A 72,089-nucleotide genomic window follows, 5' to 3' on the forward strand; every position below is an offset into this window, starting at 1 on the left:
AAAACATCGTGAGGAAACCTGCATGTGTCTAATATCAACGAAATTCTACCACATTTGTATTTCACCAACCCGAATTAGAACAGCGTGGTGGAATATGCTCTAAGCCTTCTCCCCAAAGGGAGAAGAGGCCTTAACCCAGCAGTGGGAAATTTACAGGCTGTTAATGCCAATGTATGAAAACCACAATAATTTGATTAGAATTTGGTTTCGAACTCAAAACCCCATCATCTACTTGTCTGTTAAAAACTAGCCACTACACCAAGGCGGCAGATAAATACTGCAATATTAGAAATACGTAACGCCGCAATAACAAAAACTCGTATTGTAGACAATGGCGGCCGAGATGCTAAGAACAATGAAAGCCGTTATGTTATTATACGTATTAAGTTTACGTTCGAAATGTATTTCGTTCTTAATTTCATTGTGTCGTTTCATTTAGTTGTTTCTCAGTTAAATGCCGCTTACAGGTCGGAGTGGAAAGATCCATAATGGAATATTGTCTGAGTTCCATTGTTCGGAGCCTTTTAAGGACGTCCACAACTGGAGCCGAAACGATACTCAAACGCTTAAGCGATTTCACGAGGTCGATGGTAATGGAATTTCCAAATTTAGAATTATATAATGTAAACGGAATTTGCCACGTGTGGAAATACTTTGTCAAATACACGGTTACCACATTATCTAAAGTAACGTTACGTCACTAGAGTCGTAATATATATAATTTTTACAAAATGCCCTTAATGTACATCATTTCCCGCGCACGTGTAGGTTGTGGCATTATTTTCTTCCTGAAATTTTTTGAGAGAGCTATAATTTGGGAGTTTTCAAACATTAAGTCAAGGAATCTTGATGTGTGTGGGTGGACCCGAAGTCTATGGACGACTGTGTAAAAACAATTTAAGCTAGCAGTAAAGGCAAAGAAAACTATTTATATCTATTTGACTTACCTCACGGGTAATCCAAATTAATAAAGAAAAACTCAGCCCTCCGTATAGAAGAAGGAAAACTAGGGAGTTAATTCTTGGTTCTCTTTAAACGGGACCGTCTTATTTGCGATGTTTATGCGAAATCGGAGCAAGCTGCTAGATCGTATTACAATAGAAACTTCTGTGAATCTTTGAAAATTATTCTTTAATTTTAAATATTAATTAATTATTTTCTTTAGTTGCTTGTCATACTCTGTCGTCAACCGACATCCGACATCGCCTAACGACTAAGATTGCCTTTTCTTTCAATTTTCTTTTATTATATTATCCATTTATTTTTTTCGTATTTTATTAATGTCTTGTTATGTATTTGTTTCATATATGAAAAAAACTGAGTTTTTTCGTCAGCCTAAAGAAGACTCGTCATCTTTTAGTAGTAAATTTTGTGCCAGTCAAGTTTCCCGTCTTCGCAAGACGTAATTTTTGCGGTGCAGACAAAAACAAAACTGTTACCATTATTTGCAATAAGTTAGCCTCATTTTATAAATTGCTGTAATCGCGTATACTAAGTAAAAAAACTTAATAGAAATGAACAATATTTTACATAATATTCTAACGGCGTCCAGTAAACCCCTAAGGTGTAAAACTATCACTGAACGCCTAGCAAATGTAAAATATTAAAATCGGTGGTTTTACACGCATCTATAAATAGTATGGAACGACCTCGCGCTCTGTTTCTGTCTGCATCTCTACCCACTTCGGCTAAACCTTTCCACGGATGATGCGGTCTCCGCTAATAGAAAAAGCGATAAACGAGAAGGGCTTGTTAATTATATGTAAATATATATTTTGAACAAAATTAACTTTTACGGCGTTTTATTGAAAATACTTTTATTCGCAGCGCTCACGTGGCTAACGCTGGCTTAACTGAAGGTTATTTGCGAAGCCATTTTCTTCAATTAATTAATTAGTAATCCATACTCAGATAAATGAGTTAAAAGATTACAATTGTCTTTTAAACTATAGCATTCGAATACTTTAGAGGATACCATCGTTTACAAATTACGTGCAACGAAAAAATCGTTTCGACTCTAACAATAAACTGTTGACTTTGTTAAAATTAATGAATAGCACAGCTTCACAATAAATCTATTTTACACACTCGAGTATAGGACTAGGTTGGTTTGGTTAGCGGCATATGCGAACGTCAAGCCGTTTGCCGTAACGGCACACGAATGGACTTACCCTTAAGACGCATCAATACATTTACCTCACTACCCACTTATAATACTAATGAGAAAAATATATACATTTTATTAACAATACTATGTTATTATTTAATTCGCTCGATATTAATTGGTTCACATATTGGATTTTCTTTCAATATAGATTATTTCAATAATCATCAACTTCGACGTTTCACGTCTGCCAGGCGTCCCGTGATGAGCACATTATTTTATTATTATTTTATGTAATCGGACTCTTAAGAAAACATAATAAGTATTTATTTTATACACGCAGACGTAGAAGCTTGCATACTAATTGCTTAAATAAATATTAGTAGCCGGCGGAGGATTACTCCCCGGGGGAGGCCCGACGACCCTATTTCTATTATCACCATTGTTTAAGCTGTCACTCTATTTATCTCGTATACAATTCACGTGTCGCGCGGTATATAACACACACGCCACCACTTTTTCTTATAATTTGTGAGGTCTTTTGTGTTTTTGCGTTTCAGCCTTAACCTACACTTCGACATATGTGTATAATAATAACTTAATCAATACAATATAAATAATTCGAACGAATCGTACTCTTCTTCTCACTTTATAACTGCTGGGTAAAAGCCTCTTTTGAGTGATGTGTAGGTTTGGAGGTTTTTTATGTATTACAATTTATTTAAACAACGCAGGTTCCTTTACGTCATCTTTTAATAATATACGCATGAACTTGTTTGGATTCGTACCCGTCTTCGGTTACAATCCACTCGTAATATCTACCGAGTCACATTGGTACTGAACTTATTATTAGTACGAGTAATAAATCATCTTACGGGACATCGTAAGCACACTCGTATTTCACCATCAAGGCTCGAGAGTTGTTGTAATTTTTTGTGCGAAAATACACAAATAGGAAGGCAGCTTAAAGGACGAGGACTAAAGGAATAAACATTTAAGTGATAAGATTTGAGGCTCCGTAGAGTGTTTTATTATTAAGTATTTAATATATCTTACTGAAATTGTAATTTAAATATATAAGGTTTTTATTAAATAAAAAGCATAAATACATATCGTTTTAAATAAATATAAAATTCAAAGTTACCGATGATTCCGAATTTATATTCTATTGAGAAGAACAGACAATAATAACAGTAGTAGTTATGTTTCTTCAATCGTATACATACGGGTACCCTGGCGGAAGTTGCTGCCACAGAGTTTTAAAACCATAGGGTAAGTACCGTCGCCTCCTCATATATTCTTCACTACATACAATCCATCCTATCTAGGTTACCCATTTTCTTGTCCGTGTACCTATGCCATAAAAAGTAAAAAAAAATCATAATTAACCTTGTACAGAAAAAATGTCTTTATTTAACGCAAAAAGCGAGGCCGGGTAGTGTGGAGCCACAAACGCAATTATAATAACTCATTGCGTTAAGTAGGTAAATTAACTCTCCTTGCCATGCGCGGCAGAGTCTGGTCGTTTCTTTGAATCCCATTATAATATGTAGGATTATGAGGGCAATGCAGTTTGCATTCATTACGTCTGGGGTAATTAATTTGGTTTAATTTAATGTGAGACGCCAGACAATGCTCGTGGAATATTAAGAGCGCGTTTATGTTGAACCAACTTTATCAAAGGTGGGTTTAAATTCGGCCGTTTTATTTATGTATAATTTTACGCGATAGTTTCGCGGATTCAGAACAGACGTTGAGAGCGCACATTAATTGTAACGAAAAAGTTTGGACATAATTCCACCAAACCACTCCGCATTTGGCGCATAACTGACAATTTGCTCTTAACTACGTTGACATAGTATTAAAGTTTTATATAAATCAGAAACTTATTTTTCCGTAAAACTGGAACAAACAAACAAAACGTATATCTCTATGATATTAGTATATTATCGGTGAACCGCTTTCAAGTAAGACATCTAGTAAAGTATTGTCCGCGCGATACGCGCGCTGATAACGAGAGGAAAGTATTCGGATCGGGCGCTCGTATAATTACACGAAGATAATCTTAATGTTTGTTTGTAATGAAAAACGGAAACTTCCGACAAACTTATTTCATTACCCGAAGTTTAATCGCAAACTTTGGGTCAGTTATACGTCGCACTTTTATAGCTCACTGGGAACATTTTTATCGCCTTAAACCGAGGTGTAAGGCGATTACTCTAGTTATCATTTCGCATAGTAGATAAAAATAAAACATAATTCTAATATTTACGTGCATAATTATACACATACACTTAAGTCGTACTTAAGTCGCATTTAAGAAGGGGTTTCTTCTTTTAACTACATTATATTTTCGAGGGTTGTGTTTGATCAAAAACATAAAAAAATTGTCTTGATAGACGTTTTTCCTTCGGTTTATTTTTCTAAGTAATCGATCCGTGGTAATCGCAGAGTAACTGGTGTTGATATTGTGCTGAACGGACCTGAGGCACTTTTCTTCGTAAAATCGAGGCCCTGTATGCATGAGGTCTGCGTGGGACATATTCATCGGTAACACCCAATCGAGCAAGGTCAATAATGTACATACATATTCAAATTTGTTTGGTTAATTGTTATTTAGATTTATATTAATAAAAATCTATATAGGGTTTTCTCGGCCTGTATGTGCGTAGAATATAGAGGACGAACTGATAATCTCAATTATCTCCTGCGGCGGAAAAGGTAAAAATAAAATCTTTCATTAAACTGTAGATAACGAAAGAATCGTGGCTTGCTTAATTTATCAGTTAGCTGTATGTTTTTATCGCAAGCTATTCGTTAAGGCAAAGACATTAAATTGCATAAAGGAAGCACCGCACGCGTTTTAAAATTATTTCGTTTACGTGGTTTTTTTAAATTCTATCATGTAATTAATTCGCTTTGGGAGTGCGGCGGACTCGTATGCCGCGAAGGCAAAAGGCGTGACTCTCGCTCACATCGCCGCACTGCTCTACCTGTTATATACTTTGTTACTAAATATTATTACTATACTATACTACTACTACTATAAGAGACTTCAAATTATTTCGCAATAATGATATTTTCAAATCACGTGATAACGTTATTTATTTAAATAATAACATCTTTACTATTCAAATAATATGTGCACAATAATTATAACACAATAAAAAACAGATAGGAAAATTGAAATAATCTTATTAAATGTTATTTTTGTACTAATACATCACGTACGCTACGGGGTATCAAGTGCGTGTCGTCGGTGTAGTCGACGTGTGTCTGCCCGGAGCGCGACACGCAGCGCTGCGGGTGTGCCGTCACGCGGGTGGTCGAGACGCACCACCGCCCCGCCGGGCCGCACGCGAACACCGAGATTGTACCTCCTGCGTTTGAGCCTGACAACCATCTATACAAACAGGAGATAACACACATGTCCTCATTCTTACAATGAAGTGCTTTTTGAAGAACGAGAGTATACTGCCAATATCCAAACATCAAACTCCTACTAAATTTCTCGATAAAAACTCAACCCAAGTTCTTCAGATTCCAAATTAGCCGCTAGGTCAGCAAAACAGCGTGTCGTGTATTTGCTTGATCACAAATATTAAGGTATTTAACAATAGCATAACATTGGAGTTGACTGTTTTATTAACTTTCCTCGTTGTTCCTGAAGGTATGTATATAATACTCAAATTAAATGTTCTCACATGGCTGTGTACTCAATGTAAACGCGCTCACTGGTTCCAGGCTGCAGAGTCAAGTTCGTCGGCCACAGGCGGAACTGTTCGTCACCCGTCCAGCTTACTATCAGGTCGAGTGTTGTTAGGGCTGATAAAGTTATTACTATTATAATCCCTCATAGGTATCATATAGCAAACCAGTAAAGGAATCTTCTGTTAAGAAGATTCGGGGCTTATTCCGTAATGCTAAAGTTTTATCTCAATATGTATATTTCCTCACCAAATTTTCCATCCTCGAGATGAAACACGAAAACTTATGTGCTTGCTGACTTCAGAACTAGCGACCATCATTAAAAACCTCAGTGCGTAAAATGACCTCCGTAAAAAATACAAAAATACTTTTTGTTGCTAATCGTATATCTTATAACGATAACAATACTGGTAGACCAGCCACGATCAGAGCCATCACCGGCGGAGAAGGCAATGGAGTCTTTGCTAAAGGGAAGTGGAAATGTATTGGAATAACGATATCATATACATATATAATATACTAAAGGTCACTTCTCTACGCCTGTCTCCACTCTGATGGTTACCAAAAATACTCTATATATAATCTTATAGTGTAAGTATAAGAATATTCTTATAAGAAAAAATATCCTTCTAGAAAACTCTTAAAACTACTTTGGTTTATTACTGACAGTGTAAAGTGTCGATTAAATGAGAAGATTTACGGAACATATTATGTAACTTGGTTTCATTCATGTTATGACTCACGACTGGAATGCGAGACAGTGACGTAAGTCTTCCTTGTGCCCTCGTCACTGACGTCACCAAAGTCAATGACTGCCGGTTCTGTTGTAACGACCGGATACTCTATTTCCAGCAGAAGAGGTATAGACTGTGAAGGGAATTCAACGCAATATTATGAAATACATAAAAACAATTATGGTAAGTTCTTAACAAAATATTTACGGTATCTTAAATGGGTTATAAAAAAATCAATATACAACATACATACATACATACACAACAACTGATATTTGTGTAGATAACACAAATTAAATATTAAAAATACTTTATCTTGTATTTAATAATTTTTATTTTATTTCTTTGTACAATAATATAAGCATTTATTTGGAATTTTCTTTTGAGAAGAAATATTGTATCTACCATATTTTGAGTACGTATAAAAAGATTAATTATATATGTTACAGGTCTTCCACGCATATATTAAATCATACAACAATAAAACGTTCCCAAATAAGACTATGCTGGGTATAATAAGTTCAGTGTGTCAATAAATACTGATAAAAGTAGGAAGTTGCCTGAACCCGCAAACTAAACAGGAAGCCGAGCCCGACGTCGGACGCTGCATCGTGTCGACGCTAACCTTATTACGTCGGTCGGAATCTGTACGTCTCTTTGCAAATACTGTTCAGATTTTTCGTCTTACATTGGAGAGTAATAAAAAATCAGACTCGTTTTAATGACAAAATAATGTCGTTAATCTAAATACGAGAAGTGTCAATAAAACCAGTGCAATTATCCTTTTATACCCGAACTAAAATAGTTGTCACTGATACTCTATATATCAGTTCATAATAATAATCCAGATTATTATCTGCATAGGATACATTGAAGTACATGTGCAAACGCAGTTGCGCAATCTGTTATCTCGTCGTTACACTTCGATGCGACGGCTGAAAGAAATCAAGCACAAGATCCACAGCTTAACCTGCATTTCCAGATAATGAAAAGTAACACTGCTGACTCCCTAACTCCGGGCTGTAAATTTTAGGCACGAAAAGCTCCAATACTTTTGTTACGTTTGACCTGAGAATGGCCTCGGGCTCAAAGCCGAAGCTTTAACTGATAATAATTGGATTATATTGTCACTTTTTGATCGCCTGAAGGCGAATTTGAGGAAGTTTATCCTCATAAATAAAAAACATACTAATCTAGACTTATTTTAATTGGGATTAAATAATGTACCAATAACTTGACGTGCTTGAGTTCGAAGAAGCAGACAACAGAAGTTGACACCGATTTGGGTAAATACTTCACGTTGCTCGTTGGCCAGACTTCCTTCGTTTTTAAAGACACTTCCACCCCCACCTGTATATAAATTTTCTTATGATTATAATAATAATATGAGATGCTGTACCACCAAGTGACCATATCTGATATACCAAAGATTACTTTAAAACTGAAATAGCATCCTATAATATAATTTATAAATCTGAACAATATAACTTATTCAAGTAGGCTTTTATAAGCACTTTTGCATTTTACAGGATTATATTAAGCGTAAAACTTCTGTTGATCTATTGACTCACTTCGGCGCGCCTTCGTGTTAACTGGCAGCGAGCATGAGCAATGAGCGACCTCCGTGCTAACAAGATATCTTATTGAGCGTGAGATAACTAATATAAAAAGACAGCAAAAAATACAAATTAAATTATAATTGTTATAATGATAATTTCTCTTGCAGGCGCGGCCATCGTGAGTGAATAGATCTATATCGCCAGTTCAAAATATAAATCTTCTGAGAAAAACCGGCAATAAAATCAGCATGATTTTTTTTAACAAAAGATTATAATTTATTAATTATTAATCATAAAGAAATTTGCGGGGATTTTATTATCAAATTTAATACTTTTCATAACTAAGGATTAATTAATTTGCGGAGTCGAAATCTTGGCTTGAAAGCCGATACCTCCTTGTCGCGTTTCAAGTGACTATCAATATTTTTGTAAAAAATAATAGTAAAATTGTCGCAAATGTATTGTGACACAAATTAATACGCTTAATACTATAATAATACCCATAATATAATCGAGAAATATCAATATAAGTTATTTTGTTGTTCAAAGAAGTAATAAATAATAAATGTCCCCTTTCTAAAGGAAAGCCGCTTTACCCGGCACGTAGAAAAATATCTCGCTTATTGAATCGCACTGTTTTGTCTACAATTTTTTTTTGGAAGCCAGACGAGGCAATTTTTTTATGATATATCCATCAACGAGCTGCGCCGTCTTGTCTTTAGGTAACATGTTTTGCCTCTTATGGCTTTAATTTACTCATTCACCGACAAACGCCATAATACAAATTATTGCGGCGTGCTAGCAAATTGATCACTTGATTAAGTGGTCACTACGTCCCATAGGCCTATATAACCTCGCGAACCCAAATGCTATGTCCCTTGTGCCTACAGTTACACTGGTGCACTCATCCTTCAAACTGGAACATAAAACTTAAATAAGCAAAACAGCAATACTAAGGTTTGGCGGTAGAATATATTATGATGAACGGATGGCACCTACTCAGACATCCATGCACAAAGTCCTGCCCTGTACTTAACTTGGAAATGTTTTCGTTTACTGTTTCGTTTACCACTCAGTTGACTTTAAATTCTTGTTATAAATTGAATAATTATTGTAATAATGTATGTTACTGTATTTTTGTTTTCAAGCGTAAAGCATTTGTATGCGACAAAGGTTTCACATGCGGTACTTACTAGGAATGCGCCTCGAGTCCGCGACACCATACCCTACAAATTGTGCGAATTTCTGACACATACAATACAGATTATTGTGCAGTGTCAGAATTCGGTGGTACAGCGTGAAACCTGTCATATGCATCCGTTTTGATGCACTTGAAACGTACTCTTGGCTCTGGCTGGAATATTGTTAAATGTGGTACTAACATCAATGCGCTGCACCATTTTATTACTCACTTCAGTAGAACTTTGAGGCGGAAGACAAAGTTTCAATCTATTCGAAAGCTCCGCTCGAACTTTAATACAATGAGCGTCGCAGATTTGGCGAATGACGTCGACAGTCCACGGCGGTTCTGTCTCTGCGTATAGTTCCACTTGGCCGTCTCCCACGTTTTGCAGGTGGAATCTTTTACGTATCCTGAATTAAAAACAAAAAAATATGTCAACAAAATTTAATTTTCTTTAAAATAAATAAAGTTTGGGATCGAATAAGAGAAAAAGATTGTGAACTTTGTATAAATTTAAATCCTGTAAATCTATTCAATACGAATAGATTTAGTGTTTAATTGCTGTATTAAACTGGAACTGGTATTGATTCAACGAAGATCATCAAAAACTAACCTGACAGTATCGTCATAAGGTAAATCAAGTGCACATAGAGTGACTTTTAACTCGGAGACCGAAGCTTGGAGACAGGAAGTGCGCAGAGTTTGACGCAACTGTACGAACTGGAGTGGCGCTGCTGGACGACACCAAAAATTCCTACAGTAACAAAATAAACATAGAAAATATTTTTTTGGTGCTGCGTACCCAAAAGGGTAAAACCCTATTACTAAGACTCTACTATCTGTCCGTCCGTCCGTCCGTCTGTCACCAGGCTTTATCTCATCAACCGTGATAGTTTGACACTTGAAATTTTCTCAATGAAATGTTTTTTTTGCCGTTATTATAGATAATGGTACGGAATCCTTCGTGCGCGAATCCTACTCGCACTTAGCCTTTTTTATGGAATAGGTGGCAAACGAGCAGGCTTACCCAATAGAACGTGACTGCGACCACCCATGGAAATCTGCAAAACCAAAAGTATTGCAGGTGGGTTGGCGTCTTTTAAGGTTTGTCTCTTTTTTTGAAGTTTCTCATATCATATCGTTTCGGCAAAACCGCTGGTGGAAGTTTGTTCTACAGAGAGCAAGGAAGAAAATGCCTTAAAAATTGCACTGTTGTGGATTTTCAGACATTTAGATGGAGCCGGTGAACGGACGTGTGCGGCTGGGATTAATTCAAACAATTCAAATACAGAGATCCAACATCTCTACGCAAAGTCAAAGGATTAAGCAGGTTGGATAGGGCGTGGCCGTCAAAAATTTGAGCAGCTCTGCGTTGAATACGATCCAATTGAAGAAACTGGTACTCAGGAGCCCCCGCTCAGAGGTGAGAGCAGTACTGGCCCGATGTTAGGCATGTGAGGTCGAATTTGCGTCTTATATAGTTTTAGGTGATAACAATGAGAGGCCGAGGCTGAGGATTTGCAATAAGTCGTGACAGCTGGTGATCCAGTTGCATAATTTATCGGGAAGCCTACAGAAAGGACTATGTCTAGATTGACTGCTAATGTCTGCCCCTTGGAATTAACTGCTTTCGCCTATTTATCTTTCTGTCAGGTTAACTAGAAGATCACTGGTTGAGCGAGCTCAACGGAAACCTTACTAGTAGTCAGTCAGTATCAGCTGATGCTACCCTACGTGAAAGGTAGGTGTAATCAACAATAAGCACGCATTCGCAGATTACGATTACGCATTTACAATAAATAAACTATTGTCGTCATATAACTGTTTTATATACCTGCGTGTACGACTTAAGGAGACGTTTTTGTATATAAAAAAAAACTGAATGAAATTAAAGTAATATATTGTTGATTACTAAAAACAACACAATTGACTTTCTTAACTTGCTTTTATTAACTTAACGATTGGGCAACAAAGTTTTGTGGAGTCATTGGATTTGTACTGATCTTGGGGTAAAAACTTCTGGGTCTCGAAATTCCTCCGGAACTCAGAGCAAATTTAACAATACTCTCGTTACATGAAAACGTTGCGTATTTTGAACACGTGGGAGGACACTGTCGGGTTTTCTTATTTTCTATGAAACTTGAATTATAGCTCGAACCCTAGACGTTGGAATTTGTTTCCTTATATTCTAATTACTAGACTTGTTATTGTTTGTTTGGCATAAATAATCCTATAGCAAATGGAAGTAATAGATTCACCACGAGCGCAATACGACACGACGTCGTTTTATTTTAATTATTCAAAGTGCTGTTAGATTAAGCAGATAAGTTTTATTTGCGTTTATTGAGCGAAGTAAATATTTGTATACTATTTAATATTTGTTGATACATTAGGTTTATTTATTTATTTAACAATTAAAAAATTCGATTTTCGTACATAATAACCGCGTTTAAATATTCCAGTTACTGAAGAACACAACTAAGTTTCTTTCGCCGGTTTTACTCAGATCAGGATAGTTTCTTTTCCGAAGCGGTGGTAGTGTTTAATTGGACAATCATTAAGGAAGTGTATGCTTCTATATTGAATAAAGGAATTTTATTTGATTTGAACGTGCAATAATGTCGAAAACAGTACTTAAAATAAATTAATAAAACTAAAATTACATAACATCTGAGCTCCCAAGGTTAGTGACGCATTGGCGATGTCAAGAATGGTTAATACTTTCTGACAGCGCTAATGTCTAAGTCTGTCTGTCTATAAAAAAAGATTAATATTTGTTGTGTGAAACAATTGACATTATTTAATTGTATAGAAAGTATAACATTTATTTTCTGAAGACAAAGCGTCGAAAAAAATTTACTAATTTTAGTATTGTAATTTCTTATTTGCTTTGTGATAAAATATTAATTTGTTATAGTACGAGATACGGCATAACAAATAAACGCTACCTGTTATTTGAGGTGACAAGGACTATTATAGTTTAGAATAATAAATAAGTACGTTGATAAATCGCAAATGTATTGCCCGGAGAAGCCGCGGGCCATTACTTTTTAAAATCAAATTAAAACACATTCCTTTATTCGATATAGAAGCATTACGCTAACTTGTTGATTATAAAATCTTCCACCAGTATATTACTGTTAAATAATATAAACGTTAATTGGATCTTTGAACAACTTCCCCGATTTGTTATTCATTAAAAACGGGCATTAGTCGAGGGAATATTACACGAGGAATTGGAAAATATAGGTTGCTTGTAAGCATCCCCTTTATACAACTACGAAGTTGTCAGGTACAACCAGGCAACTGGGAGTTATTAATACAACTTCATCAGCATTTTTTTTTTTATGAGATAAAGGTTAACTTTTTCCCTATCCAACAGTATAGGAAGCGTTGTCAAAAGATTATCAAAGCCACGGTTGTTAAGTTATTAAATTTAAATTTCGCTCAATACATTTAATATCTAAGTAACCACGGATTGACACACTTTTAACTCGACTGCGATCCAAACCGGCGTAAAAGTTTTAGAACCAAAGTTTAGCTTAACACACTATATCGGCTTAGGAGCCGTTAATACTAAAAGAGAATAATCTGTTAACAAAACGATTTTAAGTACTTTTATTATCTTGTTTTAAGTACGTATATATTATTTTAATAACTAACTAGCTACCCGTCTGAACTTTGTAGCGAGAAAAGGATTTGACGCGTACTGTTTCGAACCAATGAGATATAAACATTGACCGACCGATTTATTCGCCCGTACTGTCTAATACATCGTAAAACACGACCCGCGTATTTTACAAAAGGTTTAATTGAATATCGCGAAATATTTTTAAAACTTCCGGTTGGAATTGTATTTACAGTTTTAAAGGTTTTGTAGATATTTGTCTATGTAAAGTTTTTAAAATTCATTTGTTATTTATTTTGATAAGATTTTATATTTCATCGACATTAAAAACTATTGTTGTGTTTTTTTTTATATACTTTTAATATAAGAATGTTTTATTTTTGGATATCTAAAAAACCTTTAAATTTTTTGTTTGTGTTACGTGTTTACAGTTTTTGCATTCTCCTTCAAAGCGCCGGACCGATAATTTTCTATCCGACTACGTATTCAGCAATATCTAAAAAAATATGCAACATATGAATACAGTTTGTACGTCCTACTTCCTGGAACTATCGTCTAAAATAATATTAAAGTTTCATAAACCGAAAGAATAACATTAAAACATTAGCATGAAGTTATTATAAAATGCTCTTATAAGGTATTTCGATAAAGTGACCAGATGATGGTTAAACTGCGTGGGACACCAGTCCGATTTCGCCACACCACGCGAATGTCAAGGGTGTTTTCAAACTGAGTGAGGCATATTATCTGCGCAAACAAGGACCAGGTTTATCGCGATATCAACTATTCTAAGTCTGACTGGCATTTCTCATCTCTGTACTCATACTATTCAGCGTCGGCCTAATTATCGTCGTGAAATAGTATATTTAATACTTCCTGTACTTCATATAGTTTGCGCTCAGCTGGCGTAGACTTGACATGAAATGCAAAAAACCTTTTCTGTTTACATGTGTTCGGAGCGCGACTAATTAAATTTCCATCCCGAGTTTCAGCTTCAAAATATATCGCGACGACATTAATGAATGACAAAACAAATTGCAGCAGAACCCTCCACGTTTTTCCTCTTTGATGCACTCGTGGCACGGTACAATTTTTAATTTCTCACATTCTCTTAATATAAACAAGAGTACACTAAAATAGACATAAAGTAGGTCGCGTTCGATGTTATTATTGTGTAACGATGTTGATGTAAATAAAACATACTGTTAATTATCAGCGAGTGGTTTGGCATTGTGTGATAATTCATTAATCCAAAATCTGTTTGTTTATTTGTTGTTTCAAACTGTTCAACCGATTTTCATGATATTTTGTATTAACGATGTCAAGCGTACAGAAAATGACAAAACGTAACTAACACCTGACCCCTCCACTCAACACTCACGCAAACAAAACCGCTATTGTCTTTGTAAAACAGGTGATTGCTGTATTACCCAGTTTCCTCAACAGGTAGAGGTCGAAGAACCAGCGTCGCATTTGGAGCTAACTCGTTATTGGGCAGAAGACGCACTTTGTAATTGACTTTCTCGAAAGGTTTTATGCGGCATTCAAGTGGCTCGACCTAAGGAAAATATTATTTTAAACTCACATTCAACAGTATATCTGAACATTTCCCATGAATTATAAACGCAAATTAAGTGCATGAAAATTTATTGGTGCTGGCTCGGGTTTAATCTCGTAGCTTTTTACGAGTTCTAACTGCTGGGCTCTCGACTACAATATAAATAACTAGTATATATGTTACTGTAAAAGCTCGAACTAAGGTAAATCTTAAGATTTTCCAGTAAAACCTAAGATTTACCGACATGAGTTGGTAAATGTAAGTATTTATTTTTCGGACTTTTTTCAACGTTTACCGTGCCTTAAATGTAAATCCTAGGATTTACTAAGTGAATGGTGGCAAAAGTTCGAATTGCAAACCGTTTTAGGCATTTACCATTAAGAATTGGTAAATCTTAGGTTTTACTGGAAAATCTAAGGATTTACCGTAATTCGAGCTTTTACAGTAACATATACACGCTATGGTAATGTAATTACTGTGTTGGATTGCGCAAACCCCTATGATAGGATTAAATACATGTACAACATTTTTTTTTTTATAATTTGTTGTAAATAAGTCACCTGGTGGTATGTGGTTATCAATCCCGCTACAAGTAATATTAAAAATTTCCTTATATTGCCAATGTACCAAAATTAGGAGCTTAGATGTTATGTCCTTTGTGCCTGTAATTACACTGATTCACTCACAGACCGGAACAACAAATCTAAGAATTGCTGTTTGGCGCTAGAATATCTGATGAGTGAGACCTGCGCTGACGGGCCTGCAGCGAGTGTTGAAGAATTATTAATATAAATAAGCAGATGATATGCAGCAGTGTGATTGAGACTAACAATGTTCTCCCTCACAGAAGTGGAGACAGAAACACTGACACATATATTTTCTTTAATGTTCTTAAAATAGAGACCAAGTTATATGCGAATTAAATTATGGCGCTAACTTGGTAGAAATCTTCATTTTGAACTCCGTGATCTGAACCAAGGTACAGTTCCACACCGGTATCCATTTCCTCCAACACAGATTCAAAATCAGTAGAATTATCAGCTGTAAATAAGTGATATAGAATCATAACGAAGTATTATGTTCAATTTATACGGTAAACACATATTGTTACAAAACATATGATAACTACGGCTACTTCACTGATTTCAGTTTACAAATCTTGTGAGACAGGTAATATCACAGAGCGGACATGTGGGTGGAGCATTCGAATCTTAACTCCAGGTTCAAACTAGGAGGCCGCTCAACACTGAATTTTTATTAATAAAAGAAAAAGTTGCTCTAAATTTTTCTTCGCAACGAGAGGAGGTCTTATCCTAGCAGTTAGGCAATTAAAGACTGTTAGTAAGAATTTCTCTAAAAAAAAAACAACGTTTTAGTTGTACAATTCGGGATTCGAACCGTAGACGTCATAGCTACAACCGAACAGATTGCTAAAACGAGACTTTTATATATATAAACAATACATACATACGTAATATGTACTTATTTACAACAAGCAACTTCAATTCAATATATTATTCCGATGAAATGTATCTTCTAAACAAAACGGTACTTCTATTAAAAAATAACAAATATTTTTTTAAATTTGAGAATACCTTTTATATTTTTCAGTAGTAACAAATAAATTCTGCAAATATGTTATCACAAAATATATATTGAATTGCCAGCGTTATTTTGTGCAAAAAGAATTTTCATTCGAATTATATAATCCGAAATAATGAAATTATTGTTAGGAGAATTTATTCGTTGGAGGGAGTTTGTGTAAGAGCTTTTCCCTATTTACCCACTCATCAGGTAAATTATTTATATACACGCCGTGCAGCTGTTTCGATTTTTGAATTATTTTTTAAAATAGGAAGGCTGACTGGCAAATGGGCTACCTGGTTAGTGGTCACCAACTCCTCATATATATCTCTTACATTTGCAACGAACTGTAATTAGTATGTTACTGGCTGAAGGGTGAGTGAGCCAGTGTAATTACAGCCACAAAGGACATAACATCTTAACAAACCATTGTTGGCAGCGCATAGTTGGTGTAAGAAGTGGGTTAGTATTAGACTATTTATTTTATATATTCAGGTTTTCCATGTCTTCTAATAAATAATAGTAATCAGCTAAAGTAATAAAAGTAATCGGCTAAGTAAATAGTGAGTGGTGCCCTCTCAAGCGCTTCTCATGCAAGCGCTTGAGAGGGCACAAAATATTGCTGATTTTATAGCGAAGCTATAACATATCAAGGGCAACATACTCACAGTTAAACTTGGTGACACACGGACACACAAGCCGGGGAACATCGAACAGACGAATGTATAGACGGAAGGGCAATACATCTTGCGGGTATTCTTAAAACAATAAAATGTTATGAAAAATTTATTAATAGAAATACAATGAGTGACTCGGGCTTAGCTTGATATCACCCTCATCAATACTTCTTCAATACTTCCTGTTGGGACGAGATATTCGTCTATGTAATTAGAAAAATATTCAATAATAAATTTTACGTATAGATTGTTATAACAGTTTGTACATATATGGAGCCTTAAATAAAATTGCAATTGAATAGATATATCCTTATATATTAATGTGATTGTATTTTGATATTATATTCATTATCCATAATTCGGTGTAATCTACATTCCAAACCATAACATAATTGAATTATGCCTATTTGAATAAATAATCATTACATTTTATGAATATTTACGACATCATTAGCATACTGGTGAGTTAGCTGTTGGTTGTCACTATGTCTTATACTTGTGAAATTATTGCTCTATATCTATAACTATACTAATATTATAAATGCGAAAGTAACTCTGTCTGTCTGAGACAAAATATAGAGATTCTTTATAGTTGCTCTTTCATGGTATTTAACCACTGAACCGAATTTGATGAAAGGTATGAAGCAAGCTTGAACTTCAAGGAAGGACATAGGACATTATGCCTGACACCCGACCAACCTCTAAAACGAGAGCGAAGCCGCGGGCGACCACTTGTATTTTTTCATAACGGCACATAAATTCGTTCTCGTTGACCACACGTGTTTGTGTGAGTGAATACCATCTGTTTGCTATTCAATTTACCGCTGTGTCGTCAAATGTTTTACGCATCAAATAAATAAATAAATAAAATAAAATCCATTAGCAGTCTTGCAATTCACTGGAGAGAAGTTCACAGTTCATAGTTTCATGTTTCTGAAGTTGGAGGCTTGTTTAATGGATATAATTCTCAACTTAAATAAAATTTGTTATTTAATAAACTACTCTTCAACAACAACAAAATAATGTTCATTAGTTTGAAATAATAAAGTACATTTTATTACTATATCATATATCAGAATAATGAAGGATATTTTTATTCAAGAGTTGGTCATTGTTTGCTCTCACAACAAACACAAAGTATTACATTTCACAGTTTAAAATTGTCTAATAATGATATAAATCTATTAAAAGATTCTGAAAAGTACTTACGTCCCCAATGAATAGGCAAAAAGTATATAATATAATTCATAAAGCTCACAATATAATACAGATTTTTAACAAGCAAATAGACACAAGCAAGACACATAGCTATTGGTAGTCAAAGTGAATACTGCCATTATTCGCAAACGAAAATACACCGATTTTAGAGGTGAAATAAATTCAACGACTGATAAAAAATAACTCGTGAAAAGTTACTCGTGGTTGATAAGTAAAATAAGTAGAGAAGTACATTAGTCATATATATATAAATTTATAATAATATAACATAAATTTATATATATATATATAAATTTATGTTTAAACAGTGTTGACTTTACGAACAAGACAAGCGCTACCAATTTTCATTAGTGGTGTTAATAATTTCAGTTACGAAGCAGAATTTATAACGTTAATATTTAGTTTCGTGAACAGTTGAAATGAAAACTTTCCAGCTGAGCTATTCTGTGAGAACTCACTTTATATCTCACTCGTTACATGTTGCCAATCGGCTTACGGTGATGCGCTATTTCGTTGCGCGCTTCCTTTAGAAGGTATAATTATTACAGGTCACTAGTTATCGCGCCGATTTCGTTCGGATAAAATAAGAATTCTATTTATTTCGTTAAAAAAATACCAAATAACTACCAAGTCTAATCTAGACCATCCAAAGACAATCAAACTAAGACACACTCAATAAATAACATCAAAATCTGAAATATCTATAAATCATCTATCTATAAATAATCTGAATCTAAATAACATCAGAGCTGCGACAGACACACTTACAGAAGAATCATTCATATGCATATGAAATGTCGATATCGCATGCGAAAGCAATCCCGTTGCTCCCGCCGAAGAGACAAAGAGGGTTTTTTAGTGGATATTACGGTGTACTAAGTTGCACTAGGCCTCCTGGTCACCGGTGAGTCCCACATATGTACCTACATCCCCCCACTTCTATCTGTGTGGGAATGTCTTTTTAGATTAGATTAGATTACAATAATTGTACAGTTTACTGTTTTGCGAGATTACACCAACGGTAATTGTAAGATGGTCATTTATTTATAAAACTCTTTATAGACGCCGCGTACCACTTTTATACATTTCACCATCACATATATATATGCGGTGAGTTTTGAGTTTGTTCTTACAGAATAAGTATATTGTTCTCCGTTTTACATGAATTCGTGCAGACAATTTGATATACCCACGCTCGTCTGAGCAATTTCCGAGCGCCAGAGTGAATTTATTATTATACATTCACTGCTGTCCGTTGTCTGTAACTATTTATCTGTGTGTCAAACCACTTCGTATACTCGTTTTGAGTGTTAGTCTTAAGCTGGGTGTACACTGCGGTCAATACCTCACGCTCATTACTTTATATATCAGAGTAAGTTCAGTTTGTTTGTATTTATAAGTAACATGTTATTTTAGACATTGAAGTAGATGTTTGTATATATTTAAATCTATATGAATGTTTGTATTATTACAAAGAAATTGTAAACCAAAAAGATAGTATTGATGAGGTACGTCAATACGACATTTTGGGTTTTGAATGAATTTGTCAACAACCCTCACGCGTTTTGGCTTTGAAGAAAAATAATGTGGAGAAATTTGTCTGTATTTGATTAGTTCCTGCCTCACTATTGTGTAGTCTGCTAGAAGGGCTCCCGGTTTTATTCCCGCCTGTGGGACACTTGCAGCCTGTTGCTCTGCTTCTGTCACTTTAAATATTATACTTTGTGTACACTTTTCGTGGCCTTATTATCTATGACTCACCGTTATCCTTTAAAATATAACCGAAGACTACGATATCGGCTCGAGACGTGTTCTTGACCAGAAGCATTCTCTCCGGATCAGTACTCGACATCCTGAATAAAAATTCAACAATTTATAATGAATTTTAGAGCAACTATATCATTCGGTAATTACTGTTGGTTTGATTTATAACACGCAGAGAGACGGTTGATAGTTCAACATTACACAGATGAAAATAGGATATTAGTTATAGGATATTACATACATATATAATTGTATTTAACTAACATGATTTTGTATTTTTAAATGTTGAAAAAGAGTGAATACTGAGTTTCTTGCCGGTTCTTCTCGGTAGAACCTACATTCCGAACCGGTGGTGGTTTCAATTAAAATAGTTTGTTAAATGACGAATTGTTTGTTTGTTAAATGACGAATTGTTTGTTTGTTAAATGACGAATTGTTTGTTTGTTAAATGACGAAATCTACTCGTGCTCGGCGGTGAAGGAAAACATCGCGAGGAAATCTGCTAATTTAGACAAAATTCTGCCACATGTGTTTCTACTAACCCGCATTAGCGCAGCTAGGTGGAATATGCTCCAAGCCTTCTCAAAGGGAGAGGAGGTCTTAGCCCAGCAGTGGAAAAAATACAGACTGTTAATTTATGTAATGTAAGAATAAATTAAAATTTTATTTGTGTTTTATGTATCATTAGCCTATATTACATTGAGAACAGCTTAACCCACTATCCATGGACGCACCGGGAGTTTTAAAACTGTCCACTTCTAAAGTACCTTCAGGCACTGAGACATTTTGAACGGGAACTACGGAAAATTCCATAAATAGATGAGCTGGGTTTGAACCTAGGACCTCGAGATCTGCAGACTTTAGCCAATACTAAATATGCAGACGAAATTGTAATTTGAGTCAGTCGGCAATATAATTTAGTACGAGGTTTTCTGTTACAGCATTTTTTTTTCGTTCGTGACTTATTTTATATCGTGACGAATGTCCCATAAAAAGTACATTTTATTTCATTGTAACGAGCTAGGCATCGCGCCTATTTAAACACGTAAAAAGGAAATGTTATCGTGAATCGTATTTTTATATATTTTTTTATTATTTGAAATAGATAGCCAGACTGCCGCATGGGTCACCCTGATGATAAGTGGTCACCACCACATTGACACTATGAGAAATATTAACCATCCCAGTTTTACATATTTAATAAAGTTTGCATACTAATCCGGATTCTATGAGACGACAACGCATGCTTAAATAAAATTCCTACAAATGTGCCATCTTCAGGTACATCTGTCTCTTTAAATAATGGGATAATGTTACTAACTCATTTCTACTGATTGATACTTCATCAGATAATGAAGAATGAGAGGGCTCATGACACAAGAGTTTTTTTTTCTTTATAAGAGGAGAAAATATACATATATTCGTACCAGAGCCTCGGTTGTATAAGCTGATCAATCGGTCGCAGCGCAAATTCCAAAGGCTCCCCGACGGCTTCAATCCAAACATCCACGATCAAAGGCTCCAAGTTTTCAATCTGGGTATTATTTTTTCTTGTAAATTCCATGTACATTTCATTTTGCAAACATTTTACTTTATGCTCAATTGGGGTCGTCAATAGGAAAATTAGTAATCCCTTTTATAATAAGCATTGTTATTATGATTTTCAAAAATAAAAATACAAGAAAACCATTCATTTCATATTTCTAAGACTATACTTTTAAATAAAATAGTCACTCGCGCATAACCCAACACATAAAAAATATAAAGAAATATAAACTGAAAAGCGAAAAACGAGTACTTTAATTTACATTAAATTAGTTTTACAAACAAATATATATGTTTATGTAATACATATCATAAATCATAATACATGAATATTAATAAAAGTTATTAAGAATCAAACTATGCAGTACTTTCGCGCTCGCCTCATCACTAGACACCGGATCCGTAGAGGGCATTTATCACATTGTGTTTCAGAATCAAAAATATTTTCAATTTAAAGTTCAGAACATAAACCATTGTCCCTTATCAAAATAAACACAATTACACACCTCGCCCAATACTCGGCTTTGGACAACGGATAATTAGATTTGTTTGTTAATCGCCTTTATACGCTAACAGAAGCCTTCGCGAGAAGCATATTATTTGTACGATTATAAAACATTCAAGCAAAAATAGTATGTAACTTCGTGCAAGAGAACACAATATTGTTTAAAAACTTGTAAGATTTTGAGATCTATTTGTCGCTGAACGAGAATAACTTATAAACAAATTTATGTAAATTTTCTTCAAAGAATGCTTTTTGTCTGTGACGAAAACAAAATGTACAAATAAATTATAAAATAAATAATCATAATAAAGAAATTCACGACTCGCTTGTTCAGTAATGTTAAAATATGTTTTCATTTTATTTTAAACAAGAAGGCTGGAAAATCAGTTGGATATAATTATCAACAGTCCAAAGTATCCATTGACACGGTGTGAGCCGCCTTGACTGGTTTGCGTTCAGTTTGCACAAGCGACTGCGTGACTTTTGCCAATGTCGATAACACTCAGCCGCTATTGAGTGACTTTAGATACTCAGAGAGATAGATTCTGACTTTGTTTTATAACATGTTTAGTATAACCGTTTTATGTAGATCTTTATTCTACTCGTGCAAAGCTGGGACGAATAGGTAGTGTTAGTATTACCGAAAAAAATATTAATATCATATTCTGAATTTTTTTATATTTATTTAATCGGTACCATATTTTGTTTACAAATACCTAATAACGTTTTTCCATCTTGAATAATATATTAAAATAAATATACCGATGGTAAATACGTACATATGTATTCTAATGATAAACAAAGTATAGGTTCTCCTCCCCTGCGGAGCCGCGCCCGCACTTTATATAAGATATATAAGCAAATTTGTATTTTTGGTGCCTTTACTCGTCGCCTCACGCACACGGAGACATCTTGTAATCACGAGCTTCACTCGCACCACGCCACGCCGATAATAATTTACTGCGGAGCAGCGCGCCTCCGCAAGTGAACAGATCTACACATATGGAAGTTATGTTTGAAGACTTTACCACCAAATTTAAGTTTCTAACTTTAAAACTTCAAACAGCGAGTTTAAAATATAGTTAGATCGAAGACGGGAAACATTAAACAAATTAAAACGAAAGAAAATTACAAAATTTTAATTAGCAAAAAGTAAAAGCTAGTTAACGTTTACCACGTATTTCATCTGTTGTGTATTTAGCAGCTGATCGAGTGAGTTTGACGTGTATGTAGTTAAATAACTAGAAATTCGACCTGAGACATTTGACATGTACATGTATAATGCGGCTTCCCCTTATTTTATATTTATAAGGTTCGCGGTTGTAAAGCTTGTTCTTCCGTGATAATTATATGCTATCATAAATAATATATTTTAGGTTGGACCTTTTAATAGACACATTTCTTTATTTTTTTTATACATACGATATGTTTTGGAGTTCAGTTCACAACGCTACTCGTGACGTATGCAACGCTCGTGGCTGAATATCATTCACCACGGGTTTGTGTCCTCACATGATAGTCGTATAATTCAGAATCATAATCATAAAGTCAATAAAGCTGGCTAAAATATTATCACCCATCGAGTGCTCTTGCTAATCCGTACAAAAACTTGAGCGATTTTTTTCGCAACAATGACTTATCCGTCTCAAGTACACTTACAAAACAGATGCTCCACATATTTAAAAGTTATACAGTTTTAATATATTGTTAGTTGCCTTCTTAAAACTGTATTATTAGCTGAAATTATTAGAATACATTATAATAAAGCTTAGTTATATACTTAAATAATTTCCTTCGCAGTCAAATGGTATGAGATGTAAAATTGTCTAATTATTACTAATATCACGCCTGTAATCATTGAAAGCCTTTAAAAAACTAAATGTACTTGAATATACCTAAACGTCAATGCTCTGCTCTGTTAATGTGATATAAATACTAGCCCGGGGTAAAGTCCTTACTTTAAGCCCGTATGAACACGGGACGGCTAGCTAATATGATATATCTTATATAAACAATACGAATTGGTAAGTGTAGAAAAACCTTAAAGTCACGTAAGACTACACTTGAATTACACTTATCAATCACACTTCAACGCTTTCAGAGCGGAATCCAAACAGCGTCGGGTAACACGGCCCCCTAATTCCTGTCGGCGTCGAGGGACGCAATATACGTATACGTTACGGTGAGAGTGTTTTGTTTTATTTTTACTACAAGCTGTTTCAGTAACGAAATTCGCTTTTATTCTTAATTTGAAATAAATTCCTGACCCTTCGTCTGACGTTGAAGTCAATGAATGCTAATGGACTTAAGCGCCTTAATTAGGTTACACACTTTCAAGTCAATATAACTTTATTATTTAATTGAAGCACTCCTATTTAGGGCGACAGCTAAATACCGTTGGCAAAACCAACGAAAAATAAATCCTCTGAATTTCTAGTATGAGAGTTTTTTTATGGTATGGAAATTGCTCTATTAATAGGCAACGCAAATGTGATTATTAATAGAGCCATATCCTTATTTGGAATATGAAAAATTACGTACTTCTCTATATAATTTTGACCCCAATTCTCTTAAGGGATGTTTTTTTACAATTATTGTAATATTTTATACTTATCTCCGGAACCTTCGATATCGATTTCCACTTTTCTAACATTGGCAATGGCTATTTTTTATACAAACTTTTGTCTTAAATTTCACCCCCTTAAAGCGTGAATTTTCAAAAACACAATATACGATTTAAGTCTTCAATAGAATCCAAAATACTAATTTCCATATTTTATTCATATTTCAGTATCCTAAGTTTCACCCCATAAATGCAAAATTTTCAAAAAAGTTGATATCACTCGAGGTGGTGGGTGGAGTATTTGACTGATAAAATAATACCAGGACTTATTATTATAATCCTAAATACCTATTTTAATATTTCCGACATTAAAAACGACGAATTTCAAAATAAATTTGCATTAGAAAAATCCTATGTTACCGCTCATTTAAATTGTGTAAGAAATTTCCCTAGAAAATTTAATTCTGTTAGACCCATCGGTACAGACAGTCCGTTGTCAGTCATTTAGAAAATATGTACTAGTCAAGTAAACTTTGACATTTCCATCGCTGCAATTAATATAAAAATGGAAAAAGAGGAATGAACAAATAATTGTACTAAATGTTTGTGAATCTGCAAATTGAATTAATGTTTCGGAAACATTTCTTTCCACTTTAATGTGTTTACACGCACGAGCGAGTGTTATTTTTATTTCTATTAAATGTAAAAACTTCCCTTTGAGCCTTTAATTAATGCTCGCTATTCAAACATAAATAATTACGTTGAGTTTACAATTAACGTTATAAAATCATTATAATATAAGGTCTTAGTAATCCTTGTTGACTGTCAGGTATGATATTATATATACATTTATAATTAAGAAAACTTTACATTTTAAATGTTGGAAAAGAGTAATGAGGGTTCCACTCAGTAGGTCGATTACATTTCGAACCGGTGGTATCTTTACTTAATATAGTTTTGTAAAATGTCGATTTAAAGGTTCTTGTAAAAGCTTATTTAAATGAAGTATATTATGATTTTAAAAGAGCCGTGAATACCGACATCGATGTTGGCTCTAAAATAGATATCTAGTCTAGATAGGTAGAATAGATTTAAGCACTACTATATAGTTATTAATGTTCCGTCCTGCCTTAGATATTAATTTCAGACGTTAAGTGCTGGCCAGTACAGTGATTGACATGATCTGATCACCAGTAACATCTCCAATCTTTGTTATATATTATAACTCAACTGGTTTTCTCAAGCACCTTCAACGGATTATGAAGAAGGGGTATCGACAACGTGTATGAAAAATTTTTTATTGATCAGCTGCGAATTTAAGACGTAAAATCGTAGCATACAAATAAACTCACATTCAAATATTACTTTATATATTTATATTGAAATATAATATTACGGAAAAACATTGCAGAGATGAGTTACGTACTTGTATCAGTATCTGGTCGTGATAGAATCCCCAGCAGTCGGCGTATATGGACACCTGTATAGAGGTTTTGTTGCGCGCGCGCAGCTCGCCGCTTGCGGGCTCGCACTGCAAGATCACGCCTGGGAAGCGAACGTCTCCAACCCATTGCTCTGTAACAAAAAGTAATTAACACTGTCTTCAATCTTACTAACAAAATAAATATACATCTATACTTTTGGAAATGCCTTTTAAGTTTGCAATTTGTATCAAATTACACTTTTCATTCCTCAATTAGTAGTCTAGTTGTCTGCGTATCATTTTAGGAGACGAAATGTAACTTTTTTTGCTGCGGTGGTCCTGTTAACGTGAGTGACAAATTTTCGATGTAAAATAACCTTTAAAAAAACTGTATATAGGCGCGATATTCTAATAGGCGTTTAATTGGATGGCTGATTAAGCTATTTGCCTGCGACATATATAAGCTTGCGGTTACTATACTGCTACTGTTAAAAGTAAAATGTTATTTCAAATTTATATTTTCAAAATGCAGGCATTACATTTACATTTTAACAGTCAAAGTAAAATTTTCACTGACTCTCATAAATTATAATTCTATATCTTTTCTTTTAGTTCACAAGCCCATGTCATATTTAGAAAGATAAACAAAAAATTTGAAAAAATATGTAACATTATATTCGAAGCTACATTATAATTTGATTCTCTCATGAAAGAGTCGCACCAACCTCAGTATTACGACTATACAGCCTGTACACTCACTTTACAAAATTACATTAATTTTAGTAACGTCAGCTAAAACAAACGCGACGTGGTATAATAATAAAATGGAATTCGAACTAAGAGTTTTAATTAAAGGAGCTGGAAGAATTCCAAATTGGTATGTCTCGAATTTATTAAAACATAGTCCTAAGTTTATATGAAATAATTTCTAATGTAATAAGCTTATAAAGTCAATATATACTCTATACGAATACTTTACGAGCACTTAGGAAATGTCATCATCCGATATGGTATTCACGTACGAACTGTGGGTTTAATTTAAAAAAAAGAGAATCTGTAACTAGACTATTTTATCATTTAAGATATCAGTGAAACTCTATAAAATTAATTTGTTTGGTATCATTAAAAACACATTTTATAATAACTATTTTATGTTACTAAAATTATACAATATATAGTCTTAAGCAGAAATGTTGTGTAATTGTGTTGTAAAGCGTGTGCACGTCATTTGTGTTTGGTTTTTGTGTACGAGTATATAATATATTGCACAGTAATTAGTAAATTCGTATCTATATCCACCTGAGAGTGTGACCTCTGTGTGAATCACGGTGCTTATGGACCCCATAACGTTTGACAAATTACCGCTTCACAAAAACTTTTCGGCCAGTAACATAAAATTATTAGACAGCAAAAAGATCATTCAATAAACACTCAGGTACCAAATGTTCTATTCTGCCGATGTACTGACCACTGAACCTGATAATGCAATTATTTATATTTTCATTATTCATCGGTTTTATGCGTTGGTTTAATAATTAACGCCATAAATAAATCAATTGTTTCGCAAACGATATTTTATGAAATAGGTAATCGGACATACATATTGTGTATCACAGACAGTCAATGTTGATTATCAGATGGACATTGGCGCGGTCAAAAGAATCCATTCCTTACATCTCTAAGCGATGCACCAACCTTGGGCACTAGGGCGCGATAATAACACCCTGTGCACGGCTCACTCATTCTTCAAACTGGAACACATCAATACCGAGTATTACTGTTTGCCAAAATAATACCTTTGTACACTAATAATATTATATAGAATCCTTCCTCGTTATTAATCTTACCGTTATTCTAATCTATGTCAACACCGGCCAAGAGGTTTAGCAGAAGAAAGCGGAGATACGAACATAAGTAGAAAGCGACGATGTGATGTACAGATACAAACATTCATATACGACATTTTTTACGCTATTCGTACATTCACTTGGATATGACAAAATATTTCTTAATATATAATAGATTGAAATATTTTGTATATGACGCGATCGATTTATTTGATTGGTTCAATCGAAGCGTGTGACGAATTCTCATTCGAAGTAGAATATTCGAGTTCGTAGAATGTTAGAATATTGCGGGACGAGTAAATTTAGTTCGACCTTTAGTGCTTTGTTCAATATATTCATTTTGGATGAAATTATATTAAATATCTCATAAAATTCCATTGAAATATCACTGTAATATAATTGATGTAGTTCGTTATGGGCTCTTTTGATTTTAGAATCCAATAGTTATGTAAATGGCAAAAAAATTAGTTCTTCAACGGTTCATTCGAGCAAGCTTAAGGTCGCTCAGCGTGCTATGAAAAGAGCTCGGTATTTCACTATTCGACTGAATTCATAATGATGTCCGCAAAAAGAGGGGCGTCATACGATATCTTTTGCGATATTCAGAATATATTTGGAATCAAAAAAATAAATGCCTCAGTATTTTTTTTTGCCTACAAATTTCCATTCTGGAATTCTACCTTTTCAAAAGTACGCAACTGACACATATTTACTGACAGTTAAGTTGAATAAATAATTATTCTTTCGAAAGTAGATTTTTTTATTCAAATAATACTTGTAATGCAATATAAAAATGTTTATTAAATATTAGTGTTATTTTAATTTGGTATAACAAGCTAAATAGTATAATAAAATCTAAAAAAATATAAAACATTTTAATATTTTTTTTTCTTTAAAAAATGTGGTTTTTATAAAATTGACTTTGAAAGAGAGTTAGAGTTAGAGAGAGAGAGAATACGGTAATATAGTGTTTTTAAACATATGTACCTATCATTTCTTATATTTGATAATGGTGAATTTATACACGCACTACCTACTTAAACAAGTCCATCTCTGAACTGAGCTCAAGACGTGTGATTAATAGAGAAAAAATCTATAAAATATTACTAAAAATATAATTAATATGATACTATAGAGGTAAAATTTTGTTCAATTAATCCAACGTTAAAATAAGGTCCAATTATAAAAAAAGAAATTACTGGTAGACAGCTACATTTTTCCTGAATGCCTAATGAAAGGGTATAAAATATAATATTTAAATAAAATAATTTTCTTGTTTATTAAAATGCATGACCCGGCTCGGCTTAGTAAGGATGCATTGATGATGCCTTAAATGATTCTTCTACGAAAACGTAATCTATCAAATTTTTGTAAAATACTTTTTGAATAATTGAGCGATACCCACTTCAACGTAATGCCTACATTTTTCATTTAAAACGGGCGAGCGACGACGGTTACATCGTGCGAAAGTTTGTTATTACGTAGACAGCCGTTAGTTTTACAATAACGGTAACGACACGGGCGTTTGTTGTCCGGTTGCAATGCGTACACATTGTCCGCTGCCGCTGCTGTGTTATCCGTGTAATCGGCCAGCAGAGGCTTGAAATCCATGTTTATGCTTGTTGATTTTCTTATTAGCGAACACACTACGATTATCCCATATACATACATTACATAGACAAAAACATAATATTTTTAAGCCCGTCTAGGTGGGCACTACCGTGTTCCGTTTTGAGTAAACCGGTGCAACTAGAGGCACAAGGGACATACCAGTGTAAGGAATGGTTTATATTTCTTACGGCGTTAATATCTATGGGCGGTGTTGACCACTTACCATCAGGTGGCCTACTTACCCGTCCGCCTACCTATATTATAAAGAAAAGACTTCAGTGTAATCTAAGGCAATGAAAATATCCGAATCGCTGGTCATTATATCCATCGTTATTAAACAAGAAGATGAAATATATATGAGATTAGTTATTCGAGTAGACTGTTGTGATACAGCGCTCACATCAAACGGATTAAATTTAAATAAAATATTTGCGTTGACACTTCTTTCGTTCAGTGAAGCTCCGCGTGGTCCTTGTTTTACGAAAAAGAAAAAGTTCTGTCGCGTTTGAATTATTTGCGAGCTCAGTGAATTTGTGGTTGACATGTTTGTAATGTTGGTCGATGCACAAAATATTTTGTCAAACAAAGGTCGTCACACGAACACAGACCAATTGAAATACCATCTTGTTATATATTTGTGTTTTATATTATATTATATTATAGCATAGAGTAGCTGAGGCATATCCTCAGTACTAGAAGAAATTATGATTGAACACACTCAAATGACTCACTCCCCTCGAGTAGCCATATCGAAGGCAAACGAATGAGAAGACTATAGGTTTCGTACGAATAAAACAAACTTCTTCCAAGCCAAATCGAATTAAAACTTTTCTTTAGTTAAAATTCAATCTATTCGGGAAAAAAACTTGGAAATTCTAAACCTTTATTTGCGCCAGAGAAAAGGATCGAAACCTTATAAATAAGTTTAACTGGACGGAGCCTAGACATCCAATATTAATTTGTACAGAATACAAATAACATTTTCAAACAATGAAAATGTTTTTTAAAATAAAAGAAATAATATTACTGTCGAAATAAATGTAGGGAATATCGTCGGTACATCCGTTCTTGTTTTACTCGAAAAGCAATCAAAATCTGAGATTGTACTTTATAATCGTGAGCATCAAAAGAATCTTGTAAGAAATATTAAAAATCTTCATCGAACATGGATCTGATTGAGGTACTGAATGTCTACGCACGGAATGATTTTTGATATAATGCTTAAAATCATATGATACATTATTTTTACCAAAAAGTCGAAGTGGCCAAGTAGTTAAACCAGGAGTGACATTCTTGAGAATTGCAGCTTCATACCCCGGGCTACAAATTAATTATATTGTTATTTTGTCTTTTCAAATCATGTAACATAGTACTACTGTGTAAAATTCTTTTAGATATTCTTTTAGTATTTATACATAAAATATCATATAATCAAAAAGGGGAAATTGCATAATATAAGTGAGTTTAGATAGCCCAGTTGTTTCAACGCGTGAACTTAACCGTAAATCAAGATTTAAGGACCCGGGCGAGTTCTACTGAATTTTAATGTGCTTGATTTGTGTTTGTTTATCTTTTAACGTTTGGCGATGAATCAGCGCATTTGTCAAATGAGTAATATCATGTGTGTCCAACCCACAATAAAACAGCGTGGCGGAACGAGCTCGACATTTAAGAACACGCCTTAAAAGGCATTTCTCTCTATAAATATTTCACGAGTGAGATACGATGTGGGTTTTTATAGAATAACACTGCTCTTTGTAACAAGTACATCAGTAAATAAACGAAATTTTCGCTTTCATTGTCTTTATTTTAATGAGAAATTCGGTAAGGTTTATTTATACGCGGCACGTGATAGCCCTGGCGTTGATATCCCTTAAAGCAAATATCAAGTTTAAAAGTCGATCTTCGTAATTGAATTCCTTGAACGAAATATTTACTTACAATGTTTGTTAAATTCAGTTCGACCCTCGTTTCGGACGTATTTTTGTAAACAGAATACTTTTATTTCTTCTCCCTCTGAATAACTTCTCGAAACGCTTTTAAACAATACAGGAGATGTCAATTCACTGCGATGGAAGATCAGACCAATGTGACGCGCAAACGAATACAACCGTTGTATAATGATAAGAAGTAAGAAGAAATACGATTAAAAAATTTAGGTGAATTATTTTGTTAGTAAAAGTAAGGTTTACATTAAACTAAGTTAGTGTACACGTATTTTCAAAATATAGTTACATCGATACACAGCGAAAATCCACAACAGCGCGATTTTTAAGACATTTTCTGCCACGCACAACTATTCTACTACTCGAACCGATACGACTTGGGAACCTTCAAGAAAAGAGCGTACTCCTTCCTGAAAGGCCGGCAACGCACCTGCAAGCCCCCCGCTGTTGCAGATGTCCATGGGCGGTGGTAGTCACTTTCCATCAGGTGAGCTTCCTGCTCGTTTGCCACCTCTAACATAAAAAAAAAAAATATATATATAATAATTTGTATAAACACAAGTACATACATTAGGGTACATTAAGTTATGCGGTTTTCTAACGATCTAATAAAGGATTCGGGGCAAACACAAAATATAATAGTACATTGGTGTGGTATGAAACTGTGTTGAGTTCTGTCTTATTTGAATTAAGTTATTTTGTAGTGACATAGTATTATATTCAATCTATTAATATAAAATATATATATATATATATATAACAACGCAAAGAAAGCTTTAAGTTTAAATTCGTAATAACGTACGTAGTATTTACTTTTAGCTCCTAATCAATTCTTGAGGAGAGAAGGAATAGAGCGATCTTGTGTTTTTGATTGATTAAGACTTGATTCGTAAACATGATAGGACCACAATAAACGTGTATGTTATCTTTACTTATGCGTATAATGTATAGTATAAAAAGTGTTATTTCATATTTCCATAATATTCTGAAATAGAATAGTAAATTTAAAATATCTATTATATTTACATATATTACATAATTACCAAAACCAAAATATACTTTATTCAAGTAGGCACATAAAAGCACTGTTGATTCATCACGTTACTACCACTACCACAGGTTTCCAGAGTAGATTCTACCGAAAAGAACCGGCAAGAAACATTTTATTCAAGAGGTTTTATTTTACTTAACGTTTTTATTATTTAGTGACGTAAGTAACTAATAACGGAATTACGTCTCAATAAAACAGCCACTTAGCTTCGAGTTCCTTGCTGGAAAAGTTGGAAAGGAAACGTAAAAGTGAAGATCAGAAGATACATTAGGAAGATCCTCGTCTCCGGTCCGGACGCGGGTAACTTCAAGCGAGGGTAACGAGGAGACAGCCAACTGATCTAATCGTGTGTGATATTCCGATCTCAAGACAATTTCTTGATATCATATCGTCCTCTCATATGTATTATAAGAGATATTCAGTCACCGTTTCAAAGCGAACTGTTTATTGAACATAAAAAATATATATATGTATATAAAAATTAGAATATACCTTCAAATAGGCATTCTGAAGTAATTTTGTAATTGTATTCAATACAAAGCTAGCGCTTCGCATTGTAGATAAGTTATTTACTTTATAAGATGAAAGAGTTCCTGTTTCATCACTCTAAGTTAAGAATTACGAATAAGATAAATACATCGTAAACAACCCAATTATTTATCAGTTTAACACTAATGTCAGTTCTTGATTTAGATACTCCCGATATTTTACGATCATTGATTATATGTCATGTAACTGCCTCGTCGGACTTGAAGCAGCCGGAAGTTTAGAAGTCGGTAGAGTTTACGGACCTCAGAAATCATATATGCATCTCTTATCTGTTCGTGTCCGATTGCCGTCTCATCGGATAACGAACGTGATAGAATTTAGAGAAGGCGCCTTTGTTTAAGCATTTGTCAAGTTGTTTTTTTTAAATATTACCTTTATGAATTGTCCTGGTATGACGTCGAGGCCACCGTCGCACTACGGCTTTCCAGCGCGTGTCAATCCGAGATACATTATGAAGTGCCACAGTGCGTGACATTACTAAAAACATATTTTTAAAATAAAAATACTGTAATTAAAAGTGTCTATTTGTGTACAACAATACAAAAATCATGGACATTGCAATATGTAAATCTCAAGTAACGGCTTAAAAGATATATTTAGGCGGATGGGCAAATGGGCCACCTGATGGTAAGTGGTCACCACACTTAGACATTGGCGCTGTAAGAAATATCAACCATTCTTCACAACGCCTATATATAACTTTGAGTACTTATATGTTATATCCCTTCTACCCGTAGTTATACCAGTTTACCCACCCTTCAAATCCACACACAACAATACTAAGTTTTGCTATTTGGCGGTAGAATGTCTGATGCTGGTACTGACCCAGATGGGCTTACACAAAGCTCTTTCACCAAGTTACATAAATATTTATCTTTGCATTAATTTACATTAAATTTCCCGAAAGGGATAATATTATATACAATTAGATTTTTTATATTATCCTTAACATAATTGATTCAAACCAGCCCCCGCAAAAATATCCGATGAAATTTTAAACGCGGCTTGAGTTTAAGCAAACAACACCGAAGGACAATACTTACCGGATCTCAAAGGAAGTTGTTTGAACTGTAAGCAATAAGGTTCTGAGACTTTAGGCAAGACCGGTTTCTGGCAATTAGCGCAAGCACACACACGAGTAAGTGGAGGCGGCTCTTCAACTGTCAAATCAAACCACCGATGTATCAGGTCATATTCAAATTACAAAGAGCTCGCACGGGTATCGGTCGACGTAGATGTTTATATCGAGGGACAGACACACGAAGAAATATTCTTGTTACTTGGTTGGAACCTTCTCGGGCGTGCGGATAAATTACCAAAATTTTATTGAAATTAGATCAATAGTTTATGAACGCAAGGCGGATAAACATACAAATATTCAATTTTACTCCTAGAGATAGATATTTAGATAAAGAACGGTGACTTTATTAATAACGTTTGTTTTTTTCCCTACCCTACAAACCTTTCATTTTTATCATTATGACAGAACTAGTTTTTAATATTTTCCTTAAGATATCCTTAGGTGGTCGACCTAATGATCGAATGTATATAAATATATATTTATATACCTTCGTTATATAAATATATATTTATATACATTCGTTTGCACGAGGATTTTTTTCCTGTAAAATCATTTAATTTCCTTTTGTAAACCTAAAAACGAAGTAGAACAGAATTTATTTTTTAATTGCATTAAACCAGTATTATATTAATAAAATACATATTTTGCGACGTGCTGTATCTAATCTCTTAAATATGATTTATTAATGAAGTATACTTAAAATATTTAATCAAAAAATATTAATTCAACTTATACATTAACTTACGGCGCTCAAATGAAAAACAACGAACTATAAATAAATGTAAATATAATCGAGTACTTATTTCGATTGAAGGACTCTCCTCACAGTCCGCTGGAGGCTCAGGCCTCTTTTCCGGCGGTATATACAACATCTTGTATTCGCAGCTGCAAATATTTTCTGCAATTATAACAAACACATTAAGTGCGTAAGAAATGTATTATTAGTATAGCTTCATCATCTATCGATACCGAAAATATGTATTAATTTTTGAACTAAGATATTAAAAGCAATCTATCTGTTGACGCCATTCAGAAGATAACTTTTTATTGGTTAACCAATAAAACAGTGGATTTTATCCAAAACTAGGTCTTCGGGGATAAATCTTTCAGTAAATTAGGTTCTCGGGCGGTGATTTAGGTTAAAATTGTTCGTGTAAATCTTTCGTGTCTATTGAACGTAAAAGAGTTAAAAAGACAAATGACTCGGACGTTGCGAGTATAATCGCCTGTTCGTTTAAAACTAAGCGCAATAAATATTTGAACAGATGGCGGTCCGAGCCGTTTGTTTCAGCTGATATCGATTTCAATATGTTATTTTGATTTATAGTTAGGAGAATATGTGTTCCGAAATACTATAATGTTTATGATCATTTATTAATTTAATTACCTACTATCCCAATTGTTTCAGTTAGTATATCAAATCTACTGGCTCACTCACCTGTTAAACCAAAACGCAGCGCTACAAATGTGACTATCTGGCAATAGAATAATTGGTGACTGATTGGCACTTGGGCTTTGTACCGGTTACAACCGGTTTCTACAAAGCTACTAGACTCTAAAGTGATATCGATTTTGACATTTCCAAGTAAACGTTGTATCAAAACTTTATGCGTTATTTACTTTTTTTATTAACTTAATTTATAGCGAAACAGTTACGTGGTTACGTCTGACCTCGTGTGTCTTCTCGTTTACGATCAGAGTCACTAAATATTTCTTCAGAAGATTTCAGCTCCTGTGTCGCTACAGATTGTTTGAAATTATTTTTCTGGAAAAAAACTATTGTTACATGGGCTTCATAAGATTGTAAATAAACCTATACATTTGTAATTAGATACCGAACTCGGGAAATCACCACAGAACTAAGATAACAGAGTAAAGTGTCCGATTGGTAGAATGAATCTATTATTATACAAGTGTATATTATACGTTGTTGTAATGTTAGTAATAACCGCTTTATTATACGTATTATTACGTTCTGTTAAATGGTCTTAGTTAAATGCGCCAGATGTTCCTGATACTTATTTTCAAACCGATATAACTGTATTCAAATATAATGGATGCGGCCAAATTACAAATTTCAATTAAGTTAAATCTACGATGGAGTTGCTTTAGTCCTTATAGTTTGTTAACCGGCCTGCCTAACGATGAAAAGGTCGCAGGTTCTATCCTGATCCCTCGGGCTCTTGTCGTCCTTACTCCTAGTACAAGATATAGGCAATTATTCTTCATTAAAATATTTATGTGTTTGAGTTAAATATATTTCTTTTTCTTGGTATATAATTTTGACTGATTGATTTTTAATATTGGTCTGTTTGTTTTCAATGAATCCTAATACAATTTTATTTTTCTTTAAACTATCTCGCCATATCATCATCTCATCGTACCAATTATTCGCGCTATTAATGTTGTTGCTGATTTGAAATGCTTGCACGTTATTTTTAGATATATCGAATGTGGACGAGATTCGATATATCAGGAATCCGGAATAAGATAATACTTACTGTATCCGAGTCCGACTCCGAGACTCCATGTTTAAAATATTGTCATTGTACGATACAAGTGAATCATCATTAAAAGTTTGTATACAAAGTTTATAGGGTGGATTCACATTTAGATTTCTAGGTCAACATTGCATTGTTCGTGATGGTATGGATGTTGACGTATCGTTAGATATTCGTTGCATCCCCTATTATTTCACCCTTAGTGCTCTTTAATAATATGCCCTTATACCTAATATACGTCGTATTATAATATAATATTCATTGTTTCGCTGGTCTAGTGGCTAGGTGGTAAGGCTTCATATCCCAAGGTCGAATCAACAAATCGAACCGCCAATTAATGTTAGCTTTTACAATTTTGTATCTTAGTTTATGCACTGGGTACCGTTTACGCTGTTACTCGCTATAAGCGCGTTGAGCTGTCGATCAAGCACTTAAACTCTTTCTAAGAAAAATATAAGTGAAGTATATATGTAGAAACTCGGTGAAGCTGGCGAGGGAGACCTGGCATCTCCGGGTAACATTCCCGCGTTGAGACAACTTGATTGTATCGGGTCTGGTATACTATATAAGACATAATAACGTGTTCCGTGTCCTCACCTGCGTCAGCTTGATTCTAGGAAAAGAGAGCGTTTCTTTATCTCCTATCGGAAACTCCACTACAACTTCCACACCCTGTAAATAGAATGAAATTTAATTCAATATAGAAATTGTGATGTACAATCGGGGTTAGAAAAGGTTCGTCACCTTAAGATCTATTTTCGTGTGCTCAGCATGAGCGATAATCTGCTTTACCAATTTAGCATGACATATTGCGTCACAATTTCATTATAAGTCGTGTCTAACAAAGAATAAAACAGCGTTTAATAGCTATAATAACAATAATAAGAAGCCAATCGGGATGATAATTACCAACTTTTCACGAAACCTCATAGACCACAGTCCTTCGTGAATGCTCGTGTAACATCGGAGATTAGGACATCGTCTTGTCTCTTATAAAAGAGAGTGTATAGTAGTGTACAGTAGTACTTCCTACTAATATTATAAATGCGAAAGTTTGTGTGTATGGAGCTGGCTGATTTCTCTGTGGTATGGATGGATGTATGTTACTCTTTCACGTAAAAATTACTGAACGGATTTGGATGAAATTTGACATTCAGATAGAATATGTACTAGAATAACATATAAGATACTTTTTATCCCTGGAAAACATAAAATCTCTCGGGAACGTGGGTGAAACCGCAGGACGCAAGCTAGTAGTAAATAAAATAGTAAAAACAAATAGTAATTATGGTAAAATTTATCCATTTAAACAAATCTTATTTATTTTATTAAAAACGAGTATATCCGCCAATCGTATCACTCAGCTTGTGGTCGCTGTCGCATTGACCCAACAAGGCGAGAGCATTTATGTCGGTTCCTCTGAAGCCCTCCCAGATACTTCGGCAATGTTCTACGACAGCTGCTTTGGTTCTCTAGTTATTATTTATCCACCGCTGTACCATCAAAGCCCATATATTTTCGATATGGTTTATATCCGTCGATTTTGCAGGCGGTGTATTTGCAAGTGACTTTGCAAGTGGTGGTGATTCCTTGAATCACCACCACTTCACGGAGCCGATAGAACCACTCATCACACGTCACGTCATTACATTAATCGTCACTCAAAATAACGTTTCATGTTGATATGAAACTAGACGTAATCTAAAGATGTTACACTATTATGAACCAAGTTATTATAACTAAGTTAGTTTAATTTTATATGCAGTTGTCTGTTTAGTGCTTTAGTTTTAAAATGTACTAAGAGTTTACCACTTAATAAAGGAATGAATTTGAAAACTGACGAAGGTTTTCTTACTTTGACAGTACATACTATTAATACTAGCAACAAACTTAAACTTGTTATTCCAAGTACCCGATTAAAAAGTGTTAGTAACATATAACGTACATACGTTCCCAGAAAAGTTTAAAAATATTAAATTATAAAATTTAAAACAAACGTTAAACTATTTGTGTGCTCAAGGATATTACAAAATTAATGACTGCTTAGTTTATTGCACACTTAAGGGAACGCTTCTCATTCCCTCGCCTCGCTTCGCCTCCGGGCCGTTTCTAATAACCAAAATATATTTATTGTTATTGTATGAAAACGAAAATTGTAAAAATGAACATAAAAAAAATATCCCGCTGAGTTTCTTTCATCGGTTCTTCTCAGGTCCGAGGTATTAATTTCCGAACTGGTGGTGGTAGATTTTTGACTATCAATAAGCAATATTGAATTAAAAAAAATATTTTGACTTTGATACAACTTATTTAGACCACCTGACGGTGGGACTTTTGATCGCATACGCTGAAATGCGAGAAATATGAAACACTAATTATTTCGTTGATGATGCTCGACCCAGCCCATCTCAGATGTTATTTCGTTGTGCCTTTAATTACTATAACTTCAACTAATTGACTCGTTTACTGCACAAACCACAAACCAGAGCACAGCTAATTGACGTCTTGTAGTCCAATTACTGACGGAACATAAAAAGTGATAGTGTTTTGTGTGTTACGACACTCAAACGTTTAATATTAGCTAAACCTGGCAGACTTTATTCCGCCCGTGTCACGACGACTGGTTTATAAGTTGAAGTATTGTCATCTAGTATGTCAGATTTTAAATTAACATGGTTATTTTTATTACTAACAGTATTTAAAACGGGATATTTACCATGTTTTTTATTTTTATTTGGTGGAGCTCGATATTTCGACATTATCTACGAATGTCTTGTTCACGAGACTCGTAAATATCCCGTTTTAAATACTGTTAGTAATCTAGTATGTCATCTAGTGGCGAAAATAAAGTAGAAGGTATAAAAACTCCTATTACTATAAACACTTATTTATAGTAATAAGTGAGTAGTTGTGCATCGCCAAAATCGAATGCAAAAGTATACGAGATTTAAAGTAAGGATTTTGAGATGTTTTTTTATATTCAGTATTCGACACTAACCAACTTTTTTAAAGTAACAAAATATTTACATAAATATTATTAAAAAATTAAAAATTCTGTCCATTTATCAAGCTCGAGCAAACCATATAATATTGACATTTCAACTTAATCGCAATTGGATTAAATCACATCGCATTAGACTGAGCGGAAAGCAAACGAAACGAATTAATTTGTAATTCAACACAGGGACTGGAAACGACATCATTACTATCCGCAAACGCGATACGTGCTCCTTTAACACCTAACTAAGCTGAATTATACCAGCTAAAGAGACCCCAACGACTAGCCGAAGAGACCCCGACCAAAAGGACCCTCCGTTCGTAACAATACCTTAATAATGATTGTTTGTAATCGATATTTGTAACAGTTACTGCCTGTCATTCGTGTCCCTACCGTACGACCGATATGACATTTTACAAGCGTCTATTATTTTCAGTTTTTCTATTTAAATTTTACTTTGAAGCAATAAAAAGTCTTAAAATTTTCGGATAACGCTTTAAGGACTTTTGTATTATATGTATTTTTTAAAATATTTTTACAATTTTTACAATCATTAAATTAAGGAAATGATATGTTCTTCATTGCAAAGTTATGTATTGCAAATTTACATCTGTCAAAAAGATCAAGCTAACTTTTACAGGGTATAAAGAAGAGTTAATCTTTTGTACAAAGCCCTACCACAAAGTATTCGTAAAACTTCACTTCGATAAAATTGATTAAAGTTTCAGTTGTTAATAAATTCAACGAGCTGAAGTACGTCGAGCAAGCCTGTATTGTGTATCACTCAGTGTAATAACAGACGTTTAAAATAAAAAATAAATTATAACATTCAGATTCATATAGTTTTATAGTTTTAGAGATCGTGTTGTAGCAGTAAGACATACTAAGCACCATGGTACACCTTAAGGTCATTAGCAAAAACTTAACACTCATTACGTGTGACACATTAATGACGAACATGAATAGTACGGGACCCAGATGAGAACCCTGTTATGGCACAAAGTGCATAATAAAAAATGAATACGATCGTTTCAATTGGGTGTTGTTACTGGAGCATGGAAGATAAACAGTAACTTTCTCTAGATCGAAATGAAAGTTAAACAATATCGTAGCAGCGGTGGCGGCGACTCGGCGGCGGTAAGCTAGACTAAAAACAATGTGTAGAATCAATACTCGGTCTCCGTGTACGCTGTGTATTCATTGTTGCTGAACTGTCCGAGAACTTATACTTGAACAACAATGAAGCGCTACAGACGATGAGGTATAGATACAATAATAAACTCTCTCGTCTCGTCTCAAGATATCATGGGATTTATTTTATTTTAAAAACCATCAAATCGCTTCAGAAGAACATTTGTTTCGTGAGTATATATATTGTATGATGTGATAAAATAATAATAATTGTGCTCAAAAGTTGTTCTATTAATCTAGAGATAGTCTTCAGTAAAGGACTCATCTGTTACGACGGTTCTACGAAAATCGATATACGTTACTACTGACCAACTAACTGGCACTTAAACCTTTTTTCAAGCTGTGTCAGTAGCTTCAGTTCTTCTCCAGATAATCTCATATCTGAAATTACCCTTCAACGATACTTTGAGCTTAAGATATATCTGATGGTTATGATATTCACCGTAGCGTTTTTTTAAAATATAAAGCGAGCGATAGTTTATCTTAAGATAACATATTATAGTATTTTCATCGTGAGTCACGCGTCGGGCGAGGCGAACGGTATTGTTTTAAAATATTTGAATTTTTGTATTGTTCGTATCAAGTCTAGTTGACTCGAACATCAAAAAATAAAGGAACATTATTATATGGCTTTATATTCAACTTGAAAATATGACGATTCTTTTAAGCTTATAAGAGTCCGCTTAAATAAAATACTTTTTGATTTTGACTAAATATAAGGATATGTTTATTGTATCTAGTACTTTACCTTTTTTTGTGTTTTAGTAACAGTCGCCTTGACTGTAGAAATAAAAGAAAAAAATATACTTACAAACTTACTACGGGACGCTAACATTATTATACTTCGTTTATCGTTACGAAAATGTTAAAAACACATTAAATGTGATGGAGAAGAAAACTTCCGTCGGAAAAAAATGTTCCTCATTATCAGATAGAATGGCGACGGAAACGGAGGCGTAGCCGTTCTACTGTCATTGCGAAGAAATGCGACATCGTGGTTCGTCTTCTTATTTCAAGTTCTTTATTTTTCGTTAAAACAACTGAGGCAAGAAATTTAGCAATATAATAAATATTTTAGTAATAGTTGAAAATACTAAAAATAATAATTTATTATACAATCCTACAAAAAATTGTAATTCTTTGTAGATATATTTTATGCACAGAATGTATACTGCATTTTTCGCAGTTTTAAAATGTTAGTTTCAAATTTTATTACTATTCAGCGTTTATTTAGTCTGTAATCAATCTCGGATTTCACAGTCACTGGTCTTGACATTAAAGGAAGTTAATGCTCTCGCAACTTGATAGCTGTCAATTGCGAACGAGGACGTAAACGAATCAGGGTCCTAGAGGGAGAAACAGTCTAAACAGTAAAAAAAGTAAAAAAAAAAGTGAGTTCACAGGCGTAACTTGTGAATGAATCGATCGTCTTCTGGCCTTTTGTTTGTTTTACTATTCGTGTTTTGGATTGCTGTTTTGATTAACCCTTATGTAGCTTATGTGACATTCACCGGTTTTTTTTCTAGACAAGATGTAATTCCTCCGAATCTTTGGTAGTTTTTACTTTAAATTTCAATAACTAGATGCAATGCTTTATAGGGTAGACTCGAAGCGTGCGATCAGTATTAATATTAGGCACGATAGCCGAGTTTTTATTTTGCATTCTCATTGTATCTAGTTAAGATCAGAGGCCGAGACTTCCGGCAGATCGAGTTACGTGCGTGCAGTTGGCTATTGTCTTATCCCAAATGTTACAAGTTGCTATACATATCAAACATCGACTATAGCATCCACATTAAAAACCCTTGTAAAGTTATAAGGGATTGATTTTGAAGATAAGAGGTTAAAAGTTTTGAAGAACTATTAAAAATAGCACCCTATGATCGGCCCACCGCTGGGTAATCACCGGCGTCTTCTCCCTTTACGGAGTAAGATACATGAGGATGATAAATAATTAAAACTCATTTTCATGCTTAGTACAAGTAATAAAGGCTTAAAAAAACTAAGTAGAAATAAATAATAATAATAAAACGGAAGAAGGTTATAATTTATAATATGTATCCTCATCATCATAATGGATTTATGCAAACTAATTAGCGTCAAATTACTAAAATAGCTATTCGATAGAAAATGCGGTAAACCAAATAACATCTATTAAATACCATTTTAAATATCAATCATAATATTAATGGTTTTGTTAACAGTTACCCAATCACAACGCAAGTCATTAGCGTCGCGTTCAACGGATGAATTACACGTGGATATATTTATAGTAGTGGATTCGTAAAGTAAATATAAAAATTGCAAATGGAAGAAAAAACATCCGAAAAGGATCATTCATCAACTAAAGGGCTCGTTGCTCGGACCGACTCGCGTAAGACAAACGACGTCCTTCGATCGATCGATGGTGAAGAATAAATTAAATTTGATAAAAATTAAAATTTATGTAGAACTATACTTAGACATATTATTTTGAGACATAAAAGCGCATTATTAATTTATTATATTGAAATTAAAAGTCGTAATTTTTGGTCTGTACATCACGTGACCTAAAACACGAGCCGCCATGGTGGGGCGTCAGATAGGCAAAAGCTGTAATTTAAATATCGTCGGGCATTTTGATAAACAACTTTTCCGGAGTTTTAATGCGAATAGTCTTTGCACATTACACTCCAACAATAGTGATTGTAATTCATTGTTATCCCAAAAATCAACATAAATATTTATAGCTGTTAACGTTGAATGAGTGCCAGTCGTATATTATTCTTATATACAAAACTGGTGCTTTTATCTGGCGTTTTTTTATTGTGACGTCACCAAAATGACTGACAGGGTTTTCGGGGGAATGTGTTTAAAATTTAATTTTATGTCAAGAAAACATGTTTATTTTGCCGTAAGTATATTTTTTATGGCTTTTTATTAGGAAAATCAACATTTTGAAGTACTTTTTCAAACAAAGTAGAATACTCTATTATACATTCTGAGTTCAATTCAAGTTACAAACGTTATAGAAACGCGAAACCAAAACCGCGCGCTTTGCAGTGCGGTCTATAACTAACAGTTAGCATTACTAGAAACTTGGATTGAAAGTGTTCAGTTTTCGCGGTTTGATTGAACGTAGATATGTAAACGTAAATAATATGTTCCGTTGCGCCAAACTACTATTACTCGAAGTTTGGATCGGTTTTACTACAAGGATTAAAAATAGGTGGCTGTACTCACAGAAACAGCAGCGTCGACAACTAAGTACAAAGGTTTCTGCGTGTGCTCGACGTTGGCCTTGCGAAGGAATAGCCGGCGATGGCAAACTTTCTTCGCTTCCAATACGACCTGTTAACATAAATTATTCACGGGATTAAAGTAATGGGAAAACTTTAGTATAAAGTCTTCCGACTCTTCCCCGACGTCAAGATAGGAAACGAACTTGAATGTTTTATAAAACAATTGATACAAAATCAAAATTTATCTAAATCGAAATTTTCTTATAAACGCACTTTTAAATCGTCATGTTGCAATATTAAATTAAAAGTAAAGATTCTATTCTATTCCACCGGGGGGACCAGCAACTCGGTATTTAATTTTGTCCAACACTTTAATTAGAGTTTATGTCAAAAAAGTACAAATAAATTTACATCACATCCCGCCAGGAAATCAAAGAATGCAAGTCCTTGCTTTTTTATTATTAATATTACTACTAGCTGTGCCCGCGACCTCGTGCGCGTTTGAATTTAATAATAAAGTTAAGTTGTAGCCTAAGTTACTTCTTATTACAACAGCTATCTACCAGTGAAACTCCTGTCCAAATCGGTCCAGCCATACCAGAGATTAGCCAGAACAAACAGACAGACAAACAAACAAAATTGAAAAAATGTTACTTTGATATATGCATACATATTATGCATTAAGTAAAAAGCGGTTATTTTAATATTACAAACAGACACTCCAATTTTATTATATGTATGTAAAGATAATCTTTTATTAAGCATATTAATTCTTCTTTCGAGCACGGGATTTAAAGACCAAGCTACAAATAAATTTGGAATTTTATTATCTTATCTTGATACAGAAACGAATGCCGCGCCTCGGGGAGGATGTGTTCACCATGATGTGGTAAAGTTTAATATTTAACTGTAAAATATAGAATCTGGAAGCAGAAGCTTACGAGAAAATGACTTCGATTTTAGTGGAGAATTATGACTCAGAAGTACCTCCTGGAATTAAGTACATGTTTATTTTTATTTTATTTATATAATTAGGTTAATTCTATAAATTTATATTACTTTCGTGGAAGTTGTACCAGTCCCGATGTTCATTTCTTAGGAGCTTAGTGTTCAAAGTATCCACATTTTAAAAAAGTTTATAGCGAATTTAATTTCTTTGGAATCAAATATTTATTTATTATAAAATGCCTCGATTCGTACTGAATAGAATTTGCTTCTTTTTTACAAACTACCATTGTAGTTCTGAGTACGACACTATACTACTTCAGTTTTTGCAGATAGTGTTAGAACTGGAGAATGAGATAGGCTAGTTTTTAGTATCGCGTGTAAAAGCTACAATTTTTTTTTGATATCTCCCGCGAGCTGTCTCTTTCAGAATGCCCGTCGTGTCCGAAATTCTTCTAGTTGAACGTCACTGTTCTAATTTTGGTCAAATTTATTAAAGGCCGAAGCGTTATTAATCTAAAAATATTTCATAAAAATACATTAACTGTATCTGATAGGTTGTATAAAAATGAGTAATAATAAATCTGAACCAAGATCGTGAGCAAGGTCGTTCGAACGATATTGAAAAAGTTATAACGACGCGTAAAAGGACAATACATTTTGTGTATCGTTGTGGAAAATTGAAAAACTTGTAAGTAATGCTTGTGTACATGTTAAATATTTTTGTTCCTTGACTAAGCCGAGGGCAACGACCATGACGAAAATGATAGTATATCGATAATGTTTTGTATGTATTAATAATTACTTTCCACGCGAGCCAACATATTAGAACTCCTTGGTGCCGAACACCTTGAAATTTATAAAATTTTAACGCGGTAAATAAAACATCGTGAGGAAACCTGTGTGAAATGAAATACAGCGTCAAGCGATAATACGATTAGCCGCATTCGAGCTGCGTGATGAAAAAACCTCCAAATCTACACAAAAAAGAGGAATTAAAGCCTCAGCCTTTAGTCTAGCAGTATGTTATTTATATACTGTAACTTTAATTCCAAGTGAAATAGCAGAGGAAAATATACGAGAGAATATTGTAGAAAATCAAAAGGAATTAATATTTTTTTCAATGTTTCCTGAAAAAATGGACAAAGTGTGATAATTACTTTTGGGATAACAGTAGCAATACTAAATTTATTGACTTCCCGGAAAAAGTTATTGCAATGAACCCGATATTCTATCTGTAGGATCTGATATATTAGGTATAATGTTACCTATTTGATGTTATGTATGTTAAGTCTTTGTTAAATTTTAATCATTATGTATTTAGTATCAGTGGGAATTTAGCTGGTATATGTACTGGTGTATATTATTATGCCAAGTGTCATCATTATCATTATCGTTATTTGTTTCCCTAAAATAAAAAAATACTATATTGATTACGAAGTCCTCATATGTATCAAATAAATTAATATTTCTCATTATACGGTCACTATAAAATGTCTTGGTAACTAATTAGGAAACAATTTATAACAAAATTGTCAAACCTGCTTGAATATATTATACTAAATACAATAACTGACTTCCTTGTACATACAATCTCACAACCTACCCGATGGAACGACAACATTTCCCCTGGAAGAACTGCTTTGGGAGACTTACATTTATTTACAAAATATATCTCGATTTAAGTCCAATTTTAAGGGTCGAATTTTATGTACTTTTGAAGAGCGTTGATTACTATGTAATTAATATTATAAAAATAGGACTAATTTTATCCCACGCATAACTGTGCAATTACAATGATTAAGTTTTTGTGGAAACTTATCGAATATTTTTTTGTGTAAAATATAAAACTACTGGAACATAACTTAATTTTAGTTCTTACCATAATGTCTACCTCGGAATGGCCTCTGATTTTAAATTGCTCTGGTGCAAAAGTTACTGCTACAAATTCTTCATGTTCTGAAATAAAATACTTAATTTATGGGTATAATTATTAATTTCTTGTTCAGCGGTCAAAAAAAGCACTGTCTAATGTTATCAACGATACCAATTATTTTAACGATAACGCCATACGAATAACTTACGATTTGAAATATATTATAAGAAATTAATTTTACCAATAGCCGGCTCCCACTTGACACTCGTAGGTAGCGGAGTAATGTTCGTGATTCTGAGTCGACAGCACGAAGTGTCTCCGAGAGTGAGCGCTGTGCTGGGACGAAGCACCGCAGAACCGCGGGGGCTGTTGTCCAGACCAGTATCTAAAGCGCACCCTTCACCTGTACGCACCCAAAAGTCATAAGCATAAAAACTTAAAAACTCTTAACCAAGTATGCAGAAAACTTACAAAAAAATAGGTTTTTAAATCGTCATTTTACAGATATACAATTTAACTGAACTATAATATTATATATATATACTATTCGATATTAAAAATTTCATTTAAAGAGGATTGATCTTTTTGCGCCAACTGAAGATGAGAGTCTTGCAGTTTACAACTAAATAGAATTAAAACAAAACTTTTCGAAATTCATTAAAAAAAAATCTGAATAAACGCGAAGTTTCACGGGAGACTGTAGAGGAATCGCTGATGCAGCGAGCCAGTTCCACATGCGACCCAGATCGACGAGTTCTCATCAACAGAATATAGTTTTCGTAATATAAAAAACACAAGTATATTTATTTATCGTATCAGTGATATAACAGCGAGCTACCTACATTCTTGTCGTTTATCCCCATAGCAAGGTAAAGCGCGCAAAACGAGGCGCGGTGCCAACACTCGGTACGCGATCAACGAAGCTCGCGCCTCCACGCCCGGAACTGCTTCCGGCGTGTCGGTGCGTCGCACTTGTATAAGGGTCGCCACACATCCATCTGTCTGATAACAAATAAAAAAAACTAATTTATATAAAAAATCAAGTTGTCCTTTGAAGGCGCTGAGGTACTGGAGGCTAAATAATATTAATCATTGTTCATATCACCGATGCGGCACCTATCCTAGGAATTAAGATATTTTATTCCTTGCTTACTTAGTTTTCAATTTGAAACACAAAAATATAAAGTAATGCTTGAAGGAAACATATCTTCATATGAATTTTGTTGCTTAAGTTTTAGTTTGCAATAAAGAATACATAAATAATAAATAAAAAGGACTAGAGATCATTTTTTCATCTCTTCACCACGTAAAGGGTACTACACCACGTAACTAACAGAATGGAAAATTTATCCGAGTGCTCTCGATACACGAATTTTAGTACGAAACAATTCTCTTTGATTCGAATACAAACTATCGAAGTGTCAAAGTAATAGTTGAGTTCTCGAAAGAATATATTAAAAAACCCAACAGGTCAAAGAGAGGTCTCGTATTGCACGAACATTAATCACTGTCTCGTTGGTTCAGATAATTAGGTTAAAGTAAAATTTCGTATTGAAATTCATCATCGTTTACCAATCATGGAAGAGAAGTGAGTGCACCTGTGTTTGCTAACATACTCGCACAGTCAGCTAGACATTCTTGAGAATGTCCGTTGCATTTGAAATTGGTCACGAGGCCATAAGTGATACCATCTATATGCTCCATAAATTTTACTTAAAACTCACGTCAGGGGCTGTGACGCTATAAAACAGTTGCTCTCGATGTGAGTGCTGTAATGATCCACGGGTCGGAGTCAACAAAGAACAGGTACAAGCGCGACTGTGACACGTCACACAAGGGAGTTGGTCTCTGCACGCGTCAGCAACACCACGCTCGCCCAGCCAGCGACAACATGTAGCAATCCATTCAATCTGACACAGAAAGTTTACCAATTTGTGGTAGCACAAAGAAAGTTTAATAACATACAAACAAGAAATAATATTTATGTTTAATTTAGTTCAAAATGACAAAAAATGTTTTTTTTTTCTGACTATATCTATATCGTTATAAAATCACGTCACTTAGACTGGGATGGAATATATATTTAATAGTAATAAGCTTTATTTTCAATGATTTTGTAGAAATTTAAATTAAAATTCACATTGATTGCTTACTTTCTTCTTGACATAATACGTCACTTTAATGTCCATTTTGTTTTACGAAGTAATTGTTTTGTACAAAATAAGAGCAATAAGAGATTTTTATATGCATAAGTAATATTGATGATAAAAAAGCGTGGAGTTAATGCTTGTTGACTTCCAGGCAGGAGACATAACATACATATATAACTGTATTTAACTAACATGACTATTTTTAGATGTTGAAAAAGAGTAACTACTGAGTTTCTTGCAGGTTCTTCTCGGTAGTATCTGCATTCCGAACTAGTGGTAGCTTCACTTAATATAGTTTGTTAAATGACGATTCAAAAGTGCTTGTAAAAGCCTACTTGAATAAAGTATATTTTGATTTTTGTTTTTTTTTTAATTCACTCACATCTTCATAGGTGTCATTGTGTACGGTGAACTCGGCGGTGACAGTTACACCGGGAGCGACCAATCCGAGCCATATAAATGTGGGCGTAATCGAAGGATGTCGAGGGTAACAATATTGTTCTATAACAGTAGTCACTGAGCATTCTTTATCATGTGATGTTAACCTGAAAATGACAAACAATATCCAAATAATGCCAATTAGAAACAAAATTAAAATACAGTATTAGACCAGCAGTGAGAATAGGGTTGAGAAAACTATTAAAGTTTGCTATCCCCGTGGTTTGGTTTGAATGGTAAGTGAACCAGTGTAATTATAGGAACATGAGACATAATATTAGTGATATATCCAGCGTAGACTCGAGTATATCCCAATGCTGCGCAAAGGTTCTCTCGAGGAGAAGGTTGGGAGCTTGTTCCACCAAGCTTCTTCAATGCTGGTTGGTGCACGTGGTAGAATTTCAATGAAATTCGACATATCCTGTTGTTCTCATGACATTTTCCTACACAACAGATCTCGGGATAAATTATAAACAGGAGTTAAGCACATGGAAACTCAGATGGTTTACTAGCCTTAAAATAAAAATATGTTTTTATTTAAAAAAAAATGGCAGGTATACGTTTGGTAAGCCCGTGTATTGATTACCTCAGGACGTCAGCAAGCGGGGATTTATGGGATAGCGGAATCAATAAAGTCGTTGATATGGGTCGCCCGGGACTCGTCTTCATAGGAGATGGGTTCGCTAACATTTCCCAGTTTGTTGTAATGCTCGATACACCGCTGAGTTGAGTTACATGAAATTGTGTGGCTACCATCTTTACCCTTAAAGAATAAATGCGTATTTATTTTGTATTTTCAAAAATATAATTACTATCTGAATTTTGTTTCGATTTTACATTAACTTTATGATAAACCGGAGAAAAAAATAAGAATATTAGAGATTTCTTGATAACAAGTATTACTTATATTAATTCAATATAAAACTATATTAAAATACCTTCTTGAATGTGGTAGCCGTAGATAAGACGGTTCAATTGTGAATCTGACTGGAGCCACTTCCCACCAAACCTCCATCTGCCCGCACACCACCTCACACGTTTCGCGTGACCAAACCTTTGTAAAAATATCAACAAACATAGGACATGTTACCATAACGAAAGGATCATAAAAATCTTTTAATTTCCAGTAAAAACCGCGCCACTGTAGGAGATGTATTGGAGAAAAATGAACAGAAGAATGACACATGAAAGTTTTCTTGTGAAATCGATTAAATTCAACACAGCTATTATCTGTTACTCTATACAAATTACTTGTAGCTCTTTGATGATGTTTTTGTATTGGATTATATTAAACGCGACTGAAATAATGTCCTTGAAACAAATAAATACAAAATGTTTCGTAACTTTATCAATTCCATTTATTTTGCTATTTATTGTATGTAGAAGAAGATATTATCAGATTGTAAGTCACCTTCGCCCACAGGTCATGGTTCTGCTAGAAGACAGTTTACTCTTTATGTGCGTTTACACTGTTGACGTACCGTAGGGTTAATATATCTTTGAGGTTTTAATGATGCTGACTATACATACTTTAACGATATTAAGTTTTTAAATATACCGCAGATATTCCAGGAATAGCGTTTTCTTCGACAGTCTTATGGCTTAAAATCAGTGATTCATTTTCTACCGTGATGCTCTCTCTTGGAACATCATTCAGTATCAACCTAAAAAGTTATGTATGTATAGATTTATATTGTAAATCACGAAGCAAATGCTGTCTTGCACAGCTCGTGTGGTTGCAAGCAAAATTCTCAACGGGAGGGTTTGAAGTTTTTTTCACTTCAGTGCTCCATTTTCTGTGGACACGCATAATTAATAAGATTGAATTTAACATGCAAGACGAAACTTCGTGAACTCCCAGTACTTTCCTCAACTTCCAAACACAAGTTATTTATAAGCGTAATCTAAGTAAATTAAATACTTACCCAGATTGCAACTTACAATCTTGTATAAGGTTCCATGTTCTATATGTCCCGAGTAATCTCGGCTTAACTATGGCTTTATTTATTATTACTTTATATTTATTATTTATTATAACTTAAAATATAATTACTAATTTAAAAAAATCGTATACAGTTCAAACACAGGGAATAGGGGTCAGGGTTCTGAGCATGTAAGATGTACAAATACCTGCATAAGATGACCTCGTATACTTTTATTTAAAAAAACCGGCCAAGTGCGAGTCGAACTCACGCACGAAGGATTTCGTACCATGGAATTGGTAAAAAACAGTAGGTACACATTATTATTAATATTGAGCAAAAATAGGCAAAAAATGCCGTTTTTTGTATGGGAACCCCACTTAAACATATACATGGATATTTATATATATATTTATTTATATATATTTATATATATATTTATTTATATATATATATTATAGTATTTGGTGTTATAGCGTCAACAGAAATATATAATTTGTGAAAATTACAACTGCCTAGCTATTGTGGTTCTTGAGAAACAGCCCGATAGCAGACAGACATACAGACGGACGGACAGACAGCGAAGTCTTAGTAATAGGGTCCCGTTTTTAATCTTTGGGTACGGAACCCTAAAATCTTGTTATAATAAATGAAGCATTTTTTAAAGGCTTAAAAATAAAAATATACTGAAGTAATTAGTAAGGAAATTCAAACTTACATGAGGACAGCCCGGTGGGCGCCCGACTGAACACCGACATTTGGTACACTAACCACCACTTGCATGGTTGATCGCGGGAGAATGCAACCAGATGGCGTGTCTACAACTAGTCGCGTCAACTCTTTATCGTTTGAAGGTTGTATCGTACCATCACCCTGAAGTCGTGCCAGCCAAAGTTACAATTTTATAATTATATAATTTAAGGCTTAATTTGCGGGACTTATTACAGAGCACAACTGTGTGCGCAAACACAGATGTACTCTCAGTTCCCCCACACTCATAATCTGGGGAGGGCAAGTCTCATATGGTCGAACAGAGTTCAAAATTTGGATATCGGGGTATTTCTTGCTTATTGAGGAAAAACTCTAATAACGTTATAACGGCTCGACCGAGGCTTAGGACCACGGGATCTGACTTCGGCTTTATAAGCTGGACACTCGACCAAGTCACTAATGTTATCAGTATGACGATACTTCCTGTAGTACAAATTAGTCGTACCTTTTCCGAGAGCAACTTTGCTTCCTTAGCACCGGAACATAGATCATCACTATTTTTATTATCGATTAATCTTAAGCTATCCCAGCAACAGCAAACGCCCCACGGTCTTGCACTCCAATAGTAGTTGTAATAGAGTGGGCTGTGATATAACAGGGTATTAAAGAATTATTATGATATTTTGTTTCAACCACCATTAGGGCAGTAGCATTGTTAGTATTTAACTTAACCTGGCTGTAAGTTAAACTTAAATTTTCTCACACATTAGATAGGATAATTTATCAACACACAATGCCTTAAGTACTGACGGAGATATTTATTTTTATTTCATATTATAGGGCAAATCAAAATTCAATAATAACAAATACTATATACATTAGCGCAATTTACGAATGGTGCCTACACGACTTACTGTTATTTTAGCCGTATTACATATTCAAATACCTGTGATTGACAATGTTTATTGTCGCTGAGAGGGAGCGATGCGGAAATGCAACACCAAGATTAACATAATATTCGCAAGCTGGGTCGTCTTCACTACAAATATCATAGTTCTTATCGTGAGCCTGCTTTGGGTACAATTAAAATACATTTAGAATTACTATAAAAACCCAGACAACACGTGCATCTTGCAAAAAGATTTCGAATTAAGATCCAGTCAAACACCACCGAATTTTCATGTGTTTTAGTTTCATTAATAATGTTATTATTTATTTTATATGCCATGTTTTAAAGCAAAACATCGCGAGAAATCCTGTATGTGTCTGATGAAAATCTGCCACATAATATTTATCCACTAAGCCGTACGAGCAGCGCGGTGGAATACTTTTCAAATATTCTCCGAGCCTTGACATAGGATATTTATAGGCCCTTACTATATAAGACCGAATAGTTACATACATTATAAATAGTCAACCAAGTGCACTACATACACGTATTATATTGAAGTGTACAATACCTCATTGACGTATTATATGATAAGCAATCTGACAAGCCCAAAGAAAAATCACACGTAGGACCTATGTTAATGTAATTTCTGAGATAATTATTAATTGTCAATTGCAAAGCCCTGTAACTTTTAAAAGCCTGACTGAGAATTCGAACCGAGTTTAGTTAGATAAAGAGTAGCTAGTTACTTAATCAACGAAGCGGTTAATCTATGTACAAACGTATTTTGTTTAAACATCATACCTGAACTGCTATATGTTTTGGCGAATATGGCATCGTATCAGCTACGAGATTTAGAGGTCGCACAATTGCAGTAGAAGATATTATTCTCAAAGCGGTAGAGTGAAAACCAATGCTAGTTGCGCGGCACGCAGCTACACCATTCACAGTATCAGCACCTGACCACCGGACCGGTGACATAAAAAAAGAGTCGACCGCTATACCATATCTTTGTGTATTCTCAGATCGATCGACTGCAAACTATGAAACAGAAATTACTTACAAATAGTTTCGAGATTTACCTAAAATAAATAAATACCGTTGTGTCACAGCTATTTTATATTCAGTTCTCATTTGATCGGAACATTTTTTGATGTCGTATGATCTACATTTTTTGTCACGTTTTCTGACTTTAATTATTGTTTGTTGCGTTAGTTGGGAATATAAAGGTGTAGTTGTATGTAAATTTGATCGAAATGTTATAATAGAATGCGTAAGGTCATCAAAATTTTAAATAAGTACTTATACACGACAGTCGTATGGGAGAGTAATGATTTACCACGTCAGCCGATTGTATATAATTTTGTATAGAAAAAATAGTAAATTCAAATAAAATTAAGATATTAATTGCAAATTCATTTGGAATATACCTATACATTTTGTAAATACTATAATTATTATATTTATTAATTTTAATATTGCTACTACCTGGATTGAACAGTCTATCCATGAATCTTCAGAAAGCAAAAAGAATGTTGCATGCTTTGTATCGCAACGTAGAAGAAGCTGTGCACGATGAACATCTCCCAAAAGTTTCGCTCCAAGGTCTAATACATCAGTAACAGTTGCCGTCGTTTGGGAGACACTTGAACTACAGGATACCTTGTTTAGAACTAAAACTGTAACATCCATTTTGTAATACCATTACTAAACAAAATTATAAACAACAATTAAAAGATACAAAAGTGAAATTTCCGTTTCATTTAATAATAATAAATTACCCAATTTCCTATCCTTAATTCTGTTTGGGGACTTAAAAAGGAGGTTATCAATTTAACCTTTTTTCAGGTAAGGAGGCTTGTGGATTTGTGACTTTTTCTGTGTATAATACTGAATATAGTGGCTTACTGTGAACTGATTTAAAGATTTTTTTATTTCATTGAATGAATTATTAACTATATAAAATCCACTCATAAGGTTTTTACCACCTTTAAAATGTAAAATTAGAGGATTCGATTTATTCTTTAGTTATACATTTATTTTTATAAATCTTTTTTTATCATAAAAACACAGTAATAGTAATAAAAAAAGTGTCTGTGACATACGGACGGATAGACAGACAGACATGACGAATCTATAAGGGTTCCGTTTTTTACCATTTGGAACCCTAAAAAGAATAATACTGATGGATAACTATGTTTCTTTAAATGGTGGGTCATTTGAGCAGTGCCGATTCGTTTAATCGATCTTATAAAGATATTTATCAAAAAATTATTCTTACTTTTAATCAATTAAGCACTCAGTCTTGAGTTACCAGTACCACAAATATATTTTATACAACAAATATTTACGAAGAAATATCGTAGTGAGTAAAATTTATTATCAAAAAGTGTTTTATTGATTTGTTTTACTACGAATTGTTTAACAGAGCCAATATTTTTATACTTTCAAGCGACGGTGGTTCCATGAAACACGCAATAGGAATACACAGTGTCCGTCCGCTGGAAACTCGTACTTGCAGCTGATCTGTAAGCGCACGTACGTCCTTTGGACGATAATAGATTTTCATCTCGGCCACTGACCCCGATGTGACAACTAGGCGGGAACAAAGTTCGACGTCCAGCTCACGTCTTGACGGGGGACGGATTGAAAGACGGATTTCGAATTTCGAAATGTTGACCAATCTGAGAGGTTGCTAAAATTTTTCACGAATGAAAAGTCAATAACATGATATGACATACAATATTATAGTCGATTCCAAAAGCGAGAGTAAAGGTAAACTAAAAAACTTTTTGAACTTTGATTGAAACTACATATTAGTCTGAATAATCATTAAAAAATTCGGTATGTTGTAAACTCAAAACGTATGAATTATGGATTCGTGAAAAAATACCGTTTTGAATGTCGATGAAGTTGCTGTCAGAACTTTGGAAGAAAATGTAGAATGGATGCCAGAACTGTCTGTAGTGCATAATATAGCAGAGCTATTAATAAATCCCATGGAACATCGGAACATTACAATAATGAAGGGTTCGTTTATCTTCACTTCTCGCATTGGAGTATACATAAGTTGTACCACTTTTAATAGTTACCGTATGCAGTTGTCCGACTTTGAAATTTATGAAATCTAATTTCGGAGGTATACAGATTATATAATCAGGCAAAATTGGAGAAAAAGATAAGAATTGTTGTGGAGGACCAGGTCTCGGTATTATTTCACCAATACTGAAAATAAAATGATTATTTTAGTGGTAAAATTTTGCAAGTAAATTTAAAATTATTTTAGCGTAACAAATCGACTATTAACATATCAGTCTGTAAGTTTTAGTGTCCATACAATTAGCGTATGTATTTTTGAAAACGGAATACATCAATACCAATTAATGTGTTGTAGTAGAATAACAGTTGGTCTAACATCATAATGAAAACAAGTATTTGATACCAATACCGTACCTCATCGATTGCAGCGTCTCATTGTCGTTCGGCTGAAGTTGTTCGTTTAGAACGAGCGGTGAACTTTTTCTTTCAACAACAGTTACGTCACCGGAACTTCTATTCAATATATTTTTAACCCATAGACTGTCTTCACCTGCAGGTGATGTCAACTTATATGATGCCATCTAAAATATCTATGGCATATAATTCTTAAAACAACGTCCAAAACAGCAAAGGGTAATTGAATAATTATGTTGTTTGTTTAGTGGTTGTGTATGTACACGTCAACTACTGAAATTCTGATGTAGCTGAACAAGGTGATTTATTATATTCTATTAGCAGCTTGTAAATTTCCCACCGCTGGGCTAAGGCCTCCTCTCCCTCTGAGGAGAAGGTTTGAAGCATATGCCACCACGCTGCTTCAATGCGGGTAGGTGGAATACACATGTGGCAGACTTTCGTTGAAATTAGACACATGCAGGTTTCCTCACGATGTTCTCCTTCACCGCCGAGCACGAGATGTATTATAAAAACAAATTAAGTACATGAAAAATCAGTGGTGCATGCCTGAGTTTGAACCCGAAATCATCGGTTAAGATGCACGCGTTCTAACCACTGGGCTATCTCGGCTCTATTATTAATATTCTTTGTTATATATAAATACATGATATCGCTTACATACGTTGATAAGTTTAAGAGTTCTTTAATAATCGTCAAAGAAAAAGATTCACCCTTGAGTCAATTATTCACTCAAATACTATTTGGAAATTTCATTGAAATAGTTTCCACTTTCTGCTTAAAACTTTTGCAATTATTCAAAAGTCATTAACAATTACAGAACATCGATAACCATATTATTTCAGTTAAAACAATAAGGTAGACATTAAAAATTTAGTCATCAACCCATATTGAAAACTCAACACATGGAATTTTCCTTTCTTGGATTTTTTTTTATGTTGCATTTGACTCCGACATTAAAATTTGACCTCCAACACTGAACTTGTAGTTAAAACGCGATAGCGAAACATCAGATTATCATACGTGGTATTGGACCATAGATATAATCATAGAGAATGAAAACATTAAATCAATATAACTGTAAGTAATATTTGTAACTTCAGTGGTCTTCGTCTTATATCTATAAAACAAAAATAAAAATTACAATTAGCACTCTGTTCAAAAGAAGGCTTCAAATCTTGCCTCCCTATAAGCCCAGCTTCCTGTTTCCATGTCTCCGCTGAAAGCACGGGGGAATGTAGTTTGTAAATGTTTGGGAGAGCATCCCTTGCAAGTCGTTTGACATATTCGTTTTGTAACTTTACTTCTTGCTGATACAGCTTCTTGAATTCCGCAGAGATTTCTGGAATCTGAGCGATGAAAATATCTATTGGATGTATTTATTGTTTGCTACATAAACGTTTATAATCCACTTACTTGATGACATGAATTAACTTTTATTAAAAGAAAACTTATATAAGTGTGAATTTTTAAATAAAATGACGTAATTAACGGGGACAGTGATGTAATCTAAGAACTACTCCAATTACCCGAGGCAAAACAAATACCGAGTGACTATCTTTCGTTGTTTCGTTTTCGATATTCAGTTCTTTGTTCTTTTTTCCTTGAAATGGTTTATTGGAAGGAGGTGTCACGTAGTCCAAGTCTCGGAATACTTCGCGCAGCACTGAGCTGACATCTGCACACACTGCCCCACTATTTACAAATACAAATATAATTATATCTACAGAAGTTTCATTTAATACAAATATTTTTGTTGTGACCTCGCAGGTCCCAGGTTGCAAATTGCAGGTGTATTAATGTATAAATATATTTTTTCAAAACAAACTACTAGCTAACAATAAGAAATTCAATAAATCAGTTTTGGTTTTATTAAAAATCGAGCCCGAGACTCTTGAGTAATTTTTGACCAATGAATATCTCGATTAAATAAAAAAGTTAACTCGACTTTGATTCAGAAAGTGATTGTATGTTTGTGTTTAAAAGAAAAATCTAAATATTCTTTATTCACGTAGGCTCTTATAAGCTTAACTTTTGAATCGTGAAGATAGAAGACTAGAGCTACCCTGGGCCCCAAATGGAGATATCGAGTATAATCTACAAAAAAACTTAGTAGTTACTGTTTTAGTCAAATCTCTAATTTTCTCAGCTATATCCATATAATTTCTATATCAGGTTCTGTTCCAAAACAATTGATTAATAACTCCACGCTTCAATCGTCCACTTACTCTTATATCGTGTAATAAACCTTTAAATATTTGTTACATAGGATGTAAATATATAAATTGGCCAAGTACGATATTCGCAGAATCTTATGTTAGAAATACCTAGAAGGAAGGAAGTTTCAAATTTGCGGAGTACCTTGTAGGTAAATTTGGGTTTCTCGTATTTATGCAACGATCTCTGTTGATATTATCTCTAGTGTTGTGATTATACGTATGTATATAATATTGTTGCAAGCATATTGTGACTTCGTAATACATCACGCACAGAGTGATGCGGAGCACCTGTGTAGTTATTTGAACCGATCTCGTATTTGAATATTTCATGACGTTGGTATTTTATACTCTGAGTGCTTCGAACCGGAGGGAAATGTATCTTCATTGAAATACAAATATGATGTAACATCTGCTTATGTTATATTTTATAAATATTATGAGGTTGGTATAAGGAATATATTTTATTCGCTTACTCTTTTTCTGGTATCAGCGGCAGATTGTCGGCCATATTTAAATTGTTATAAAATTGTAATTGAGTAATAAAATATACTTGATATTCAACGTCATTACATATTAATAATATAACGATGACATAAAATGTTCGTACAATTGACAGGATACAAATATCTAACAGTCAGAAAACGCAAATAGTTACTTGTCAACTACAGCCGTAAGAGACGTATTAAAAAAGAATTTATATTTCAATATAAACTCACGGAAATATGTCGAATATAATTTTAATGTTATATATTGAGACTTTTTATTTATTTAATAATGAATATTTCGAACGTATAAACGTCATTTATGTTTAGTGTCGAGTGGACGTTTTGTCAATCGACTTGTGACCGAACTTACGATATTTGTCTTTGGACTACAGGATGAGTATTTGTAGAGGACTTTTTCAAAAAGTAACGTTAAGGGTATAAAGATTATCTTTGATAAATGTTAAATGATAAACTGTCCAATTTATGTTAACACCACTAACAAAGACATATTTTAAAAATAAACAATTGAACTTACTTAAGCTGTGCAAAGAAGTTGTCTTAAGATAAGTTAATTTTAAATAATGTTAACAGAAAGAGCCGAGATAGCCCATTGGTTAGAACGCGTGCATCTTAACCGATGATTGCGGGGTCAGGATTGTTTATAATTCGTTTCGTGCTCGGCGGAGAAGGAAATCATCGTAAAGAAACCTGCATGTGTCTAATTTCAACGAAACTCTGCGACATGTGTATCCACCAACCCGCATCGTAGCAGCGTGGTGTATTATGCTCCAAACCTTCTCCTGAAAGGGAGAGGAGGCCCTAGACCGGCAGTGGGAAATTTACAGGCTGTTAATGTTAAAATGTTAATGTTACAACAATTATTCTCGGTATTGTTGTGTTTTGAAGGGTGACTGAGTCAGTGTAACTGCAGCCGCAAGGCACATGACATAGTAGTTCCTTAGGTTGGTAGCGCGTTAGCAAATGTATTAGCAGCGTCAATGTCTATGGATAGTGGTGGTCATTTACCATATCATATGAGGTCATACATATAGCCGAATGGGCAAATGGGTGACCTGATATGGGCACCCATTTGACACCATAAAAATTGGTCTTAGGATTTATTTATCTCTGGTAGTTTCACAATGTTATGTCATTCATTATGACACTGAGTGAGTATGAGACTATGTATTTACACACAGGAAACTACTAATCGCTGTACGGATATTCCTTGAGAAGGATCGCGACTATTCTGTCACGTCAACGGTATTATCGGCGTTATTGATTTTCGAAATGGGTAAATCAAGTTAATATCCGTCAACTGAAGAGCGAGACCGTGCGACCTGTAGCAAACTAAACGAAATTGTCGATTCGGAGATGAGATGCTGAGATAATAACCGGCTTTATATTTCGAACCCTTCATAGAATGCTTACAATATTGTTTCAGACTATTTTCATTTGCAGGAATAAAATATTCAATTATTCATACATCGAACGCAAAGATGCGTGGTAGTGTTTTGTTATTGTTAGAAAAAAGAAACACTGGATCCTTAAGTAGTTCTCTTATTTTAAATTTCACGAGTAAATATTATTATCAAAACACGGGTAGGTTTAACATGTTATTTAGGTAAGTGGACTAACAAATGGGTCACCTCATGATAAGTTGTTACCACTGCCCATATACTTGGATTTTGCGTGAAGTATTATATGTCCCTCATAACACTACCTTGGGATGCTATGAGATGCTATGTTGCTGTAGTTAAGTAGTTAATACTAATTTTTCTATTTAGCGGTAGTAAGAATATGTGAAGAGTGGACGGGACCTCCCTCAGCGGGTTTGCCCATAGCGGTACTACCGATATACGTTGATTGAATTTATCTGTCAAATAACTTTAGCAGCGTCGCTAGAAAACTCGTAAAGCCAGAATTTTTCCAGTCCAACTTTCCAGAAAAAGAGAATGCAGCCGTATACGAGTGTGTAATGGCGTACAGACTTTTCCTCGAATAAATGTGCGGTTTAATTTGAACCCACAATTTCCGACGACATCCACGTGTCCAACGCGCAACAGCGCCAATCTTCTTCTATTCTCTCGTAAATTTTATTTTCTGTAGATCTAATGAGAGTCGTTCACAATGAAACAACTGAACTGAAACTAGTCGTACAAACAATATGTATTCATGAACTCCGCTGTGTCGTTTTATTCTTTTTCTTCGACTCGATTTCAACAATAAAAGCAAAGCCGAAACGGCCGAGCGGTGCAAAATTATGAATCATGTCTCGAGAGATTTGGTTTATTTAGGAGAGATAAGGTAATTGTTACTTTTTCAGATTTTTGAATGGACACTACTTAAAGTGGTTTTTTGAAAAATAAAAAATATCTTATTAATTAATAGCTAAAGGTAAAAAAGCGAGTATCGTAATAACCTCGATAAATGAACATATCTGCACACCGTCATATTCAAATCATAAGCATTACTAGTATGTCGATCAACAAATGGAGCTTCCTTTGATAAAACCAAACGCTTATTATATGTTGTACTCGTCAGCAAACATTTACCCACTTTTAATCTCTTAACATTCTCAATTCCCACAGCAATATTCTGTATTTACAATGTTAGCGATCGACTCGCTATTAGTGCAGATGATCTGTTACTGATAATAGTAATATGTTGTAAATTGACTGTCTCGTTGGCCTAGTAGTTGGCTTGTGAGGCTGCAGATCTCGAGGTCCTGAGTTCAAACCTTAAGCGAATAAACACGTAAAAAAAAAACGCTTAACACGAATACTTAGTATTTTTGGTTTCCAGTTTGAAGGATGAGTGAGCCAGTATAAGGATAGGCACAAGGGACTTAACATCTTAGCTCCGAAGGTTTGTGATGCAACGACGATGTCAAGAACTGTTATAATTTTTTCTCACAGCGCCACATTGTATATAATATGGTATTCGTTCATACAGGCTGAATAAATGGCATAAAATACCACCAGGCCAGCGGCTTAAAATAAACAAAACTTTGTAATTTTTACATAAACTTCGCCATCACGCCAGCTTAGCGTTCATTAAATTACGAAATAAAGTACCCGGAGCTCTTAACCCGAAAACCGGTTATTTTCAATGAAAAAGAGTTTATTTTACTCGATACGACCTCATTTTCCGGTGAAATTTATAATTATTTGATTAAGTACGAGATTAAAACGTAACATAAATATGCAGGAGTTCAGGTAACAATATGAAATAGCACAACGAGCAATGATATGAATTATAAATATCCCGATCACGAAAAAGTATCAAAATGAACTGCCTCGTTGAACCCGTGTAATAGAATATTATGGTGTAAGACGTATGCTATCCGTGTCAAGACGACGCTGGTGGAGAGTTTGGTTTTAATATGATATAGGTAGGCGGACGGACAAATTGACCACAGTATTACTCACCATCACTGAAGTTAAATGTACCAAATAACTTTTCATTTCTTAAAGGCCGGCAATGCACCTGATAGCGCCCTGGGTTGCAGATATCCATGGGCGGTGGTAGTCACTTTCCATCAGGTGAGCCTCCTGCTCGTTTGTCCTCTATAACATAAAAAAAACTTTATAGAAATATTTATTATTAATTATAACCACACAACCCTTGGAAACTCAGCCCACTCAGCCATCAAAGGGACACTGGGACTTACGCACCTGTGTTGGATAAAATTCTTAAAATAAAACAAGAGAATAAAATAATATATTGCTATTTGGTGGTCCAGTATATAATGAGTGGTCGGTACCAAGTCGTACTTGCACGCAATCCTACCACCAACTGAGAGAATTTCAGTAAAGCATACAATATCATTGTTACAGTAAACAATTATACACACCATACATAACAGTGAACGTATATAAGGTCATGGTTCCTATCACCTTCAGAAACAAGACCTCCGTTTACTTCCGGCGTCCAAAACAAAGGGTTATATTTACTGCATTCGTCCTCGTTCCAACCCAGAAAGGCTTTAGTACTTTTCCAACTTCGTGAAATACAAGTTTTCCTCGCTTCTTTGAATTCATTCGCGAGTTTGTACACGTCTTGAATACATATGAACAAAGGTTGCAACTTATATTATTACGCGACTGCGGGTAGTTTTTCGACTGCTTCAATGTTCTATTGTCTTGCATGTGAGGCTTCAGATTCGAGGTCAGGTGAAGATGTTGATCCAATCTACTCACTGAACTTACTTGTTTGTTAGAATATAGATTGCATCTCTGTTTCACACAACAGTAGCTCATGCAAACATATATCGTACTTGAATTGATTTCTGTTATCTTGATCGTATTTTATAAACAAAAATATAATTTATTTAAACTGACTGTTAACAGCAAAACCAAATTCTATTAGATCCAGTCACGATTCAAGATAAAAATGTTATAATTCTCTGTTGTTTTCACACCAAAAGACCGGACGACGAAAATCCATTTACTTCATTCACTGGTCTGTACGTGGTTTGGATACAAAGCAACAGTATAAAGCGCCATGTCGCAGGGGTTGAGTCTGTTGCGGAATTACTTTTTGAAAATTTTAATTTTGTCCAAAATTCGCGCTTAAATAAAAATTATTCTTGAGTAGATTAACCTAACTTTATAGTGATGTGAATTACGCAGATTTGATACTCCTTATCGGCAAGTATCGGACCCTGTTCATATATTCGAACTTTAAAACGATTAAAAATCAGCTGGGCAGGTGTTGTTTAAAAAAAAAAAGCATAATTGATAGCCATAGATTCTTTTCAACTTGTAGAAAAAATATTTATTTTGTTATTTCAGCGAAAATCACCAGCCAGTAAACATTTCGCTTACTTATTAACTGTCACAAAATTACTAGCGTTCCGGAAATAAGTATTTTAAGAAATTCAACTGGCGAACGAAACTCAGGGAGATAAAGGAATTACTTTCATTTGAATAAACATGTTTATACTAAGCTACTATAATGTATTCTTACTATTACAGGAATACATTATAGTAGTGGTTGAAATTCGACAATTATTATTTAAAAATTTAAGAAAAAATGTAAATTATTTTATCTATTTCGAAAAAATATAAACATTTAAACAAACTGGTAGCAAGGAATATCTGTAGTAGATAAATTAAGGTTAGCCCGTGTTGCTGGGAAAATAATCCGCCGAGACACAATATGTTAATCAATAACGCTTTCAAAGCGTCGTCTGCTCTATTAAGTTCCACGAGTTAATTTCAGTTTCTAATTGCTGAAACGTAAAGCTGACAGTCAAGCATTAAAATATATAACTACATCTCATCAGCTACACGGGAAGAACAATACATTCTAAATATGTTTTATGCCAACGATTTGCGTGATCCTCAGAACGTGGTAAGACTCCGCGGCAGCGAATTGTTTAAATATCGAATGTTATTCTCTAGATATTTAAAAGGGGTTACAGAAAAAAAATTGAGATGTCAGCATAACTAAGAAGAACTGTAGAGTTCCAGGGAATATCAGGGAAGTACGAAATAGTCGAATCAACGAAATTTGTTTATATCAAAGTTGTTTTTTATAATTCGTGTATTTATATTAATGTGCATCTTATTATTTTAATATTATCAATGCGTAAAAAGACGTTGCCGACTATCGAAATCTTATTATACACTAGTATCTTTTAGCATTTTTGACTACTTTAAAAAAAAGATAAAGTTCTAAATTCGTCTGTGCACTAATGTATCCCTAGCTGGTGCCCGCGACTCAATTCGCGTGAGTTTAAGCCTCAAAAGTAGGGGTATTATATGTTTGACATATATGTCGTATCTTTGCGTCTGTCGTGGCATTGTAGTTCCCAAATGGATGACAGATTATGATTTTTTTTCATTTTTATAGGTGTGTTATTTGAGTGCTTCGCCATCGATAAAAATCAAACCACAAACAACTAAACGTTTTAAATTTATAATTGAATCTTGTAATAATAAAAAAGTGACTATATATTTGTCGAACTGCGTAATGTATATTACACGATATTACATGTAGTGCCGTCGGGGATTAAAGCGAGTAATTTTTTAAGTGGTAACAGACAAATAGATAAACCGACGAACAGAAAAAAAATCTAAAAATCATATTTTGAGATCAATTGCGTTAATAAATAATATTTTTTAACTGTTTATGTATCTAAATTTAATTTTAAATTTGTATTAAGTAAATAAGTAAGTTTTTTTACATTGGTTATTATTTTAAATAAATTTTGTGGGAATTATATATATATATTATTATATTATAAAGAGCGACCTTTAGTACGAATTCGGTCATGTTCGAATACGAATTTCCACCAGCGATCTTTCTGATCATTTTATTTTGATTGCTTTGAAATAAAATCCTAGTTTTTATACATTTTCGGAAAGCTAATTAAACAATTATGTTTTTAAAATAATCTGCAGAACAAGTTTCATAATGTTTTTTTTTTTTGTTTTTCAGGCATTTTTGAGGGAAAAAAATAAAAAAAAAATATTGAAATAATATCGTTTTCTGTCTCGCATTTTTAAATTTGGGCCGATAATTATTGTTTAAATATTAAAAAATATCCAGTGTTTAATAGTTTTTATAAATCAGAAGAAAAAAGTAGATTTTAATCGAAACTTTTTTTTAAATAAATTTTTGAAGTTGCAATTTTGACTTATTTTGAAAAAATCTAAAAAACGTGATAACTCAAAAATGCTTCACTTTTGCATCATGCATATGGTATTAAAATTATCGCAAATAGTCACCCCTATCACCTCCTAACGAGAATACGTCGAATTACCAATAACCCTGTATATTTATTTTATTTATGTTGGCGTACAGTTTTATATTTATGAACTCATTTTTTGATTCTTTTCCGTTTTGTCAATGGGCTTACAATATTTTTTCTAATATCGGACATTATTAACTCATCCTATGAATATTTTTATTTATTTTAAAAGGTCCATTAACAATATGTACAAGTTATATACTAAATAAGAAAACATAGACTTCGTAACATTCATTAACTTAAAATGGAAATATTTAAAATCAATTTTTATTTTTTGTTTTGTGTAGTTTTCTAGTTTCGTGGCGCATTAGCATTATGAGGAATAATTAATATACAATATAATTAGTGTACCGACATCTAGGGACAGTGGTGACCACTTACCATCAGGTGACCTATTTGCCAGTACACTTACCAATGACATAAAAAAAAATCTATTTTGGAAAAAAAAAAACTTTTAGTGATCATGAAATAAGTCACAATTGAAAATATGATATGACCAGAGTAAAGCCAAAATTAATTTAATAATTTAACATCACAGAAAAATGTGGATATAGAACTTTAATTATAATATCATTGGATAGAAATAGAGCATTGAGTGACCGCAAATGAAAGAAAAGTATTTGATTCATCTGCTGACGCCATTTTTAATTAAGGCTTCGGGTAACCACGAAATTATTAATGGAATTCATTTCGAATTGAAATGGGTTTTTACTTTATGTATTATGTAGATAGGAATAATGGTTTCGGGCTTTTAGTTTAATTGAATATAGATACGATCTGCCGGGTCTGACTTTGTACGAGTGAAATAAGAAGCCCGATGGCCGCGCCACCTAGCGACTCCAATATTAAACTATTCATTCGAAAACATACAAAAAAAAATATCATCCAAATTGGCCCAACCAATTAAGAGTTACAGACGATTTAAACATAAAGGTATTTGGTCAGTTGACCGAAGTACACGTGGGCGGTGCTGACTAAATTTTGTATTATATAAATCAACCTCTCACAAGAACTGAACAATTTTAAATTCTTCTTTCATAGATACTGAATTGGATGTTAAAAATAATGATACATTAGAAAATATACGTACTGGTAAATAAGGCGTTAATAAAAAGAACAATGCTGATATTAAAGTTACTATTACCTAATAAATGTACTTAATACATAATTTAATTACGAGTTAACATGGGCTTGGGAATGGTCGCATCGACTAGCTTTTGAATCAACATTTTACATTATTTAATGAAATGTAACGCTACCGATTCGGAATGTTAGAAGTAAATTCCACTGCTAACAACTAACTATGAACATTCTGTTTCACTCAACGTTTGGACTGAGTTGCTTTTGTTCGTCTAAACAAAAAGAAAACTTGCATTCGTCGGAGTTAATTGATATATGGAAATTAAATTCTACCACTTAGCGTTTTAAACATCTATTACTGATGAAAAATATTATTATAACACAAATTTTTAATGTATCAAATCAAAATATATTCAAGTAGATCTAAGAAACACTTTTTAATCTTCATTAGTAGAGAGGTCCATTCAAATGAATTCAAAATGTCAATTCTATCGATAAAAACATTCCTAAGATTTCGGTTTTTCGTATTATATTAAAAAATATAATTGAATTATTATTTATCCTGATTGAATATCAACGAATGCTATATCTGCGCAGTATTTATTAACGTATTTGTATATTAGTATTAGTATTATTTATTTAAATAATACCATTATAGAAGTGTACAGCCCTAGAATGGATTTGGACTTTGCGGAAACAGAAACTTGGCATCGCAACATATATTTGTTTTTTTTTCAAAATACAAACAATTAAAAGGCATCTAAAAGGACAATCTGTTATCGAGATTCTATGGGAAGATATTCGGATCTATTTGTTTACGAGCTTTTAGTAAGATTAATTTGCCAGTTAGGATATTTCCGTTTCTGTCAGCGTTGGCTCGCCGCCATTTTTACATCTTTTACATAGAATTGAATGTTAGTAGTATTTGTTTGAAATGAATGGGCGTCGTTTAGTCGATTACCATGAGAGTTGACTGATATCCCCTGGCACTGCACGGAATCCCAGTCTTCTCCCACCTAAGGGTCACTTGAAACATCGACATCATCAATATCAACCTCACGCATCGCCAACCACCCTAGTAGGGCCACAGCCTGTCTTTTAAGACACGAGCGTCTGGACTGTGTGAGAGTGAAGATAAATTATATAAATTCAGTCTATAAAAAAATACCACAAATATTATAGAGCTTTGGTCTGCTGCCCTGGTAGACTAGATATAAGGCCAACGATCCCGGGTACTAGGATTGAACCTTAACTGTGGCCGACAAAAAAATGCAGAATTTTTGGTCTTGCTTTAGGAATTTTTGAATGTTTGGTTTTGGTTTAGTTGGTTCGTCTGAATTAAGTTTGCCAAAATCAATCAGGACGACATCATAATTTATATAAGTTATTTTTGTGTGAATTCTATCAATTTACATACACAGATACAAAAACAGTACCCTTTATATATTCTAATTTCCTTTCATAGTGAACTTAGAATAGCTATTGAATTTTACTGTTATAATTGTAACGAGGACTATTATACAAACTTATATTATGTCAGTCAAAAGTTTCTAAAATATTCTTAAAACTTTTGAATTGGTATTTAGTCTTCGCAAATTTTCGCTTCAGTAATATTTTACTTTTCCTTTTTGTTTGTTCAAATTCCTTTTATAGACGCGAATAATCGTTATTTGTCGTAATGTATAATAATGTTGCCCTGAGGTAGTCCAGTGGATAGAACATGTGAATCTTAACCAAAGATAGCTAATTCAATTCAGGGTACATCATATTTTAAATGTGCCTCTGCTTAATTATGTTCTGCATTGGGGGAAGCCCGTATGTTGCTAGTGAAATCTGTTGCTGTTGTTTAATTGTCAATGTTAGAGTAGCGCTGGAATATATTTCCAGTCTACTCCTTAATAGTAGAGAGAGTACTGTTACTTCCTATGGGGTATATTTAAGGTTATGTAGTATAAGTTGAAGGTTCATAATCTCATGGCACCCATCACTCTCTCTTTTTTATGTCATATGTTGGCGGTCGAGCATATGGGTCACCTGATGGTAAATGGTCAGCACCACCCGTAAACAATGGCGCTGTAAGAAATATTAACCATTCCTTACATCGCCAATGCGCCACCAATCTTCGGAATTAAGATGTTATGTCCCTTATCCTTGTAATTACACTGGCTCACTCATCCTTCAAACCGGAACGCAACAATTCTAAGTATCATATTGAGCATGTGTTACTTACCCAGGAGGATTTGTAGAAAATACGTAAAGCTTAATTAAAATTATATAATTAGCTTCTGCTCCACATTGTGTAAATGTCAAAATTTCGTTTCATGACAACCTTATCTTTATTCCTTTGGGCAGGCAATTAACGCTTAGAGTCGACTTTTCCTGGAAAATTTTTTGAAGGCAACATTTTCTTGGATAGTCTCAATTTTCACACTCAATTAAATAGTTGACAGTTGAATTGTTCCCTTGTCGAGATCGACTTATTTACCTTATCTTTAAGACTAGGCGTCGCTACAAAGTCGAAGTTATTACCTTTATTAAGTATTACGTTATGCCAAGCGTTACACTTGCTCGCTTATTGGATAAAATCAACCACTGACTCGGATTTTTCAGCTCCCATTTAAACTTTACCATATTTTTTACTGTAATGTACACACGCACATCGTTTTCTTGGTTCTCTCCCATAGTCATCTCCTCTAACATATAAATCTTCGAGGATCTTCGCCGGACAATTTTTTATACTCAACTATATATAGTATATAACTGATACTAGTTCGTTTTATAGTGCAAGTCTAAACAGAAATGCCCAATTCACTTATTATATAACAAATCTAATTCAAAACAACCTTTCCAGGTTTTATATAAGATCAATATGATGAAAAAATTAATTATACATCACACGTTGCGAACATAGCATGAATTGCCATAGAAACGTTAATAACCTTTGTTACAAAAAATAAAGCTTATACCAGTACAACCACAACAAAGGCTTTAGGGTAAAAAATAAGAAAGAATCTAATAACGGCACCCGTAAATCCTAACAAATTGCGCTCCGACTGACATCGTGAGCTGCGCTTAGCGCCGAACACTAATAGGCGAACCGGATCTTCTACTGTCAAAATGCAATAATAATACGCATTTTTTATGTTCGGAGAAGAAATGATGAGATTATTTCAAGAACTAGATTTTTGTAAAGAATATAAATTGATATAGTGAAAATATTATACATACTCGTAAGTCGGTGAGATGAGAACTCGCTTGTTTTAAAATTTCACTTAAGATAAGTTATTATAATTAATAGCTACTTTGGTTCACATTACAATTTACCGTATTTTTTGTTCATATTGTAAATATAAAATTACATGCCAATTAAGTAAAAAAGTTTTTTTTTTTTTTGGTAAATATAAATAATTACTCAACAAAATTAGTTCGAATAATCATGGAGTTTGTATGTTTTGGTTTTCAGGTAAGATATTTTTGTATTTAATTTTATTATATTTATGTAATTTTAGTATCTACATTCCGAAGCAGTAGCAGCTTTACGTCCATTACAACATTTTACGTAATCGCTAGAAGAACATATTTAATACGCACTTCAATAAATTCCTCCTGAATATTACATAGTATACATTCCGACATTTCGAATTTGGCAAAATTAAGAGATTATAGAAAGCTGCGTGCGAAAATAAATGCCGCAAATGCAACGTTTCAAGGGTTTCTTAATTTGTTGGCAGATTTTTGAAGGGATTTGCTTATTTATTATCATCTAGCTAATAAACATAATGCATAAAGCTATATTGTTTTTCGCGGCGCCAGTGAAGCTCCCAGATACTATTATTTTTCCGAAAATCTACAACAATCATCTTATCTCAGACAATTCATACAAAACTTCAATGAATACACCGAAAATTTATATCACTATCATGAATCATTTCGTCTATTGGTGAAAACGGCATGAAAATATTTTTTCTGTAGCTTATGAGTTTATCTTGTTCTAACAGACAGACAGGCAGGTGTATAATGTGTATTGAAACATAAGAAAAAAGTAATGTATTGAAACTTTACCTTGTATCGTTCCGATAGTGCTTGTAAGTTACTTTGTTGGCAGCATGATGTATAAAAATATACACAAATATTGTAAATTTATTAAGCCGTTGTTTTACCAGTTTAATATTGAGGTTTGTACAGCCTTTTGTTTCAAAGTTTATAACCTTCGCAAGAGTCACAGAAAAGTACCATTATTAATTGTAAAGTTATATTAAATAGAAATATCTTTAGATATGGTGTTTATTTAAGCGTTAAATAATTGTTATTACTTTTATTCATCCGTACAATAAGGATGAACGCCAAGAGTTCCAGAGTTCAAAATACCCAAAAGACATAAAAAGTTGCAGGAGAATCAAAGATTTTGTCAAGTTGTAAGTAGTTGTAATAGCAATATGCAGGCAACCATATGAGCCGGGATTATCCAGCGACTGGAAATCGTGACCTTAGCATAACAAATATAACACATAAACTCAGATTTTGTTCTTATTGCTAAAAACAAAAGAATACTTCCAAATTTGGTCATAAATGACAGAATACGGAGATAGAAAACGTAAAAAATACATCTGAATAAAGTTCCTCTTTTTTGGTTGAAGTTAGTTAAAATAAAAGTTGGTAAAAGCGCATGAAATTTTATTTGTGTGTGTTTAGAAATGAGTAAATACGAATTTAAACTTTTCTTGATATTCTACCTCCGAGGGGGTGAAATAAGGGATAATTTTTTTTTATGGAAGTCCGTAATTTTTTCAGTTAAAAACATGAAACTTTACTTTTGGGATGCTGGTTAAAAGTGAGTAGATACGTATTTCAGCGTTTCTGAATATTTTACGCCTAAGGGGAGCAATAGAGGCTGACATTTTGTATACAGGTTAGTCTTGAAGTCCGTCATTTTGAAGTTAGAAGCAGGAAACTTTATTTTTGGGCTACTGATTAAAAATGAGTTGATACGTAATTAAGCGTTTCTGAATATTCTACCCTAAGGGCTCAAATACATGCCAATGTGGTATACAAAGAGGTATTACATTAACGTAATATTTTAAGTTAATTTGTAAATATATTCATATTCTACGCGGGCAAAGCCACGGGTAACAGCTAGTAATATTATAAATGTGAAATTAACTCTGTCTGTCTCTCTGTTAGTCGCTCTTTCACTGCCAAACCAATTAACCGAATTTGATGAAATTTGGTACGAATCAAACTTGAACTCCAAGAAGGAATACAGGCTACTTTATTTGCCTAATACGTGACAATCAACCCCTAAAACGCGAGCGAAGCCGCAGGCGACAACTAGTGCTTAAAAAATAAATAAACAATGTTTCATTCGAGACATTCAATTTAATCCTGTATCATGACCTACTTGAATGAAGAACA

The 72,089-nt window shown here is 33.8% G+C and overlaps 2 protein-coding genes and 3 long non-coding RNA genes across 5 annotated transcripts; all 5 read right to left on the minus strand.

Annotated features, from left to right (window-relative positions):
- Positions 1 to 5,287: 5,287 nt before the first annotated feature.
- On the minus strand, positions 5,288 to 10,343 carry LOC135193587 (uncharacterized). The gene is made up of 7 exons (XM_064216671.1): positions 10,316 to 10,343; positions 9,902 to 10,082; positions 9,518 to 9,698; positions 7,774 to 7,896; positions 6,556 to 6,679; positions 5,809 to 5,929; positions 5,288 to 5,507 (listed from the first exon to the last, which is right to left on the minus strand). Exons 1-7 carry the CDS (start codon positions 10,341 to 10,343, stop codon positions 5,309 to 5,311), a joined length of 957 nt encoding a protein of 318 aa, XP_064072741.1. The 3' UTR covers positions 5,288 to 5,308.
- Positions 10,344 to 14,352: 4,009 nt separating this feature from the next.
- Positions 14,353 to 16,805, minus strand: LOC135193609 (uncharacterized). The gene is made up of 3 exons (XR_010309321.1): positions 16,727 to 16,805; positions 15,412 to 15,515; positions 14,353 to 14,474 (listed from the first exon to the last, which is right to left on the minus strand). It is a non-coding gene; the product is annotated as an uncharacterized LOC135193609 (long non-coding RNA).
- Positions 16,806 to 35,498: 18,693 nt separating this feature from the next.
- LOC135193616 (uncharacterized) lies at positions 35,499 to 48,274 on the minus strand. The gene is made up of 7 exons (XM_064216840.1): positions 48,191 to 48,274; positions 47,413 to 47,572; positions 46,812 to 46,973; positions 46,577 to 46,653; positions 43,751 to 43,858; positions 36,937 to 37,011; positions 35,499 to 35,603 (listed from the first exon to the last, which is right to left on the minus strand). Exons 1-7 carry the CDS (start codon positions 48,272 to 48,274, stop codon positions 35,499 to 35,501), a joined length of 771 nt encoding a protein of 256 aa, XP_064072910.1.
- Positions 48,275 to 48,300: 26 nt separating this feature from the next.
- Positions 48,301 to 49,867, minus strand: LOC135193607 (uncharacterized). The gene is made up of 3 exons (XR_010309319.1): positions 49,745 to 49,867; positions 49,103 to 49,265; positions 48,301 to 48,480 (listed from the first exon to the last, which is right to left on the minus strand). It is a non-coding gene; the product is annotated as an uncharacterized LOC135193607 (long non-coding RNA).
- A 5,905-nt stretch (positions 49,868 to 55,772) lies between these two features.
- Positions 55,773 to 57,458, minus strand: LOC135193610 (uncharacterized). Its single transcript, XR_010309322.1, has 3 exons — positions 57,278 to 57,458; positions 56,134 to 56,269; positions 55,773 to 55,905 (listed from the first exon to the last, which is right to left on the minus strand). It is a non-coding gene; the product is annotated as an uncharacterized LOC135193610 (long non-coding RNA).
- Positions 57,459 to 72,089: the final 14,631 nt, after the last annotated feature.

Source organism: Vanessa tameamea, chromosome 13 (genome assembly GCF_037043105.1).
Source record: "Vanessa tameamea isolate UH-Manoa-2023 chromosome 13, ilVanTame1 primary haplotype, whole genome shotgun sequence".
NCBI lineage: Eukaryota > Metazoa > Arthropoda > Insecta > Lepidoptera > Nymphalidae > Vanessa > Vanessa tameamea.

What these genes read in the sequence shown, in the direction of transcription:
- LOC135193587 (XM_064216671.1), bottom strand. Translation starts at nt 10,343, where the DNA reads ATGGGTGGTCGCAGTCACGTTCTATTGG. An exon ending in CCTTATGACGATACTGTCAG is followed by an intron (nt 9,699 to 9,901) that starts GTTAGTTTTTGA and finishes TTTTTAATTCAG; the next exon opens with GATACGTAAAAGATTCCACC. An exon ending in CGCCTCAAAGTTCTACTGAA is followed by an intron (nt 7,897 to 9,517) that starts GTGAGTAATAAA and finishes ATTTATATACAG; the next exon opens with GTGGGGGTGGAAGTGTCTTT.
- LOC135193616 (XM_064216840.1), bottom strand. Translation starts at nt 48,274, where the DNA reads ATGGAGCATATAGATGGTATCACTTATGGCCTCGTGACCAATTTCAAA. An exon ending in TGGGGATAAACGACAAGAAT is followed by an intron (nt 46,974 to 47,412) that starts GTAGGTAGCTCG and finishes GGGTGCGTACAG; the next exon opens with GTGAAGGGTGCGCTTTAGAT. An exon ending in CAAGTGGGAGCCGGCTATTG is followed by an intron (nt 46,654 to 46,811) that starts GTAAAATTAATT and finishes ATTTTATTTCAG; the next exon opens with AACATGAAGAATTTGTAGCA.